The 58,138-nt window shown below is 32.3% G+C and overlaps 1 protein-coding gene and 1 long non-coding RNA gene across 3 annotated transcripts; both read right to left on the reverse strand.

The window, feature by feature from the left end:
* Positions 1-1,943: 1,943 nt before the first annotated feature.
* LOC134239322 (protocadherin-15-like) lies at positions 1,944-13,636 on the reverse strand. Its single transcript, XM_062721490.1, has 12 exons — positions 13,594-13,636; positions 12,632-12,679; positions 8,759-8,961; positions 8,615-8,648; positions 7,114-7,130; positions 4,716-4,796; positions 4,085-4,189; positions 3,619-3,750; positions 3,299-3,436; positions 3,086-3,170; positions 2,669-2,766; positions 1,944-2,459 (listed from the first exon to the last, which is right to left on the reverse strand). Exons 1-12 carry the CDS (start codon positions 13,634-13,636, stop codon positions 2,025-2,027), a joined length of 1,419 nt encoding a protein of 472 aa, XP_062577474.1. The 3' UTR covers positions 1,944-2,024.
* An 11,517-nt stretch (positions 13,637-25,153) lies between these two features.
* LOC134239321 (uncharacterized) lies at positions 25,154-27,725 on the reverse strand. Of its 2 annotated transcripts, XR_009986206.1 has the most exons (4): positions 27,634-27,725; positions 27,100-27,232; positions 26,491-26,557; positions 25,154-25,464 (listed from the first exon to the last, which is right to left on the reverse strand). It is a non-coding gene; the product is annotated as an uncharacterized LOC134239321 (long non-coding RNA). The 2 variants fall into 2 exon arrangements; XR_009986207.1 differs by lacking the exon at positions 26,491-26,557.
* Between the last annotated feature and the right edge of the window lie 30,413 nt (positions 27,726-58,138).

The raw sequence follows: 58,138 nt of genomic DNA on the forward strand, positions 1-58,138 counted from the left end.
AACAAACGCTGCTTCATTTCAAAAAAATGCAGGCCCCGGGATCATGAAGCATCTTAAGCTTAAGTCAAAAAATGCCTTAGATGCTGAATTTTTTTAGAGGTCAAGCAACCCAAAATGAAAATGCCTTCCGATTTTGTATCATCAATCTGCTTTTGTATGCAAATTATGAGTTTCCTTTAACAATTTTTTAAGATTTTTGAAATTTTGACTTACGCAGCACAGTTAAGGTGCGCAATGGAAATATCGACTGAATTTTGTATTTAAAATGTATTTGTAATCGGAATGGCGATTATTTTTAGTACATTATTTATATCAGATAATTGTAATTATGATTAATAACTACATATCGAGGACGAATATATTTTATATTAAGACTAGTCACGTGATGCTGCAGTCAGGCGATTTTATTACATTGACTTGCATTATTGATGTTACATATAAATATCACTAGTGCAAGGGCATAACCAAGTTAAATTTCCAAGTTTATTATATAATTATTTTCAACACACATTGTAGTTTCTAAAAAGTGCTGTGATCCTGTCTAATTTCTGCAATTTCATTGTTACAATTATATTTGTATGACCGAATGCTATATTTTTTGATGGTCAGCGGCATGAAATATTGATATAATTAAATTGTTTTTAAGATTTCATCAGGATCGCAGCACTTTTCAGATACCTTAAAAGTTCTAGAGTTGAAATGTAAAAGCTTATTATGATCCATAGAGAGTATGCCCTTGCACTAGATCGATTTATTAAGACCCTCACATTACCCTCCGGTGTACTTGCATACAAATATACGGCAGTGTCTATTAAATACGTAATGTACAGGAAATATATTAATAAAATAGTTAAAACGACATTAAATTCAAGTTATTGCTCATAGAATATCTGTAAATAATATTTTATTTAATTAGAGAATAAATATTTTGTAGAGAAAATATAACTTGATCTGCCTCTCACTGCATACTAACTACGTCACGTTGTAAGAAATGACGTCATTTTGACAACTGTATTGCGATCAGTGACATGTATATAACTTGTTGTGTGGGATTTAACTAAAGTCAAAACAACACGTTGTAGTAAGTTTTAATGTAGTTGGATCATTTCTTACTGGTTAAATTAGCAAATCAACTCATTTTGTGGTATTTTAAAGAAATGCTGTATGACGTATATTGTGTATGATGTCATAGTCAAGTTTTCCCGTACAAATTAGGCTCCGCCTCCTTTTTGTAACCTTAACTGTGCTGCGTAAGTCTAAGTCTGTTTCATGATCCCGGGGCCAAATCTGCTAATAACTGGGCGCAATCGGTACCCATGGACATTCCAAAGATTATCAGAATGCTTGCTCATAACAAAACCACATAGATAGTGTCAATCAGAATATCGAGCATCTATTTCAGACTTGTGTTAACGATCAACTAATGTTTAACAAAGTAATTAAACAAATGACCAATGACAAGATAAGTGTATTTACAAGTTTCATTTTTATTGAAAAAGCAGCCGTCAGTGATATCAAAAACAACCCTGGACTTTAATTTATCATGGGGAAAAGTGTATAAGGTTAAAAAAGCTTCAGTTTTTATAATGTTTATTTTTGTAAAATTTCAAGATTTCAATGTCCCGAACATTCCTCGGATTCTTTTCGTATCTATATTTGATAGAAACCACTTCTGAAGTGTATTATTGAACAGTACACATGACGTTTCTCTTCAATAACATTTATTTCCTGGAACCTGCAATAATTCATCTTTAACGAAATTTATGAAGTTTCGGAATCCAAGATAGATACAAGTACTGTTGTTGAAAGTCATTTGGTTGATTGAAATACCAAAAATATTCAAAACAGGCATATTATTTTGAAGGATTACCTCTTTAGGAAAGGAACTATGAGTATAGGTATGATAAATTAGTATTAAAATCAAAGATCAAGTGCAGGTATATTTTTGTCGCTTGCTTAGAGTTCTAAAGTTTGATGTTAGTATTTATATATGGTAGATAAATTCCTCTCTTCCTCAGTGTCTGTTATATTTCTGTACTGGCCGGAGGAAGCTGATTACTCATTGCATCAGAAGATGTAGTTAACATTCCGTATGATTGCATCGTTTCTTGTTTTTGACCGCTTCCTTCCTCGGTTGTATCTACCGAGCCGAAAGGAGAGAAGCCTGCCTTTGCGTGTATAACCGCTCTCATCTTCTTTCCCTTGCAATACACAATGGATCCTGAAAGCAAAGCGAGGGTGACAAGGAGAGAGTAGATGGCAACCACAATAAGTATTATCAATATATGATTATCTTCTTCCTTTTCTACTGATTTGCTGACAGTGGGTGTTACTGTTACTATATTTTCTTCTGATTTATCAATTCCTGTTGGTTCTACCTGTATCATTGGCCCTTTATCTGCTATTTTAACAAGAACAGTCGTAATCGCTGACCTTTGTAAAGCAGAATTCTCTGTTACCTACAATGTTGAAAATTTGTTAAGTTTACCTTCGATGAAAAGTATTCCCTATACTTAAATTCCATCTTGTATTCTTTTCTAAATTAATTCTAAGTAATGTTCTATTTATTTCTTTTGGGGATTAAAAGTTATTTTCGTATAAAATTGACTAAATATTTAAGAACAGAGATATTTTTTCTGTCATTTTAGAGATTAAATAAAAATATTACCGTGATCAGTAAAACGGACGTTTGTCGAAGAGCAGAGATTGCAGTCAAAACACCAGTATTAGCATTTATTTCAAAACTTGCATGGTATCCTTCTGAGTCTGAAAAAGGAAGAAAAGCTCTTCAAAAAATAAGATAAACTACTTCCTTTGAAAATTAATATTTTATCATTAGAAATATCTACTTTAAAAACCGACGAGTAATAAGTGATAAACCCAGTTCTCACTTTTTTTCTTCTCATAGTTAAATACTTTGTACATAATTTTGAAACGTTTCTTTATAAATTGATTGAGATGCTACGTACGTTACAAAGTACGTTTTCATTTATTGAAATCTTATCAAGTATTAAGGGACAAACAGAAGAACATTATTGATCGTAAAAGGTCGGGATCTAATACGGAAAGAGGTATAAAACATTACCTTGAATTATACTATATCTCATTGTGTGCTGCTGGTCCAGGTCAACAGCGCTGATAGCTGCCGGCGTAAAATTGGTCAGGGGTCCCTAAGATAGAAACACTGTCAGTTCATATTGTCTATGTTCAACTTGAAACTAGGTAATGTTTCAAACAGTGTAGCGTTTTTAGTAAACTTAAAGACAACATAGCTTTTAACTTGTGAAGCGTAACTCACTCTATGTCCTAAGGGGACACTCGTTGTATAGCACGTTGTACAGTCGATGCCACATTTCGGTATGAATGTTGGAGGCTGGTCATCTTCATTAATAATTGTAAAGTTAAACAAAGCTTTGTCCGTCTTTCCACCCATGTCCTTGAATAAATTTTAAGTATTAAAAACGACATAGAATATTTTTACATCCTCTCTTGGAATATTTTAAAATGCATATGTTTTGTGTGTGTGTGTGTGTGTGTGTGTGTGTGTTTTAAGAAATCTAGAAATTAAATACATGTATGTACTAACACATATTTTTAAATTATCTATTACAGAATTACCGCAACATTCACGTTGATCAGGAAGGTAGGTACCTTGCCGGCATCAACTATTGCATCATAGTCTATAACACGTCGCAGGACAATTATTGGACTACTGATACTTTCCATTTCAAAATATGGCGTTCCGTCAAACTTAAATTACAGACATAAAAGAAAAATAGATCAAATAATGATTAATTGAAGACAGAAGCTATTAAGCATCTTTGACTCAAAGTTGATAATGAAGCAATTAAAAAAAAGAAAGAACCGCCCTAATTATTTTTATTGGTTGCAGTTTGGGACGTTCCAAATTTTCTTTTCGTTCAAACATTGTGCAAATATGCCAACATACCAAACCAAAGTATGTGGTTCTCTAAAGGTAATTAAGGAAAAAGTCCCGTAATATCCAACCCAATACACAATGTTTGTAGGGGCTCTGTGATAGCGAAGTAAAATATATCTCTTCAGTGGCACATACGCAACATACCTCTTCAAGAGCTCTGGAAACGGTATACGTTCGATCTGATGGTCCATCTACATCCCTATCAATGACGTCATTAATAGTATACACCGTCCGTCCTACTGAGGTACTCTAGATTTTAAAATAGAATGAAAGAAAGAAGTTCTGCAGAAATTGTTTTGAAACGATGAAAATGGTAATCATTCCATCCAATTTTTCTTTCGTTACAAATACTTTTACTTTTTGCAAACTACTTAATATACTTAGTTTATTTCATAAGTTTAATAGTTTAAAGGGTTTTGCCACAGAAAATACATATGAGAAGTATGAAAGTCAGAGCAATCTTTTAACCGTTTAAAAGTTATGATCAAAGTAAAAGTGTAGTTTTTTCGTTAAAGTAGGTCAATTTCGAAGGTCAAAAGGTTAAACTTGGTTGTAAAAAAAGAAAGGTCTTGTCACAAGAAATACACTTGTGAAATATCAAAGCCAAAGCCCCACCGACTCTCAAGTTATGAATAAAGTTAATGTTTTTGCAGACGCATGGACAGATGCTCAAGGAAACAACTATATACCCCCGAGACGTCGTTTACGGGGGCATAAAATCAGTTCTATTTTGCTGACAAATGTATTAATTAGCAAGGCTATTATGATGGCTCACCTCTGAAACATTGACATAATAAGTCTCAGCTCGAAACTCCGGTGGAAATTCATTCACAGCCGCCACAACAACTGTCATATCCTTCAAGAACATATACCAATTATTTTAAATTGTCAAATAAAATAATTTAATTCTTAATATTTACATTTGCAAATGTTTTCCTTTATATAACACTACTGAAAGGAATGCGTATCTATAACTGTATAAATACAGGTATGGGGTCAAGAGGTCATAGATGTGCGTATGGATAATCGTTTGACGTAATTTCTTAGTAACGTCATAAAGGGTCGACGCGCGTTCAGTGAATTACATACATGCCGTTGGGTTTGAAAAATAATGCATTTCACACGTTAAAAGTCACAATTAGGCAAATATAAAGTATGAATTAGTCACAAATGTAAATATAAGTAATAAGGTATCATTTTTAAACATCTATCGGGCTATAAATACGGGTCGGTACGAGATTAAATTCATCATAAAGCCCTTCGGGCTTTATGGAATTTAATCTAGTGACCGACCCGTATTTATATCCCGATAGATGTTTAAAAATGATACCTTATTTCTTAAATAATCCCTGAAAATATTTTAAACTGAAAACTAGATTAAGGCACTTTTATTTCCTTTTTGTCAAACAGTTGATAAAATGGAAAAAAAAGTACTGCAGCTGGAGAGCGGTTAAAGGATATTAGTTATAACAGTAAACTGTGTGAAAAATTTTTAAGCAGACATGAAAAATTTTTTTTTTACCCCAGAAGTCTATCTCGAGACTGAAGTTCGACTGGTTTGTACTTATAACAAAGGATTGCTTAATTGTATGTTGTGTACGTCCCTCTCGAGAATTCATTCACCGGTGAAGGGCTTCAAATTTTGACCTTTACTAAGTACTCAAGGCCATTGAGCAGTGCGGAATCATTTTGAAAGTATTTCACAGAAATATCTATTTTTAGTAACTACGTTAATCGAAACCTACTTTTGAGAACGTCAAGTCCAGTGGATAATATTTCAAATGGGACTCAGTATATCTTTAATATTGTATATGTATATGTTGTATTTGGTAGGGGAGTATTACGTTTATTATACAATATCTCTTCTAGTTAAGTTTACCTAAATAAATGATTGCGTAATATAATTTATTTTATTGTATTTTAGCCAGAGCATATGCTACACGCATACTACAAATTTCGGCCATCAATTGGGAAAACCACTTCAACCAGTACATCTTTACATGTACATGTACTATCAAAGATTCCAATTCGTCCAAAAGTAAGAGAAATAAATGGAATTAGGACCGAGGGGGAAGAAATGTACCACAATGACAAAGAGGTGAAAATAGTGAACATAAGGATGGGACTTATACAAACTTTTTTTTATTTTTTGTATAACAATGACAATGGTGGTACTAGGTCATAATATACAAAATTATTAATTTCCTGTATTTTTTCATGCATTATACTGTCTTGTATAAGTCTTCTACTAGTCAAGTCATGTCTGAGCTCATAATACAACATGATATTATTGTTTTATATGCTTGCAATGAAAGTCCAGGTAATATTGTTTCATAAAATTTGTACAATATTCATATTTATACATATTGTATAATCTGGAAATGTTATTGGAATAATTTTATCGTTAAACTTGAAAATTTGACAGAGAAAAGATGTACATTGGCAATTCGGGCAGAATATTTTCAAAATGGCTCACCTCTTTTTTTCTAAAACTTTGACACATTGATTGATGGATTGTTTTCATATTTCGTGTAAAACCTATGAATTTTTTTCTTCCATTACTCTGCATGTAGTAACATATGTGAAAGGATTCATTTTTCTCATATCTTATTGTTATTCAATGGACTATATAGGTGGCATTGTTTGGACGTACATTGTGAAACATTAACTTTAGTTCTTTTTTTTTTTAGAAATGAAAGTTGTTCAAGTATATATAGATCATAAAAATTGTGTCATGTTAATTTATTTAGATTGTTTTATTGAAATGTAAATGACGATAATTTTATAGAAGTTTTAAAAATGAAAATTTTGCAGAAAAGCTGATCAGAGGAAATTCGGACTAAATATTTTCAAAATGGCTCCACTCTTTTTTTTCTGAAACTTGGACACAATAATTGATTGTTGTTATAGTTCATGTAAAACCTATGCATTTTCCTTATTTGCATTACTATGCATATTGTAAAATATGTGAAAACAATTCTTATATTTCTCATATTTCATTGTTTCGAATTATTGGAAAGTATAGATGGCTATGGAGGACATTTAATGAAACATTAACTTTTTTAATTTTACAAATGAATACTGTTTATCGATGACGTTAATGTTGAAATGTTAATTTTTATTAAATATCTGTTCTAAAATTCAAAACAACATTTTTTTAACAAATTCTAAACTGTGCTTGTGGCGCCACCTATATGATGTTTAATTTTTCTACACTAAGTTGTGGATCTTAATCAAATTTAAAAAAAAAATAGACAGAGTAATGGAATCTGAAAAAAAACAATTTATTTTCATAAACTATTACAACAATCAATCAATTTGTCCAAATTTCAGAAAAAAGAGTGGAGCCATTTTGAAAATATTTAACCCGAATTTCCTCAGATCAGCTTTTCTAGTCAAAATTCTCATGTTTACGACTGCTCTAAATTTGTCTTCATTTATAATTCAATTAAAAAAAACTTAAATTCAAAATGAACTAAGTGCAATATTCTATAAACAATATAATACCTAATTCATCGTTCACCAATTTTTAAGTTGGTGTACGGACTTTATTTTTAAGGAAAATATTACACACAGTTACCTTCCTTACTAGAGGGCAAACGGTTACACTCTTTTTATTTATATTATAATCATGCATTGTTAATGCATATGTATATCCATTGATACCAAAATCATTTGTTGTCCATTACTTTGATTTCACACTCATACTACCTAAATGTCCTATCAGACGGACATAAAATTTAAAATAATTATGTAAACTGTAAAAAATAAGCATTGATGCATGTATTTCTCATTAAAATTTATCCATTGTTTCTAAATTTTGTTGAAAAAAAATCAGTTTCTTGTGAATATTTCAAAAATGTTTTTCCATTACCATTTGTTAAAAGTTCATACATTATTTTCATATTACAAAATAGTCTACTCCAAAATGGTGAACATTCCCAAAGAATATGATTTATAGTTGTATATATGCATGGACACAGATTTGAAGTTGATATTTTCTGTATAATATTACCAGTTATTTATTTTTTATAGCATTTCAAACCCAAAATATATTGAAAATCTTATTTCATCTAATTTAAGTTATTTAATCTTCAAATTTTTAGACAGGTGTGATTGACACATGCTTGCACTTTCACAAATTTAAATTATTCTCAGTTCTTATAAAAAGTGGCAATCTTGTTGTGTATTAGTGAAAAATATTAAAACTTTAATCCAGAAAAATATTTATATTCGGAGTAGAAATGTTCGAAAGCAAAACATACACACAGTATTTGTCAGTCCGTGCAGTTGTGGTGATCCGACTTTAACAATTGAACGCACCAGGTGAATCGCAAACAGAGCTCGTGCCCTTTTAACAAAAACTGTGTACATTTTACGGATGTGATTAATTTGCTTAACTCTGTTCACAACACTTTGCGTGGAATGACAATACTTGTGAAGGGGTTTTGCTTTCAAACATTTCTACTCTACATATAATTATTTTTTTATAACTGAAGTTTTAATATTTTTCATAAATGATTTTCTTCTAGAATACAAGTCTTCATACTGCATATTAAAAACACAATTATAAGCAGGATAAGTAGATTTTGCTTTTATAATTTATCAAATTACCATACATGAATGGAAATAATATATAAGCATAACTTCAACATACTATTAAAGATGTGTCGCATGTTACTCGTATTTTGATAAAACTGACAATCAGCTGAAAGAGAGAAAAAATAGGAATCAAACTTTCTATCTTCATATATATATATATATATGTATATACATGTATATCAAAAATTATCATTTTGTTCACTTTCTAACACTTACCCCAATTACTAGATTAAGAGATTCCTTGTCAATTGCCTTTACAACGTTGATCCATACTGAAGCATTATTCCTGCCCGAAGAAAAGTATTCTTTAATCTTTTGCTGGTTTTCAAAGCTGAGACTACCTATTGGATGGCCTGATACTTCAATTATGGACCAAGAAAACACAACATCGGTAGTGATAGAATTATTGAGTATATTGCCTATAGAAGAAAGGAAGATATATGGAATAGAGAAATGAAGTTGCAAAACTGTAGCTCTCTGCTTGAAAAACAAGAGGCCCACGGGCCTTATAGGTCACCAGAGTATCCAGTAACAACTTTCAAACAATTGAATTCGATTCGTGTTTTTAACCAGAGGCCATGAAATTCACAATTTTGAAAGAGGCTCATCATAATTATAAACTTAGCATGGTTACTTTGGTTACTTAATACCCAAAGGTTGATCAGAGTAACAAATAGAAAATGCATTTCCACTTCTAACCAGTTGTGCACCCCATCTCACAGAAACCACCTACCCTATTTCAAAATTTTGGACATTTTTTCATGAATTTTATTTCATCATTGTTGATTGATACCAAAGTAAATACTTTAAAACATTTATTTATTTAATGACTATGTACCTTCTCCCTCCCTCCAAATACCTCTTACCCAGGGGCCCGGAAATTAACCATTTTGGAAGAGGCAGCTTTCTTCATCATAAATATGTACTTTGATCATTGGCAGAATACCCAGGAGCAAAGAAAGAGATTTTTTAAAAATTCATGCATTTTCATTATATATACATAAGAGCCCTGCCCTATCACAAGAAGCCCTGATCCAGGGACCCTGAACTTTACAAATCTCAAACAGGCATCCTTCCTCCACATAACTTTGTACATAGTTCATTGGTTTAATACCCTGGCGCAGAAAAGATTTTAAAAGAAATAAGTTATTTTCACTAACATACGTGGTTAGGTTATAAAATGCCTATTAAGGATACACCAAAGGCTTTTTCCATTTTTTTTTGTAAATTTTGAGATTTTTGGCTAAGAAAACAATGCAAAGTTTTACTGCTTTATAATGCATGAAAAATTCTTGCTGATTATTGAAGGTTTTTCTCAATATTTAACAATAATCAAACATAAACACCAACACATGTGAATGTGTCGTTATTGAAGCTTCTGTAAATCACTGTGACCACTGGGGGGAATTCTTCATTAGCCACACAGAGGCTATCAGTAATTAAACTACAGGGACTCTAGGTTTTGGGAAAGAGATTTAACAGGTCACTTATGACCATGAAATAGGAGGTGGAGCTTAGCTCTTGCCATGTTGCCGGGAAATCTTTCTGATTCAGAATTGAATCTTTTTTACGTCATTAAAAGCACCTAAATAAAGAATAGAACCTCCCATTCTTGCGAATATGCATAGGAAATAAGTGACAGGTATCCAAAGCTGAATCTCCATGGTGTCATATATTTCTAGCTTTGGCAGACTCTGTTGTGTAATGGGTTTCTTGCCCTCTACTGTAAATTAAGATCAGACGGTTGGTGGTATTATTTCAAAGGATTCAGCTTCCTTATTTATTGACAAATTTCTCTGAAAACTGGCCAGAATGCGTCTCAAATGTGTGTTCACAAAACCGTATTTCAGATTTTTGATATATTGCTCAGTTCTCGAATTATTGGGGAAATGAAGAATTGGGCTAATAATTTGGCAACATTGAAAGACAAATGGATGTATCTTTTAAATAAGAAGATTTATCAAAAATCTAAGATACGGTTTTAAAGTTCAATCTTTAATCTACATGAGGTAAAATTTTTACTTAATTTAAGAGGTGGAATACAAAAAAGTTGATTTATAAAATATAAATGCTCTAATATTTACATTAGAATATTAATAACTTTTGAATATACATGTAATAGAAATGAAAATTAAAACTAAAATCATTAAATAGTAAATTTAACAAGCTTTAAATTGATATATATTTTTAATTTGTTTTCTTTGTTAATGAAAGAATTACAAAATTAAATTCTACCCTTTGGAAACCTTTGGTGTATCCTTAACAGCGAAGAAGAATTTCATATATAGAATTTATGCAATTATAAGACACCTGAGTAAACTCAGTTGACGTATTTCTATCTCTTTTCTTCCGTCGCGTACGTCGCCCGTCGTGCGTCGGTCGTAAGCTTTTGAACATTTTTAGCTTCTTCTCTGAAACCCCTCAACTAATTTCAACCAAATTTTGTATACAGCATCTATGGGTGAAGGGAAACTGGAACCCCTGATCATGGGGCCATGGATTTCACAATATTGGTAGAAGAATTAATGTTGACTACAATCATATCAACAGTTTGACTGCTTAATGTCCAGGAGTAAAGAAGATCTTTCAAGCCGCTTGGTCCGATTCTAATCGCATAAAAAATATATTCGTTTTTCTTCTTGAAAAATAATTGTCCATAAATTGTTTCAACTTTTGTCAAATTATATCCCCAAAATCTTTTTCTTTTAAAAGATATCAAAATTCAGAAGTTCAAAAAAAATTTTTATTAGGTCACACAAAAATTAATCTTATGTTGATATCGCGTGAAGAAATAACATTCGAAAAATTAAATTTATCGCTTATATTTTATGAAGAACAAGCCCGAGCATTTTTTTTACAACAATGTACTTAAACCTGAACACGGACAATATTTTAGCCTTCGTTACTAATCTTCCTTTAATAAAAAACTTTAAAAATATCTTATTTTCATTTAAATATGCATATGATATAAAGATTACTATGGATACAAATGTATATTCATTTTCTTAATTTTCAAAAAATATATGACTAAGGCTCTACTAATGGAAAAAAATACTCGGGTTTGGATTATCTTCATAAAAAGATATAGCCGATAAATTTATTTTTTTTCAAAGGTGACTTCAAAACAGATCATAACTTCCCGTCAGGAATTTCTGTTTGTCAATAAAGTTTTTGATCTATGTTTTCCTTGTGAGGATTGTTGTAATAAACTATAAAATCAATCTTAGGGATAATTTATTTTTATATGTTATCTATGTAATGACGTACTTTTATTGTGCAAGATAAAATGTGCTTGTTTCGGATTAAGCGGCTTTAAAGATTGCAGTGGTTCTGCCGCCACCCCTTCCCCAGGCGGGCAAGGCCCATGAAATTCACACCTTTTGTTCCCCTTCATCCATATATGTTTTATGCCAAAACTGGTTGAAATTGGTTGAATGGTTTCAGAGAAGAAGATGAAAATGGTAAAATGGTAACGCATGACAAACGACGACGGACAAAAACGGATAGCAAGAGGTCATCTGAGTTTTCAGATGACCTAAAACATCGGACAGAAAAAGAAGAGCTACAGATTCAAACGCTCTAATAACCTTCAATCTAATGCTACCATATCTTTGTCCTTGCTTCAGGTAGCGTTGTATTATACGCCCCCCCCCCCCCCCCTCTATGCTTTTAGAATTGTATCCGAGAATTTACCATATATTTTACTCCTGTTTCTGATATTTTTTACCCTTCAACAATCATAAATAGCCCTTTATGGTTATTCCCATTCTAATGTCTATATTGGACAACGCGCGAAAAAACCTTTCAGAGAAAAAATCAGAATTGAAAACTCGGTTAGTAGAGAGAAGTAAAATATTTGATAAATTATCGGCGGGGATACTTTAATTAAAGCGGAAAAGCATACAATAGAATAAATTACTTTGTTTACCTTAAGCAAGCGACAAAAGAGAGGGTGGCGTAGATCAAAATATTTAACAGCGCTTGAATCTGAACCTCTCTTTTTCTGTCCAAATAATCTCAAGCAGATAGCTTCAGTTATGCAGCTAAATGTTAGGTAAAGAGGTAACACCACCAAAAAAAATTACATACCTGTAGCATCTTCCTTTATCTCAATAAAATTTGGAACATCACAACCCCCTGAAATAAAAATTAAACAAAACATGTGTTGTATGTTGTTATTCTTTATAAATGAATTTTGTTCTTGTTTAACAACCCTTTCGAGAGCAGTTTTCACTCATAAAGAGATACTGACACTTGCTGGTGGAAGTCTGCTGCAAATTTTGTTTTATATGCGGCACTCAAGTCATTCAGCGGTGAGAATCTAAAGGCCAGTGTACACGATGTAATTTGTAGTATAATGCAAGTATTATAATACTTTCCAGTACTCACGCTAATACATTTCTTGTAAGATTGTAAATAAATTACGTATTCCAACGTGTTTTCCCCGCCATATTTTTCTTTCTGTCGAAGTAATAAAAATGGAGGATGAGGCTCTGATAGCAGTGTCAATCATCGTACTATGCACAGCTTGATTTATTTAAGTCCTTTTCCCCTTCCCATTAAGCCAAGAGTTTCTCGATTTCTTTACTTGTAAAGTCGACCAATATTATTTACCATGGCCTTTTTTTAGTAAGGATAAAAATAGGATGATCCCTAGTGTCATTACGTTTCATTGGTTGAAAGTGATAGGTAAGTTAAGACTTGTATTAGGAAACAGAGCATTGCTCAATTTCTTAATACAGTTTTACAAGATTCGAAAAATCTAATGATACACTGTATTAAGAGTGTATACACGTTAAGATTTTGAAGTATAATACAAATCTTATAATAGAAATCTTACCATGTATACCGGCCTTTACTCGTGACAGCATTTAATGCTCGGTTTAAGGCCGGTTTACACGGTAAGATTTGTATTATAAGATTTGTACTATAAAACAAAATCTTACTGTGTATACACTCTTAATACAGTGTATCATACGATTTTTCGAATCTTGTAAAACTGAATCAAGAATAGGGCAATGCTCTATTCCTTAATACAAGTCTTAACTTACCTTTCATTTTCAACCAATGAAATGTACTCCCATTGGGGGTCATCCTATTTATATCTTAACTAAAAGAAACACATGGTAAATAATAATGGCCGACTTTACAAGTAAAGGCATCGAAAAACTCGTAATTTTAAGGGAAGGGGAGTTGTGGGCTATATCAAGCAGTGCATAGTGTGATGATAGACACTGAACCTCATCTTCCATTTTTATTATTTTGACAGAGAAATAATATATGGCGGGGAAAACAAGTTGGAATACGTAGTTTATTTACAATCTTAATGTATTAGCGTAAGTACAAGAGAGTATTATAATACAAAATTATCATAATACTTGCATTATACTACAAATCTCATCGTGTATACCGGCCTTTATATACGTTCTGATACGGCGGACGGGTTTTCACTTCACATAGGGGCTTTAGGGGGAAATAATTATGTAAAGTAAAGAATTTTGTATCTTAAAATTATGGATATCTTCAATATGGTAAACATCGGTAATTTAACGGTTAAACGATTTTCATACCATAACCGGAAGTCAAGTTTGAGTCTGCTTTACGAAAATAAAAAATTGCATATTTAACAAAACATTTGGCAATATTATCGAGTTTAAAGGGTTTTTACTGTTCATCACAAGTAATACAGCAATATTTCAAAAAATAAACTCTCCTTTCGTTTCCCGTAAGGATGCAAAGGCTTCTTGAAAATGGCTTAAGTATGCATTTTCATCGCTCTAGCTGGAAAATTTCAATGTAAAGGTGATGGAGAGTTGCTGATGCAAAAATTTACTACATTTCGCCTCAGCAGGGTCTTACGTATCATATGCATTAAGGACAGTACTTGTACTGGAAGTCCAAAGGTGGCTACACTGTTCTAAGATAGAGAAAATTCGACCTAATCATCTGAAAATCGGGCATTTAAAAATGGCTAAGAATAATTCCTTCGCTCACATCTCGATATTGATGAACCTATTGTATCGTAGAAATTAAGCTTCAATTGTTGTTTAGGGCAGTCTTGCACGTTTTACTTGAATGGCTGGGAGGGGGTGTTTTAACAGTCATAATTGTTTCTTAGTAAAGTAAAAAGATAATCATTTAACATTTTTATCAAATCTCTGATGTTCTGAAAAGTGAGTTTAGCCTTACTGTATTCATTTTTGAAAATAATTAGATTTAAAAAATCAAACATTTGTATATTACTGCTTGTTGTGTTTCTTTTGCGTTTCAGTATATATTGTTCTGTTGGGTATGAATTTAATTTAACAACAGTTTTTGCAAAAACCTATGACATCACAGGAGAGTGGATTTCCTTAAAAACAACATTTAAAGTATATGTGATATTTTTAAACATTGTTTCAATCTCTTTAAATAAAGAAGGAATGTTAACGTTATCGTCCGCGGCGTAGTAATACACAGTGTAAGACAGAAAAATCTCACACTGCTTCTCACACCGAACAAGTAAAACTAAGACTGGTAATTATGCAAAAAGGAATATCTAAATTTAAGATATTCTCAGTTTACAATGCATAGCAACTCTCAAATACACAATTTATTATAAATAATAAGTTTACCTGCACAATTCTTCCCTTTAAAACCTTCGTTACCTTTGCATTTATAACCTCGCGATCGTGTAGACCTGGCTTGTAGAATTGCCACATACACGGCCCAAAAAAAACCAAGAAGTGTCTAAAAATTAAAAGTAAGAACAACATTCTAATAGAAAAAATCAACAGCTTGGGTTTAATAATTGGAAGAACATTGTTTCATTTCTAGCACATCACCAAGCTCAATTCATATTGTATGCCTTCCTTGTTGGAACAACAAACACAGATTTGTCTATTTTACGAAAAATCACAATCCATCATCATTAAACTGCCTTTAAGTCCTTAAAGGTTTCTTTACATACCTTTCTTTGAGGACAGTCATGATCTGCTTTGAATAATTACATACTTCGTCTAGAAAAAAATGTATATACAGGCTTTGAATATATCATTTTCAATGAATGGACAAGATGTATAAAAAAACATCAATATTTTAACAATTATGTTAAATGTCGTTGTGTTTTATTTAATATAAAATGGTTTTAGATAAGGTTTTAAGAATGTCTTATTCCTAAGAGCAATTACATGTAGCTTTAATTATAGTATAAGAATTTTTAAAGGAATTAATTTAAAATTTTAACGTTGAACATTCCCATTCATTAAATATTTAAACTAAGCATGTCTACTTTTTATGAAACAATAAAATATTTTTTTTTTATTGAATTGACTAAAACCATGTCTAGTCCTTGGACACTAATAAATAGTTTCAATTAATTTAAATAATTACATGTATGTGAAATATCTTAGCTTTATCACTTACCTTTCCTGTTTCCATTATAGGCGTTGTTTAAGAACAGGCTGTGAAGGTAGGTATCAAGTCTCTATTTAAAAACAATTGAATTGCGTTAAGATATTGGAAATTATTATAATAGGCTATTTTTGTTATTTCATTCTAAGACGTCCGTATGCTAACGTGATTCATTCACTGATTTAAGATGTTTTACTATTTTTTATTAATCAATGTAATGTTTTACAGAACATTTACGATGTAAAGTTTATTTAAGCTGATCTAATTCTATGCAAATTAAAATGAATAATAACTAATGATAATTATCTATCAAAGAAAAGTTTTGCAGAAATAAGGTAACTATCACTGATAGTTTGAAAATAATATACCCCTCTCCCCCCCCCCCTTTTTTTTTTTTTAAAAAGTAACCTCAGTGTGTAGCACCATTATATCGACATTGTGTGGACTTTGTATCGACCAAAGAGTAAAATGTTTAAAACCAGAATCCAAAGTTCTGTTTTCTTCAACAGTTGCATTATGGTGTCAAGAGTATAAACCAATTAATTAGGTATACTTTTGTTAAACAAAGTTTAAAACATAAATATTAAATTAAAAAAATAAATTAAATAAAGCCAACCTCCTTTATACATGTATTAAAAAATAACAATCGGAAGTATAAAGCTTTTGTAAGTTTCCATTCTAATTGTTAGCCCATTATTTACACCATAATTATCTACGGATATTTAAATTTAACCGATTTTAACAACGAGCACACTGCGAATGTGACCAATCTACAATGGATGTCTATTTCTCCATGGTACCTGATCTAACCTCTGATGTTGTAGAAGGTCCTTTATTACGCTGCTTCCGATTTATATTGTTTAGATGGACTTTAAACTTGATATATCTTCGTAATTCCCATATCTCGGTTAACAAGATATATTCTATGTCTAAAGGGCAGGAGGGATGTGACGGGCAATGGTAACCCTGTGTAGGAGGGATGTAAACTCAAGATCACCAACACAGTTGTAGGACAAGCTGGTTAAACACACCATAGTGATTTTTGCTGAGTGCTGCTTACCATGTATCTTTATCTCTCTATTGAACAAAACTTTTCTAACAGCAATTATCAATATAAAAAAGATATGGCTTACTTCAGATTTCTAAGGGATTTAAGGTACAATTTCTGTGGTTATTACAACTACGCTCGGTTACTTGGCCAGCACTGTAATTTTGTGTAAAATTAAGATTTCAAGGTTAAATTAAGTTTTCAAGGTAAATTTAATTCAAGATTTAAGGTAAAAATCTTAAATATCAAAATTTTAAAACCTGTTGGGAAATCTGAAATTTGTCAACTAATATATTAAATTTCAATATACCAAATCAGTATGAGTTCTTGAAATTTAGATATTTTAAAAAATATATTAACATATTGAAACTCAAAATCATTTTAGAAAATTGAATTCTTAAGTGTTACACGGACCAAAATCCATTATTGGTGTCAGGCGTCCGATCTAAGCTGGATGATTAATGTAAGATTAGGTGAAAGGGAAAAAAGATAAAAAGAATTACTCTGACATAGAGGGTTAAAACTACATCAAGCATAACTATTTAAAAAAAAAATAATGAAGTACATTTCTTTTAAAATGAACTTGTCTCAAAGATTACATATGGGAAGTATGAAAGCGCTGGCCCTCACCGTTAAAAAGTTATGATCAAGGTTAAAGTTTGTAAAAAGGTCAAACTCCAAGGTCAAAGGTTCTTGATATCCAATGAAAGGTCTTGTCACATGGATTACACATTTGAAATATGAAAGCCCTAGCCATTGCCGTTCAAAAGTTATGACCAAGGTTAAAGTTTTTTCATAAGTACAAAAATCTCCAAGGTCAAGGTTAAAAGGTCAAAATTGATGGTTTCAAATGAAACGTCTTGCAAATAAGAATTGATATTTTAAATATGGAATTCTTAGTATCTACAGTTTAAAAATTAGGGTCAAAGAAAAAGATTGGAATTCTTGTGTAAAAGTCAGTCAAAGGTCAAGGTCAAAGGGTCAACGTTCTTGGTATAAAATGAAAGGTCTTGTCACAAGAAATACATATGTGAAGTATAAAAGCCCTAGTCCTAACCCTTCCAAAATTATGGTCAAGGTTGTATTTTTAAAGTAGGTAAACCTCCAAGGTCAAGGTCAAAGGGTCAAGTTTCTTGGTATCCTATGAAGCGTCTTTTCACAAGAAATAAATACGTGAAGTATGTAAGCCCTAGCATTTCTGTTCAAAAGTTATAGCCAAAGTTAAAGATTTTTCATAAGTACAAAAATCTCCAAGGTCAAGGTCAAAAGGTCAAGGTTGTTGATATCAAATGAAAGGTCTTTCCACAAACAATACACATGTCAAGTATTAATGTCTTAGTATATACTTTCAAAAGATATAAAAGCAAAAATTCAAAATTTTTGTGTAAAAGTGGGTTAAACTCCAAGGTAAAGGTCAAAAGGTCAAATATGGTGGTACCCCAAAAAAGGTCTTGTCACAAAAAATACATATGTGAAGTATGAAGTCCCTAGTCTTTACCCTTCAAAAATTATGGTCAAGGTTGTATTTTTAAAGTAGGTCAAATTCTAAGGTCAAGGTCAAAGGGTCAAGGTTCTTGGTATCCTATGAAGTTTCTTTTCACAAAGTTTACATACAGGACGTATTTAAGCCCTAGCACTTTCTGTTCAAAAGTTATAGCCAAGGTTAAAGTTTTTTCATAAGTATAAAAAACTCCAAGGTCAAGGTCAAAAGGTCAAAAGGTCAAGAGTGTTGATATCAAATGAAAGGTCTTTCCACAAACAATACATATGTCAAGTATTTATGTCTTGGTATATACTGTTCAAAAGATGTGGCCAAAGTAAAAGTTCAAAATTTTTGTGTAAAAGTGGGTCAAACTCCAAAGTCAAGGTCAAAAGGTCAAATTTGGTTCCCCGAAAAAGGTCTTGTCACAAGAAATACACATATGAAATATGAGGGTCATAGCTCCACTAAATCAAAAGTTATGGGCAAGGTTAAAGTTTTTGCGGACAAACAGGCAAACAGAGAGACAGAAAGACAGACAGAGAGACAGAAAGACAGACAGACAGACGGACACGACAAAAACAATGTACCCCCGAAACTTCGTTTACAGGGGCATAAAAATACTTTCAAACTGATACTCTCATTATAAATTTTTCTCAATCTTGTATATAATTTATGAAATATGCGTAAGTTTATTTCAACCACGTTCATATATGAAATATTTCTGATCTTGAGAGGAAATTTGCTACATGTATTAATCGATACACACAAACATTACCGCTGTAATTCATTTTAATCATTGGTTTTGGATTGGTAGTGTCAGTGATAAATTTATTTTTTAATACAAGTTTTATATTTAATTTTGTAAGATAAAGTTTATTTTGAACATCATCTCCTCAAGACAGAAAATGTATAATTTTCGGTCACCTCAAGTCTGTAACATATGTAGAGAAGCAGTGTTTTTAATAAATAGATATTTTACAGATTAAACTGTTTTAAAATTTAAATTTGTAAGACAAAAACATTTTTTCGACGAGTGTTCTTGTTTATATAAAATGTAAAATGTGACTATTCTCGAGTTTCTAAAAGTAACAAACAATTAAATCTGGAATGATTTTTTTTTAATATTAAAATATACTTATATTGCTGAAAAAACCATTCTTGTGGTCTGAGACCAAAAAATTTTTATTGTAAAGAGAGAGGATAAAAAGACTAGTTACAGTGAATCAATGCTGATGGTTGCTTTTTTTTTTTTTTTTTTTTTTTTTTTTTTTTGCATTCACGGTATGAAGTACTTTTAAAAACTCACCAATTAGATGCTATAAAATCCAGTAATTAACAGAACCTTAGCTGGACAAACAGATCTCACGGTTATATCTCGACCTTGTGTGAGAACCAAAAGTTAAATATACACTAAATATACTGAAGGCGGAGAAAAAATAAGATAAAAAGAAATAAATATTTCATAACATTTTGTCCTTAGCAACAGGTGTCTCCAAGGTTTTGGATTTTATCAAATCACTTTTAGTTTTGTAAATACTCATTGAAGACTGTCATTTTACCAGGAAGTCAGATAAACTGCTGCTTGGATAGAAAATCCAGGTTTGTGAAGGAGATAATGCTAAAGAAATAATTTAAAAATCTATGTAAAAGTACAAAAATCAATTTCCCATTAAAAGATTTTCTTATAATGATAACAAGTACATAACGCTAATAACATGGGCCTTATACATAGTAAGTCAACTGGGCATCATGTAACAATTTTCAACATTGAATTTTATTCGTACTTTAAAGCAGAGGCTATGACATTCACATTTTATTAAAAAAAAGCATTTTAAGAAAAACCGCTCACCATTTCTTTATACTTAGCATGCTATTTTTTTTTTATTTAATACCCATAGGCAAAGTTGATGAACAAAAATAAAAACAAGAAATCTGTGAGCCAATGCTCATTAGTAATAGTCCCGCTCTGATCTGAATATACAATATATGTTAAGAAACATTACAGTTGTATGCACGGATAAATAAGAATTCGACACCAGATTCATATAAAAATTAATCCCATCATACAGGATGCCTCAACAAAGTATGTACTAAAATTTCAAGAATCTGTTATGAGTAGTTGCTGAGAAAACCGCAACGAAAATTTGTTATTTTATGAAATGGACAGATGCAATGACAAACAGGAAGTTGACATCAGATTTGAACAAAACCATTTAGCATGCCTCACGAAAGAGTGTGCTAGAATGTAAAGCATCTACGATGGGTAGCTGCTGAGAAGACTGTGACAAAAATTTAATGTGTATGAAACATGTATGAAATAGACAGACGCACAGACAAACAGGAAGTTAACATCGGATTTGAACAAGAATAAATCCAACCATTTGACATGCCACAGAGAAGATTTTGTTAAAATTCAGGCATATGCAATGAGGATTTGCTTAGAAAGCTGTAATGAAAATTTGGTATGTGTGAAACAAATATGAAACGGACAGACACACTGGCAGACAAGAAGTTAACCTTAGATTTAAACAAAAATGAATTCCACCATATGGCATGCCTCAGAGAAGACTCAAAATTTCAAGCATCTGCGATGAGTAGTTGCCGAGAAATCTGTGACGAAAACTTGTTATGTGTAAAACGGAGAGACGCATGGATAAACAGGAATTTTGCATCAGGTTTGAATAAAAATTTATCCGAACATGTGGCGTGCCTCAGAGAAGATTATGTTAAAATTTCAAGCATCTGCGATGAGTAGTTGCTGAGAATACTACGACGAAAATTTGTTACGGACGGAAAGACGGACAGACAGACAACAATAAAACAGTATACCCCTCTCCTTTGGGGTGGTGGTATAATCAATGCATTTTAGCAATTATAATAAGGAGTACCCCCACCCACCCCACAAGAACCCCTGACTCTGGTGAATACATTTTAGAGTTTTGGAAAAGTCCCAATTTTAATAATTATTTTCAAGGAATAGATTTCAAGGCATTACAATGAAATTCATTTTAGTAAATACTTATTAAGACAGATCTGAAGATAATATTAGAAGAAAATGAATATAGATGGTTTCATAATTTTCAATGCGAAGAACACCTAACCTTTAATTATCTAAATATATTGAAGTGCAGTCATATCCAGATAATATTAAGGTGTGTTTTTTTCTGCATGGTTAAGGTTGACTTTGGCAACAGTTATCCATCGCTAAGCGGTTCTCTAAATATTTTTTTTTATATAGTTTCTCAATATAAAATTTTACATATGATGGATCTTTAAACAGTGTAGTATTTTTTTTTTTACAAATAAGGTTTAACGCTGCATTCAGGAAACCACCTCTAGAGTAGGGGAATACAATGTATGCCTATCAAATGTGCTATGGATCTTTGATATCATTGCATGCCATCTTAATTTCCAGTTTTACACAAATTCTATTACAGACAAAAGAAATGTATTGTAATTCAATCCTTTATTAATTTCCAAATGATAAAGACCTTTTTTCTCAAGTTTATTTAACTATTTACGAAAAATAAAAAAGATAACTAAGATTGCCTACCAATCTTTAATTAAAACAAGTTATAAATCTTCGGGCCAGAATACATTGGTGATAACATTCAATAAATATTCACAGAAGATGCAAAATGTGTAAAAAAAAAAATAATAATAATAATAAACTGTGTCAAACTTTCTATTTTCAAATTATATTAAAACAACTCCTTTCGTATGTTATCTACTGTTAAACATAGGTTATTCTTTTCTTATCAAAGTTGCTTCAAAAATGAAATCAGGGTCTTGTAACTGTCTCATAAAACTTCCTCCTTTCTTTGTTAGTAATACTGTTTATTCATTTTAAATCGTCGGGGTCAATTTTTCTAATATTGCACGGACGTAATTTAGTTTGAAACTCAAATATACATGTATACAGAAGATTAAATGAATAAAATTAAAAGAGAAATTGTCCGTGGGGATGTTAATTCGTGGATCATGATGATATTTCTAATCATTTTTAGACATACTGAAAGGAATAATGTTATAAATTGGCAATAAATATATCATTACAAATCTTTACAAGGTATACATCAATCTCAAAATGTAATTTCTCATGATTAGATGTCCTTTACTTAAAATTATTTTAGAGAAAGAAACGTACGATTTCTTACGTACAGACGACTAAGAGTTTGTCTATTGGCTTTTTTAATTCACCTGAATACTATACCTGTCGACAGCATGTGCCCGACCTTAGTAATGTTACCTTAAAAAACTTCTATGACGTCACCCATTGTTATAAGTCTACGTATTTTTTACCGATTCAACCAGCAGTAGTTGGATATTTAAAGATCCAACTGGCCATCAGTTGGATATTTCAAATATCCAACTGCCTATCGGTTGGATATTTCAAATATCCAACCGAAGTGCATAAAACAATAAAGAATGAACAAAAGAGATAAAACAGTTTTTAAATGTATTTCCAATGCACACGAAAAATAGTAATTACTCAAATTTAAATCCACACTATTACAATTAATTTCCAGTGCACATGGAATTACCGCAATTACATTTATCACATTTATCGTGTTTCAAATGCACTTCCAATGCTCACAGAAATAAGAATTCCTCTGAATTTTGCACACATTTAAAAATGCTTTCAGTCTTTTTGACACATTTTGGACATGTTTTGACACAAATTTATTTTCACCTTGAATCTTAAAGAAGATCACTTCTTATTGCTGTATATTATTTTACGGTCCTTTATCAGTAAATCCCTTCAGGTTATCCGAGATTCATCTCTGTTTCATACTTTTGCGGCGTACTTCCCAAAGCAGCTTAACTGACAGCCCATCCATTTTTCGACACCGTTATTATTGCAGATCTTGATATGGAATCTTTTTAAAGCAGGTTCCGCATAACACCGCCAATCCTTGTATCTGTTTAAGCACTACTACAAGTATTGTCCGAATGGAACTCCATAAGAACCGAACACTTTCCTCAGCAAACCATCATCTTATAATATGTAATGACAAATTCCCAGCCTTTTATCAAAATTCTGTAGTTTTCTTCAGCTTTCAGGTCACAAGTATTCAAAACACTATCTGAACCTCTCTAATTTACTTTGAATTTAAAAATACAATGTACTCTTCGTCTGATTTCATGACTGTTCAGTACAATGGAAAGGGATGAAATGACATCTGCACCGTTTAGTTTCATGCTCACAAGTCCATGAATAAAAGGGGTGTTCGATTGGGCTATTGTTTTGTGTCACAGTTGGATATTTAAATGGGCTAAATCCTATTGTATTACAGCAAAGTTGGATATTTGAATGAGTAAATGTTTCTTTGGGGCCCAAAGTAGGGAATTTTTTTAAGTAAGATACATAACTCGATAGTGTTGAATAGTTTAGAGAAAACATGTTTTCTCTAAACTATTCAACACCATCTCGTTATTTATCCCTTACTTATCTAACTGCATTGAAGACATAAGGGTAGGTTAGTAAGAAGAACTTTTTATGGAATATATGTGTGTTATCCTATGTTACAGTATACAGTTAAAGTATATCATTGAGGGAGTTAGCTAGATTCCATTTCCCCAAGTCCAGGACAATTTCCCGAGGCGCAGCCGAGGGAAATAGTCCTGGTCGAGGGGAACTGGAATCTTGCTAACTCCCTCAATGATATACTTTTTAACTGTTTTATTATACCGATACAAATAGAGGATTACCAATGGCGAGGAATAAGCTTAATGACTAACGCACGGGGAATTAGTCCATTAACATATTAGACTGATACAAAAGTAAAAACTAGAGGATTACAAATAACCGGGGAATTACCTTCCGAAGCAGGGATTAACTTATTTAAATAATGCACGGGGAATTAGTCCATTCACTCAGATTTTTAGGGAATTAATAAAATTTTACTGCCTTACTTTTATATAGGAAAAAATCAATAGAGGTATAATGATTTAGAATACACAGGCAACTTAGCCACATATGATTCTCATATGAGTATCATATGATTCTCATATGATTGGTTTCATATGAGAATCATAGAAAAAGGGCATCATATGTGAATCATATGAAGCAAATCATATGATTTACATATGATCCACATATGTGAATCATATGAAAATAACTACATATGATTTGCATATGAATGATTTAAGTGTATTTCAAGTCATTTACATATGAGAATCATATGAAAAGGACATCATATGTAAATCATATGAAACACTTAAGTGTGTTTCAAGCCATTTACATATGAGAATCATATGAAAGGGGCATCATATGTAAATCATATGAAACAGTTATCTGTGTTCTCTTTCAATATTTTTCACATTCTTGTACACATTTAAAAATCAGATATTTCTGCTTTAGATGAAAATTCATTACATTACAATGATCTATCTTCATTGGTTAAATATTTTAAAATATCTTATAATGCTTATACAACTTTTTTGATAAAATTATTTTCATCAAGAGAAATAACTTATTTTTCACAGTGTACTTTCTAAACAAGAAAATATACAAACAAGTCAGTAGCATTTGTCGATACATGTTTTTAACATATTCTAAAAGGAGTACAAATTATAAGATTTCCTTAAAATGATTAAGTAGTTAAACATGTATACATGTACAAATGAATAAAATAATTAGGTCATGTACTTGTTTAAAAATACCATATGACATGAAAGTGTCCACAGCAAAATTGAAATATCAGCAATAACATTTGTCATGTATTCTTGATTGTAAATTTATGAAAAATCAAGTTATTTGATATTCTATCATACAAATAAGAATGGGAAATCTTTACAGGTCAAATTCTGACAAGATTGTGTACATCCTCCACATTTCATAATTACTCCATATATTTCCAGGTTCTTTTTCCTTCTGTATCTTTTCAATATTTTCAGTTGTCCTCCCGCTGATCTGACCATTTTGAAAAGTACCAAAAATGCAAATCCACCAGTTCTCCCCTTCCTGAACAATTTCTTTGTGGCACAGAATGGTCTCTACAAAAATTTCAAAAATAAAAATAAAATAATTCTTAAATTACAAAATCAATTCTACAAGTTATATTAAAGTAACTTATCATCAGCAAACAAATGTATTCCCAATTCATCGACACAGATATATTACGAGATAAAACTAATGTTATATATGTTACAGCGTTTTTTTTTTCCTTATATAACTGGTACCGATAAACGACACCGTTCCCAATGCCAAAAAACGTTAATTTTTCCCAAATCTGTGACTAAAAATTCCAATTCAACTGTAAATCAAAAGATTACGACAACATCGTATTTCTTGTTAAATGAAACATTGTACAAGTTGACTAATTGTTTCACTTCCATTTAAATCGAAAGTCGAGAAAGTCGTAATTTGGTGGGAACAGTGGTTTAGACAGCGTAGTGTCATACATTTTGACAAAGTGAAAGCATGACAATGTAAAAACAAGGGACATTGATATAAAAAACAATAGGTACTTGTTTATTCTTTGAAACAAGCAGTAATAGGTAATTAAGTTGGAACAAACGCAAAATACGTTGCATGTGGCATTATGCATAAATAAGAGAAAATTCTCATTTGTTTTTCTTCGATTTTATTTTTCCCAATTGAACCGGTACTGGACCCTTTCCCAATGGGTGGAAAATATCGCTGTGTTATACTATGTGTTCTGCTAAATCTTTTGATGTAATTTGCAAGACACTGTTGGAAGATATGCTTCATAATAAAATTATAAAAAGCATTTTTTTTTATTTTGACAATTGAATTGAATTTTGCAAGACATTTACACTATTAGAAGATATGCTTCATATTAAAATCATAATTTTCTTTTTTATTTTTGTCAATTGAATTTGGAATGTTCAAATAGTATCATTGCCAAAAATTAAGAAGATTCTGACACAAATATATTACTTTTGGACAAAAAAATTACAGACAAGTAGATAGGCAGAAAAACAGACTTTGTGATTCCAGGATATCCCAAACTTTGTTGGGAAGAATATAACAAAGTCTGTTAAACAGTGTGTAGTTACCTTAACTTTGAAACAAGCCTAGGATCTTTGGATTTTTTTCTTATGAGAGGCTGCCTGTATATTGAACCTGTAAAACCAATATTAACACAGTAGATATTTTCTAAGCATAACTAAAACTTAAACTACAAAAAAGAGAGAGTATACAAGTTTGTAGGTTCTCAATAGTCTTAAATATCTTACATTTTACCTGAAACTAGGTTCTCTATTAGTATTGGAAATTTTTTTTTATAAATGTCAGTCAATGAATACATAGATGTAAATATCTAATGGATTAGCTATCTGATGTACTTTCTACAAATACACATGCATAATTGTACCTTGAAAGTTGCCACTGTTATTATTAATTTTTTGCTGAAATTCAAAAATTCAATTTACCCCCTGAAGTTACTGTATAGTTTCAAAGCTTTTAAAGCCAACATATTCTATTCATACTTACCATATTTTAAAAGTGCATTGGATTAAAATTGTTTCAGAATGTAGAATACAACTTCAATATTATTGAGTTTATTTTTGAAGAAGCCATGCAAACAATGTAGAATTATAAAGGAACAAAAAGAAATTATCAAGAAATATTTTGTCATAAAGGAGTCCACTTTGATTTTTTTTTACCTTTAATATTGTGATGATGCAATCGTCTGTCACAATCAGCTTTTGGATCAATCGCCAGTCTTATCAGCTTTGGCCTTCTTGGACTTAATAAAAAAGCAGCACGGTGACACTGAACTCAAGTTGTTGAATGCATCTAAGGCCATAAAAACAAACATTTGTCATTAAGTTGATGTCAGAAAGAATCGACTTGATAACGATCTCAACATACAAAAACGTCAAACTGCTATACAGGGTTTCTACTTTCACTTTCAAATCAGTATGTAACAAAAGGCAAAACAAAAAGAAAACAAAGTAATGCCTTTACATGTAAATTGTAATGTTTACATCCATTCAGAAACAAATTTATCCAAAATTACTTACAGATCACTAGGCCTAACGTTATGTAGGTTTACGAAATGCATTAATTTAAACAATTACAAGTGTTGAGAGTATTACAGAGATGAATTCATACGAACCTGTAACCGTAATGAAACGATATTTAAACAATATGAATTTAAGTTCTTTAAAAAATTGTAAGGAGATTAGGCTACTTACTTTTTCCAACACCCAGCACTTCTGCTGCAGCAGTGACGTCAAACATGACGTACAGTTTCATCAGATAGAAGTCAAAACCGGTCCGGGAAAAATACGGATTTTTTTTTATTTTACTCAAGTAATAAACCCAAACTCAAAAGATTTGAAATAAAAAGCAAATTGATTTATTATTTAATCAATTTTGTCAAGGATATGCATTATTACAGAAAGAGAAAATTGTGAAAGGTTTTTTTTTTATAAGGGAAAGGGGGGGGGGTTAAACAGAGTAGAACTTAACATAAGTTATTGCTAACAAATTCTTTTGAAATTGATGTACATTTAAATTACTATTGAGATATATTTTTGAAATTGCAATTTTACTCGAGTATACCACGGGCAAATTAGTGAATACTGTTTCATATGATTCTCATATGATCACTGTGTCATATGATTCTCATATGATCACTGTCAAAATATTCATATGATTTTTACCTGAGTATAACAAGGGCAAATTAGTGAATATGGTTTCATATGATTCTCATATGATCAGTTTCATATGATTCTCATATGACCACTGCCAAAATATACATATGATTCTCATATGTAGGATCTTTCATATGATAATCATATGTATATTACTTCATATGATTAACATATGTATGATCATATGATTCTCATATGATTGGCCACATATGATTCTCATATGATTGTATATACATATGATTCTCATATGATCCTCATATGATCTTCATATGAAAGGCAATGCATATGTGGATCATATGTGGCTAAATTGCCTATGTAACTTGTACTGTAAATCACAGTTATAGCGAAAACCCTTTTAATCAATTGACGAAGCGATTTTCTTCTCTGTTACTCTATTATATATTGTTACCTGAACGGGTATGAAGTATTATTCCTTTAAAAAAATCAATCTCGGCACATCGTTTTAAGCTTGTTTGACTGATCTGTCATTGCATGAAAGTTAAAACTGAAAAAATTCAATGCTTAAGTCTGTTTTCAGCTGACAGGCGATGATAACCTAACACAGGTTCAAGTCGAAGCAGCCCTACAGCAATGCCCCACATTTGTCCTTTTTAAAAATGCCACATTGCAGGAGTCAGAAGCAGAAGTGACGTATACAATAAAAAAAACTCTGTCCAAGCAACTGTACCGGACATGGCACTTGTTTTTCAGAGATGACAGATAGATGTTAGATACATAGAGAGAGAAAGAGAGAGAGCAGCACGCACCTTTAAAGTGAAATACACAATTTCCGATTCGTTGTGTTACTCTTGGCAGTGAGATTGGTATATTATAACATTATATGTGTCTGTATAACATACTCCATAAAAAAAGAAAAAAATTAATGAACTTAAACAATCGTCACTCTTTTTTTCCAGACACTTTAATTTTCCCTTTTTATTTTATCAAAATCTTAAATATTTAAAACGTCAATATCTCAGGTCCTACAGTGACTTTATCATAAAAGTTTCAATAATAAACCAATTTCTACTTTTTCCTAGCAACATTGCTCAGGTGAGCGATGTGGACCATATGCATGGGCCTCTTGTTTTCTTTTAATTTAAAATAAAAACCTAAAATAAGCAAACAAAATGAGAAGCAAAAAAATTAAATAACTTTTATGCATTTCTTAAAATTTTAAATATAAATTATTGGAATTTTAAAAAAATTATTGGAATTTTTCAGTCTTTTGTATATATTATCATGATTCCATAGATATCGTGTTACATGTTGACAACATGTTAACTCTTTCGTCATCTTTATTTTAAGGTACTGCATCTGTGCCACAGGATTTGGGGGGAGCGACTGTTCCTTTGATTTACTCGCACATTGTTACAACGCACTTTGAAAATTACGCACTTTGAAAAATTTTTCAAAGTGCGTTAAAATTTGGGACCAATCTAACGCACTTTGAAAAAAATAATTTTTTTTCAAAGTGCGTTAATATCGACCATATTAACGCACTTTGAAAAAAATGTAGAGATTGATCAATATTCCTTCAAATAATCGGTATGATAAATAACAGATCCTGGTTTGATATTTTTTTTATGATAAAGTCACTGTAGGACCTGAGATATTGACGTTTTAAATATTTAAGATTTTGATAAAATAAAAGGGAAAATTAAAGGGTCTTGAAAAAAAGAGTGACGATTGTTTAAGTTCATTAATTCTTTTCTTTTTTTATGGAGTATGTTATACAGACACATATAATGTTATAATATACCAATCTCACTGCCAGGAGACCACAACGAATCGGAAATTGTGTATTTCACTTTAAAGGTACGTGCTGCTCTCTCTCTCTCTTTCTCTCTCTTTCTCTCTCTATGTATCTAACATCTATCTGTCATCTCTGAAAAACCATTAATATTAATTTTTCTAGCTGTTTGAAAAGTTTTGTTGACCTTTCATACTGGATTCTTTAAACGGGATGAATCTCGTTTTTATATTATTTGCAGGACGATTTCTGTTACATCGACAGCACATGCATTAGCCCCATGCAGAATAGTTCAACCAACGAGTGTCCTTACTGCAATGCGACAAATGATAAATTCAACTGAGCAGAAAATGAATGCAAGTGTCTTATAGGTATCTTATTTTATATTTTCCGTTTGCATTGCATAGGGAGAAATGTGATTTGAGCACCAGTTAAAATTTTTTAACAGCACATGTAGTAAAGTTAAGTATAATTAATTGTATTTTTTTATCTATGTAGCATGTGGACAAACAACAACAGAGAGTACGACAACAACAATGATTGTCACTGACACAGAATCCTAGATGAGCAGCTTAACAGAACAAATTGAAGAGACTACAAGTTCTATAACGACTGTTGAAGAAGATAAAACTACATATACAATAACAACTTCTCCAGGTAAAAGTGCTGAGAACGAATACACATCTTTGAATTCTTCTTCTTTTGATTCAACAACAGTAGTTTCGACAATAGCAACATCAACTGAGTCCGCAGATATGACGGAATATGTTACAATCTCAACTGCAGATACAACTAAAGTCATATCAATAACTTAATCAACATCCAATCCAACAACAAGGGCATCAACGACACTGGAAACACCACATGCATTTACTACGAACCTGCCAACGACAACAAACAATGAAAAAACAACTGAAAGCTTAACAACAACTTAACCAATAACATCGCCATCAACTTTGGAAACAGCAACTACAGTGAAAATGACAGCTACAAGTAACACAGATATATCGGCTTCGACTCTGTCATCAACTTCCGAATCAACAACAACACCGATAAAAAGTACCGACAGCAAAACAACTGTGAAAGAAGATTCCTCTCCAACTACAACAATCAGTGAACTTAAATCAAGCCTCATTACTTTAACTTTGCAATCAACAGAAACCACCAATGAACTTATGGACACTTCTATATCATCTAACAAAAGATTCAGAAAAATCGAATCCCTCAAAACATAAAAACACCCATTTGATCATTGGAGCCTCGACTTCCATTTTTGGAATAGTATTATTAATGATCATCATAGGAGTGGTAGCCAGAAAATGTAGTAAATCGTAAGTATTCATTTCTTTTGATTTTAAGGGGGCCGGTTGAAATTTTCATTATGCATTGTAATTGAATGATAAGAAAAGCAGTTGTCATTTAAAATGCATTTTATAAAAGTCTGCCGTATATGCTTGCCTCAGATAAAGGTTAACTTCACCATTCTTTAATAAAAATCAAATAAAACCTCTTTCAATTACTATTATTTTTTTTTAAATTGTAAAGACTGTTTTGACACTGGTATAAATATTCAGTCATAAATTTGTTTGTTTAATTCTTACATAGAAATAAACATCGCGAGAAACAACAGGAAGACGATGGACCAATCAGAGACTGGAGAGACCTTGCATTGGCGGGAAAACAAAACACAGATTCCCAGTACAATGTCAATTTGTCCTTATCCTATAACAGAAATTACTACGTTGCGCACGCACCTCTGCATCACTTCAAATCTAGTGGAGGATCTCGTCATGTGGACGCCAATAAATATCAAAGATATTGACAACTTTTAACTTCATCCTCTCTTGCACATAGATATTAATTAACCTCTTCATATAGTTTACTTATTTTTATAGTTTATACTTACTTAATTCATATATATTATATATATTTTACTTTGTAGCTACCTTAAGAGGCAAACATATAAACTGTTTATTGATGACCTACAAATGTGATATATTTTGTATTATTTGATAATTGTTATGTGCAAAGATTATGTGCATAGGGATATCGTCATAGAGCTCTTTAAATCCAAAGGCATGCCATGTGGAATTCCAATTGATAAAAAAGGAGAAATTCGAACCCACGATGTATAAGGATAAGTAACTTACTCCGCAGTTCTAGAGCATGGAACCGCTCGAGCGACTCAAATATTTTCAGATAAAGTAAAGGTAGAGCAATAAACACTATAGGATCAAGTGCCTTAAAGATTATATGAGACAATATAATAAAGTAGCAGAATTCCTATCTTCCTCCAAGTAAAGTTGATCATAATTAAGTCACAAATTTTAAAATCAACGCGGGACATAAAGCCATGTGTCAAAGTACATGTCTGATATAAAAATGAAGATCCCGCACTACACAATCATGTGGTAAAGCGTTCCAGGTAAGGTCTGAGCTGATGATGTACCAACATAATGAAAAAATTCATAGAAAGACATGCATTGGACAAACTAATTCGGTAAAAATAGTACTAAATATCCAAGGGATATTAGATACGCATGTATTTGAAAGTTTTCTAAAATTAAAAATTAATATGCAATATTAAGTGCCCGTGATATGCCTCTAAAAAACAATTGTTAATTATGCATATCACAGGGACTCAATGTTACATATTTCTCTTGATAAAATATTGTAACCAGTACCTAATAATTCACAAGGAACAAATCTCTACCATCTTGATTTTTTTTAGGTCAGTCAATGCACTTGTGTTTTCATCCGAAACTCCGTGATTTTCATTCCTAGCAACCGTTTTCATTCTGCGTTCAGTCTTTTGCGGTCTCAACTTACGGACAATGCAATGCAGAGACTTGGTCTAAGTAAAGAGAGATAATCTGCGCGAAATGAAGTTCATTTTTACAGTCAAGTAATATTTGAGATCGACTCCGATGTCTTGCATTAAAATTAAATTTTAATTTAAAGCTTGTTAAAGTTTCTCAGATGAACTTATTTTCGAATACAAACTATAGTGCATTGGACATTTAATCACATATGGGAGAGGATTATCTAAGTTTTTGGAACTTGTGTCCAATCCCTTTGACATATTGTCAATAAAATATGTTCAAAAACAAAAAATCACATATGAATTGCAGAATTTAGTCTTACTGCAGTTTAAGACTTTAAATTAAACCTACTGTAATTGATATTTATTTAAACTGCTGTGTGACTTTCCTTTATGTCAAATTTCCTAATACATGTAGTCATACGATAATGTCCTTCTCTATTAAAATAATATGTTGATTTTTCACTATTTTGGCGTTTTCATTCTTCCATCAAGGTTGCTTTATATTAAACAAATGCAGTGTATATATACATGGATATGGTTATGCTGAACAAATTATAGTATGGAATTTTTCATACATGCATATTTTAAAGATATATTGAATTTTTAATAATTTCCAAACTGACTTTTACAACTCTGTCATAAATTATTTAAATAAGAAACCGATACTTTCTCAGATACAACTGATATTAATTCTATATACATGAACCTTTTGCTTTGAAAAATCTAATTAAGAAATAAGATTGATTGATTGTATACTGTTTAACGTCCCTCTCCAGAATATTTTACTGATATGGAGACGACACCATTGCCGGTGAAGGGCTGCAAATTTAGGCCTATGCTCGGCACTTTAACTTACGGCCTTTGAGCAGGGAGGGATCTTTATCGTGCCACACCTGCTGTGACACGGGGCCTCGGTTTATACGGTCTCATCCGAAGGACCGTCCCATTTAGTCGCCTTTTACATCAAGCAAGGGGGTACTGAGAACCTATTCTAACCCGGATCCCCACGGGCTAAGAAATAAGATCTTTAAAATGAAAATTTCTGAAATTTGCTATATTTATACTAAAGTAATTTTGTGCAGTTAGTTTTTATTTCTTTTTCTTTTTTTGCAGTTAAAATGCTTATTCTGGTACTAAATCATAATTTAAACTGTTATGAATTATACGAGGGGTTATCAAACAGTTCGTGGACTGAGGCTATAAAATTAGTAATATGCGGTCTGTGCTCTCAGAATTTATATGGAACATAAAACAACAAAAAATAAAGAAATGTTGAAAATCTTAGATTGATACGTTAATGATTTGCCAAATTATTATAAAATTAAAACGACATATGATCACCTGGCTTAGTTTCATGACATACGACAACGTCAATGTTTTTCAATGTCGGATTCTTCTACGTCATATACTTACTTTGATAGATTCCCTAGAGCTGAGTAAGGACTTAAACACGTCTTGTTTATATGACTTTACAATGTCATGAACAGTAGCTTCCAATGCATATAATATTGCAAATGTATTTATACATTGGGAGAGATCCTCTCTTGATTGTGGAAGCTTATTTTGCTTTTTGGAGTTCAATAGCTACAATATATGATCAACGTCATTTTTGACGTGATTGATTTTTCAAATCTTGACGACTAACGTACAAATCTACATTAACTGTGCATTCTTTTCCTCTCTGAATTTATATTTGCCTCCGCCCTTTCATACCACAATAAAACATCGCAAAAACGAATGTTATTTAAGCTGTTTGCGTCTCCCGTGTTTTCTCGACATATGACAGCGTTATGTAGGTCAAAAATGTAATAATATTCCTTCATCTTATTTTGTAAATATGTTTCTATACTTCGACACACATTACAGCTGGTCGAGTTTTACATGGTTAATTAAATCTGATATAGGGTTACCCGGAAGAGGAATTCTATACACAACACTGTTTTAGGTGAAACTTTAGAGTCAAGTCTAAATCGGACACTTTTATTGCTCTAAACCCAATATACATGTAAGCACATCTTTAAATTCATGAAAAATAATTTTTTCAAGCCTCTGTCATGTTGCATTTTCCATCATTTGTAGCATTTAACATCTGATAAGAACATGCCGATATGCAAGATTTCTCAACTAAATAAATCACTTTACTTTCACTGTTTATTCAATTTCGTTTGAAAATTTGATTCCTTTATATTAGCGATTACGACTTTTTTTTACCGAAGACAACTGGTCTTGTCCTTAAGAGCTGCTCCAATTACCTGCTTTACTCATTAGAATTATATGAACATTACTGCGTTTTCTATTATTTTGTTAAGCGCATTGAAATTCGTCCCATGGTGATAATGCATATCTAAATATAATAAACTATAAATCAAATATTTTCCATCATTTTTATTTAAAATTTACCTTAGTAATTAATACCTTTAAACAAGATATGTTTTTGAAACGCTATGCTCCCGATGGTAACACAATTAAAGCTCAAAGGTCAGAGTTGAGGTTTTCTGTACCAATGGAAAGGTCTTCTAATAATGAACACTCCATGTCAAATATTAAAGCCTTACTTTTGACGGACAAACAGAGAGACTAGATAAAAACAATATACCCCTCGGATCTTTCGATCCTGGGGCATAATAAAAGATAATTTTCTTAATTATATATACACATGTAGCAAGAAAGAAATTTTCTCCAAAAATTAGATATCATTGCTTAAATATCGTGGCCTCTCTGAAATATCTGTTTAGTTGAACAACTTCATATTTGCTTCATAAACTGGTGATTTAAGATAAATAGAAAAATAAGCAATGGGATTCTGCTGATTGGGAGATAAGAAAAGTTGTTTGTGGTACATAGTTCGTATATATAAAAAAATGATAGATGGTGGATATGCATGTACATGTAAATATACGGCATTTGTTGATACCTGACATATTTAACACAGAGATCCTTAAAAAGTACACATTTCTGAAGACGCTCTTGTTTTTCATTCATTCATGAAATTGCTGCATGTTTTTAACATATTTGTTTATGCATACAATATTTATAAAAACACAAATACTTTGTTGGAGTCAACAATTTTAATACTTTTGTTGGACATATGATGTACATCTTCTTGATAGCTATCTATTAAAACTGTAACGCCCTTTCTTTTTTATCATATCCTTCTCTGTGATCTATTTAAACACTAGTACTTCTAGAATGAGAAGTTTTGTGCTTTGTTTCTACCTGATCAGTTTTTCTTGTTTTATATTTGAAATAGCGGCTTTTTGTTAGTAATAATTAATTCAATTTTTTTTCCAATCCAGTCAACATCTTTAAAACTGAATCTTTAAACTACGATTTTGTTTTACATTTGTTGTTACTTTGACATTTAGAGGTCACTTCTGCAATTTTTAGGTCACCTGAGTAAACTCAGGTGACCTATTGCTGTCTGTTTGCGTCCGTCGTCGTCCGTCGTCTGTCGTGCGTTAACATTTGAACATTTTCAGCTTCTTCTCTGCAACCACTGAACCAATTTCAACCAAATTTAGCACAAAGCATTTATGGGTGAAGGGGAACAAAAATTGTGAATTTCATAATCCCTGCCCCCCTGGGGCCTGAGGGGTGGGGCCAAAACCACTAAGATTAATGCAGTCTTTAAAAATCTTCTTCTTTACTCCTGGACATCAAGCAGTCAAACTGTTTGCATGATTGTAATCAGCAATGAGTCCTCTACCAAAATTGTGAAATTCATGGCCCTGGGGTCAGGGATTCTAGTGCTAGGGTGGGGCTAAATAAGTAGGTAGTGAAAATGCATTATTTCTTTGAAAATCTTCTTCTCTGCTCCTGGGTATTAAATAAACCAACTAAGTACATAGTTATAATGAGCAAGAGTGCCTCTACCAAAATTGTGAATTTTATGTCCCCAGGGTCAGGGGTTCTGGTGTTAGGGCGGGGCACCATTGATTATATAGTGAAAATACATGAATTCTTTGAAAATCTTCTTCTCTGCTCCTGGGTATTAAATAAACTAACTAAGTACATAGTTATGATGAGCAAGAGTGCCTTTACCAAAATTGTGAATTTTATGGCCCCAGGGTCAGGGGTTTTTGTTTTAGGGTGGGGATCTAATGATTATATAGTGAAATGCATGAATTCTTTGAACATCTTATCCTTTCCTCCTGGTTAATACACTAATGACCTAATTACATATTTAAGGCCAGGATTTATTTTATTTTTAGTTTTACAAACCCTCCGCTCAAGGTTTTGAATTTTCAGAAGAAAAAAAAAATTCTTTCCGATGTCAAATTTGAGTCGGGATCGAGATTTCAAATTTACGAACTCGCAATTCCGGTTTTAAGATGAAACGGCGAGTAAATAAAGCTAGATCTGAGAAGAAAGCTTGGTTTAGTGTAAAATTCATCGATACGATTGCCATTCAAAAGGTTTCACCCGTTCAAAGGACAAATAAAATACTGACGACTTTGTTGCACAATGACATGCTGGTGAGATAATTTTGTTTTCGTTTCAAAAGTATCTGTCTGTAAATTATTTTCCTCCCCCAGGTTTTAAGCTGCCCGTGATAGCTATTGCATATTGCCAGCGATATTGTTTAGGTCTCTGTTATAGCTTACAGATTAAGCATCATTCTTCAGAAAAGGGTTGCTTATGCATCAGATGTAATGAATAAAACTATGGGAGAAGTTAAGTCCATTTGAGGAAGAAATAAACAATAACCCGAAGAAATAAAAAAATCAACTATTAAAAGGCAAGAATATACAAATATATACAGGCATGTAGTATCATTTGTATCAGCCAGAAAAATTATTTTACACTTAGTTGAAAAAATGTTCACCCTACTCCCCAATACTCCCTGTCTGTTTTATGATAGGAATTTTAATTTTAGGCGTCAAGTAAATTTTAGAACAATGTCTAAACATTCACCTAACACATATTAAAAAAATGAAGATATATTGAAAGACTTTTAAAGAATTGATTTTTTAAAATATATTTTGACCAACATCACAAAATTTATATAACTGGCCCAAACTGGCAGATGATGAAATAAGCAATTAAATGTTCTACTTTCCTATTTGTTTTAAAGCATTATGTGTCCAGTGGTAAGGAGCCTATTTGAATAGCATAAAAAAAGAATGTACAAATGTTAATAATTGATTTATCAAATTTTTTTTATTTCCTTCTCCTTCGGGACTTTTTTATGCTCAAGTTCTAAACTAAACCTAAACATAAAAAAAAATGCTGGCCTTATAATGAAGAAAGAGTCCTCTTTCAAAATAGATAATTTCAGGGCCACTGGGTCAGGGATACCAGGGGGTACTTTGACTAGAAATAAATTAATGCTTTGAAATCTGCCCTTTGATAAGCAGTGGTGCCTCCTTCAAATTTGTGAATTTCATGGCTTTTGGATAAAAACACGAACCAAATACAATCGCTGGAAAGTTGTTACATGATACTCAGGTGACCTATAAGGCCCGTGGGCCTCTTGTTCTGCGTAAAACGTCTCATTCAAATTATTTCTTTTCCCCTAGATGCACTACTATAGCATTTCCCAACATTTTGTAATCCATTATTTTAACATTGAAATCATGATATCTAAAATGATTAATTTATATAACATGTAAAATATACAGTTATCTAATACGTTTATCCTACAGGTACACATTTTTAAAATATATATATATAAACTGGTATTCTGATAGGACCCAGGCCTTTCGAGATTGATATAATTAAGCAAGTCATTATTTAAGCCCTAGACATTTGGTAAATCAAAGGGAAGTGAAGGAATAAATTTTTTTAGACGTTGAAGACATTTGTCAGAAAATAGTCATATATTAGATAATAATGAATTTTTTCCACGAAATATGAAGATCTACCTAAAGTCAACATATTTAAATAACATTTTACCATGCAGAAATAAACCAGAACAATCCATGTAATTCAGAATTAATGTGCTAAATTGTATATAAAAATACAGAGAAAACGATAAAAAGTCGTCTATTCAAGAACCAAAGGAAAAGCATGATTTATAGTTGTACACTTGTGATGAGGAAAGAAAAATACGGTCTTTTAAACCAAAAGACCTAAATATATAAAGCATATAAGCAAATATACTTTTAATGTTTCATCTAGTCAGAAACCAGAGAAGAATCCTGCCTTAATTTAATTAAAATTTGGTCTTGTTTTGTCTTCCAGTAGTCAAGATTTCTTTTTTTCTTAATGAGAGCTTTGTTATTATTAAGTATTTTTTTAATTAATTAATCTATTTTTTCAAACTGTAACATATCAATTTACAGTTCACGTTGTATGTACACAAAAAATATTATTATATACAAGTTATCCCATGTCCTTTAATGTTACTCAGTACATCAAATCGTAGTTACATAATGACCAGAATAAACTAAGGTATATTTTTTATGTTTTCATGTTCTCCTTTAAGGAATTTATCACAATTAGTTCAGATAAAAACCAATCACTTGGAATTTTAAGAATTATTTAAATTTCTCGAATGATTTATAGATAACTACACTGTAACCATGTATGATATCCAATCTCCTTACAAGAAATTTTTGAAAAATCATTTTGAATATATACATCTTATTTTGATTGAGGATCATTCTGTAATATCAGGAATTCAAAAGTTAAGTACAAATTTCGGCACATTAAAACTATCAGTCAGTTGAAAAATATATTTATAAAAATACTTAAATAACTCTGAACATCTTTTTTCACTTATTTCGATTAAATAATGTATCATACTAGCTTTCACTTGCTTAGTTTAAACTATTCTAATTCTAAAGTTATTTGGATATTCGTATAATCTTTATTTTTTAAAGAAATTATGTATAGCCAAACTTTATTCATTTCGGAATGACGAAAAATTCTAAAAGGAGGTAATTTATTTACAAACACCTTCCTGAAGCAAGAATATCAGCATTTTGTAATAAAATGACATTGTCAGCAAATAAAATATATCAAATATTCATTTTTGGTTTTTTTTTCAGACGGATTGTGAGGCAATTATTTACACACGCGTATTTTTCAGTTTTTTCCCGAATATGACAAAAAGCACATGATGGTGTGACCGATTGCTAGGGGATGTTCACTTCTCCATGACACATGATCCCACCTCTGATATGGACTCTGTACGATCAACACATACTCGCTTTTTAAGAGAAGCGTGTCATTTACGAGAAAATAAAATAAATTTATTGTGATAATAAGTATAATATTGATTTAATTTTATGATACATGTAACACAATAATATGTATGTATATATAGGTACATTTATCAATGCTAGTGTTAATACATTGTGATATATGTTTACATGGCAATAACGTATATTGTTTGTAATTAATATGTTAATCTGATTTATATGTTGATACAAGAAATAAAAGAATTGAATTAAATTGAATTGTACTTAAGTATAAAGCAGACTTAGAAAATTATAGATGTTTTCTATACATAGTCGGATTTTTTGTCAAAACTGTAAAAAGAAGAAACATAAATACTGATATGAGTGCAATAAATGCAGTTTGCTCCTTAGTTGATATCTATTGTAATCAATCTAAAAATAATTTTTGTTAATCAATATTGAACATGAAAATCCACATCTGCTGCTTTTATTATACCCTCGCTTGAAAAGCGGGACGGTATATAGTAATCGATTTGTCCGTCTGTACGTCCGTTTGTCTGTTACGCTTTGGGGTACCCATCTCTTATTCGCAACTCCCCTTATACCATTGAGTGAAATTTAATGAAACTTTCACAGATTCTTTATTACAGATTATCATTGTGCACCTCCTATTTTACATGTATACTTTTTGATCTGACACATATTATGTGATTTGCACTGCAAAACATGGAAACTGTTATTATATTTATTTTGGAGGCAGTGGGTATCAAATAGTGAACTCATTGCTCTAAAAACCTCTAGTTTGCATTTGAAAAATTGATAATATTCCATATATAAATAATTTTACTGATTTTCTTTGAAGATTAATACACATTACCCTGTGAAATATATGAGACACTTTTGTGAGCACTTTCAATTATTAAAAAGCTGATTTACAAAATTTGGCGATCGGACTATTTTTTAAAAAGACGTTATTTTGAAGTTCTGATAATGTATGTAGATGAATTCAAATCCGTTCTATAATTAGAGATTGATGGATAGGAATATAATGCCACCTGCCAACATACCTTCCTGGTTGAGATTGGTTATTTGGAAATCCATCGTAATGAAGACCTTCATTGCAATAAACTGCAAATCATACACCAAAAGTACAATGTAAAAAAAATCAAAATTACGATTGTCACAGTACTTCTCAATGTTATTTTTTTTTACCTGTCAAAGATGAGGGATCTTATATACACATGTAAATAGAATACGTACTTCCACATATTTATACATATGAACGATGACAGTTTGTGTTCTACACAATAAAGTTAAATAAACAGATTCATATTTGATCGGAAATCCACTTGCCATGTATCCTTTTTTTTACCAAACATCATCAAAAAGAGTTGTGGTTAAAACAATGTTTATCTGCAATGAGTGATTTTTTTTAATTAACGTTTTTTTTTTCTTTCTATTAGCTAGGACTGAGGGGATAAAAAATATTTGAAAATATTATTACAGCTCCGCCTCCTTTTAAAGGTAATATTGTTTTTCGCAAGGAAGCTTTTGAATGTCACTTTACAACTTCATGTTTATGATTTTACATGTATAAATGTATGATTTGTCCCAGACTGCCCGCTTACAACGAGTACGTATCTAGTGAAAAAGAACATGCATGAAACTCATTTGAATAAATTAATGATTTTCTAAGTACTAGTATTTTTTTTCAATATTGTTACTTCTCATACACCAATTCATAAATACCATCTACATTAATTTTATAAAGAAAATGGCCTATAATCGTGTTTTATACACCGTCCGATTTATTAAGTTTGTAAGGATGAAGCTAAAATCTTATATTTATTTTTGAGGTCTCAATTTTAAGCTTGAAATTGATATATTTCCTTGCAACAGTTTTAATTTTATGTATTAAGATATGATTGAAGGTTCATTGACGCCTCGGTTTTGATATTGCAAAAGGTTGATATTTATATCCACAAAAGTACAAAAATAAGTTCATTTCTACAGAAAACATATTTCCTTATATCTAGCTTTATTAAGATACCAATGCTTATCAACGAGATTTGCAATTATAAGTGATTTGCAATGCCTTGCGATGAGAGCACAGCATTTTTGAAATATGTTTTAAACAACAATTGAAGTAAGCAGAAAAACTTCAATAAATTTGAGAATTGATAAATTTCCCTATCAATATGATGATTTTTACTCATTAATTTTGGAGATATACCATGGATAAATACATATTACTCTGTGAAAATTGACTTTTTGTGACCATTAACAGTAGTTAAAAGCTGCTTTTCAGAACTTGTGGATCATACTACCTTAAACAGACGTGTTATATTGCAGTTGGGGTTATATATGTGAGATTCCAAAGTCCGATGGTGACACCAAAGTCCGACGGTAACGCCAAAGTCCGATGGCTCGTTTCCTATGAGACACATTGCAATAAAGTGCAATGGTCTGATACGTCAAAGTCCGATGGTGCGAAGGAATAACCAACGTTTATGACGACACAATAGTCCTACGTCATGACGTTGTCCTGCATTCAAAATCCATTGACTTAGTTTTTGTGTCGCTTACTATTTTACTGATTTTGCTTATTGCTTTCGTTCACCAGAGCTATTAGGGTTAGTCCTTGTACACCATTCGACTGATAAGGGTTATTTCTTGAACACCAGTGAGTTTCTTTGAACCTACCCGAGAGATTCTAAGGTTAGTACTCGCACACTATTGGACTGATTTGGGTTAGTGCTGCACCTATCCAAGATATCAAGCTTATAGTTTTTACACATTTTTCGACTGATAAGTGTTAGACGATCTCGCACCTATATCCAAAAGATTTAAAAGGGTTAGTCTTTGCATTTAATATTTATTTGTATTTATTTTAAACGATCGGGCCTTGGCATGGCACGGCATCGCATTTTTGCGCAGTAGTACGTCATAAACATTAATTGTTTTCAGGCCATCGGATTTTGGCGTGACCATCGCACTTTGGAGTCCCATCGCACTTTGGAGTCCTATATATATGCAAAAGAATTTTGCTGGAAATTAAAATACTAAGTATTTAAGAATATATGACAAATTTTTTTCAAGATTTTTTTTTAAATCACTTTAAATTTGGACATTGATGGATATAGAAATAAAGTGAACTGCCTTCGAAATTTCAGATTGATTACTAGGAAATTCAACGTGATTAAGATTTTCTCTGCAATGAAACCCTTCATCGTAGCTCAGTCGGTAGAGAGCTCGCTCCGTGATCGGGAGGTCGTGAGTTCGCATCTCGGCCACGACTGACCTAAGTCGATAAAAAATGGGTAGATCTTGTTCCTTCGCCATGCGCTCGGCACTTTGAAGTGAAAGTTGCGGGTCCTTTAAAAACCGAGGCCACTTGTCAGACAAAATTTGAAGCCCTTCACCGGCATACGGTGACGTCTCCATATGAGTGAAAAATTCTCGAGAGGGACGTTAAACAATATACAATCAATCACTGCGATGAAATATAAATCATACACCGAAAGTATAATTTGGAAATAGCCAGGGAATCTAAATTTCCATTTTTGTCAAAAATAAAGGATCTAAAATGTGAAATTGAATTTAACTCATACCCGATTTTATAATGATGACGATTCCTTTAGTCATGAAATTGAAAACGAAATTCAAGCACATTCAATTTTAGGTCTACTTTCTACGAGTTCCATTCTTTTTCGATTTACGGATAAAAAAGAAGAGAAGACATTCTTCTACGATTTATCTTCCATGATTTTTAAATAGTGTTCTAAAAAATGACAAATGAAAACAGTGACTTGTTCATGTATTTGCAAACAGGTCTGACTCATCAAATCAATGAATAAATGAAAACCATAAAATAATGTAAAATGTTATAAAGTAGGATACTTGAAAACTTTGTTGTAAAATTATTTATATTGTCAGTAGATTGTCGTGATTTAAAATCACACTCAAGTTTTTATTTATATATAATTTAAATATAAACTCTTGAGTATTGAAATAAATGAAGGCAATATGAAGGCCATTTCTGATGAAAAATGCATGCCAAATGCCGGTGATAAAATGTACACTCATATATGGCACCTGATCCCACCTCTGATGTTCGTGTTTGATCAGCCCCTTCGTATTTTGTGTTGTTTTGTGGACTAATGAGTTCGAATCATCCATTGAAGCCTGTCAATTTAAAAAAAATAGAATAAAGTACAGGAAAGTCGTTTTTTAATGATACTTTCAAAAACCTAATACAATATACCCCTTCACCTACGGAAAGATTCGTGGACTAGTACCATAAAATGAAAACCGAAACGTAACACATAATTATACGTCCAACTATGTTCTGCTCCTTATTTGTATTGTTTAATGGATTTTAATGGATTTTTAAGTCTGAATACTATTCGTTATCTCCATATATTTCAGAATACAAACAATAAAATGGATGCCTGGATTCATAAATGTATATTTCGGTTGTATTATCAAATTATTATTATTAATAAAGAAACATTGTAAACTTTGTAGAATTGTCTTTTTTACATTTTTAATCTGAAGTTGAAAAATGACTAAATAAATAAAAAGACATGATGCTCAAATTTACATCTTTCGACTTACTAATCTCTACAAAAATGTGTAACTTCAATGAATATTTATTATATAGAAGAAATGTTTGATAAAGTCACTTTTTGGTCTAAAATAGGACCTGATACGTCCTATTCCAGTCATTTTCGCCCAGTGCAAAGTGCAGTCGATGAAAAAAGGATTTGACTTAGAAACCGAAACGGAATCAATACTAACAAAGAATTGATAATTTATCAAAGTTAAAATAATGCATATTTTGCATACCTTGTTTTTTGAATTATTGATCGTATTCCAGTTTATTCTAAAGGAAATGTTGCGTTTTAATATATTGACTAAAAATTTATAAACTTAAGGATATTTTAATAACGCGAACCACATTGATTTGATTTTTCCACCATAATTTAAGGTGCTAAAAATTACACTCAAAGTGTATTTTTGTACATTCTTGGCCTATTATTGCTGTGTGATTCAACAATATTTTATACTTTATGAGTAACAGTACACTCAACATACCAAAGAGGGTTTTCAAAATGAATGTACTGATTGTTTTTTATTTCTATGTATATTTTATTCAAATATAAAATATGAGAAAGTATTAAAACAAAAAGTATTTTGACTAAAAACAATAACGGTCTTCTTCAAGCTAAGGGGATTGCTTATTACCAAAACTTAAAGGCAAAAAACGAGTGTGTTACATTCATAAGCTAACCGAAAACACGGAAAGACCGAAATTACATGTAATATCCGCAAATTTCAGTAAAAGCGGAGGAAGAAATACTCAATGACACAGATATAATTATTATACTAAAACGCCCTGACTTTAAATATGTAAGGAATTTTATTGTAATTCAGAAGACTGTGTATTCATCACTAAACGTTAAATCGTGAACGCCATTTTCACTTCCTGGTCTGCATTTCAAGGTTCTTTTCATGTTCCTCTTTAGAAGAAATGAGAGCACATTGTTGTTTTGCTGTCTGAGGGTCGGCCTGTCAGTCCATTATCAGTTTCCGTTCATTTTCTTGGCAGAGGTTGCACATATTTAAATAAAATTTGATGTACAGATTTATCATATAAATATCGCTAGGTAAGTATATGTATGCTTTTCATTTAGAAAAACAAGAGGCCCACGGGCGTTATAGGTCACTTGAGTATAATGTAACAACTTTCAAACTATTGAATTGGTTCATGTTTTCAACCAATTAAGGCATTAAAATTCACAATTTTGACAATTCACCATTGCTTATCACAACTATATTCTTCGCTTGCTTACTTTGTTACTTACTTGAGTAATTCCCAGAGGTAGATCAGAGTGACTAAGAGAAAATGCAATCCTACTTTACAACCAGTTGTGCATTCCATCCCACAGGAAACACAGACCCTCGGGGCATATACTTCAAAATTCAGGAAATTTTATCATCAATTTTATTTGATCATAAATGTTTAATTAATACCAAAGAGTAGATTTCAAAGCATTAATTTATTTTCAGACTATGACCCCCCCCCCCCCCCATGTACCCCTGACCCAGGGGCCATGAAATTAACCATTTTGGAAGAGGCACCATGCATCATCACTAACACGTACTAAGATCATTTGCATAATATCCAGGAGCAAAGGAAAAGATTACCAAAGAATAAAAGCATTTTCACCATGTAATCATTACAGCCCCGTCCTAACACCAAAACCCTTAACCCAACGGTCCTGAAATTCAAAAATCTGGAGGAGGCATCTTTCCTCATTATAACTTTGTACATAGTTCACTGATTCTACACCCAATATTTTTAAAGAATAAATACATTTTCACTAAATAATAAATAGAACCCCATCCTAACACTAGAACCCCTTACCCTGGGCCATGAAATTCACAATTTTGGAAGATGCAGCCTCATCAACATAACAATATACTTGGTTATTTTATTGAATACACAGGAGCAATGCAGGGGACATTAAAGAATTACTGTATTTCACTATATAATCAATGAAGCCCAACCGTAACCCCAGAACCCCCGACCCAGGGGCCATGAAATGCACAATTTTGGAAGAGATATTCTTGTTCATCATAACACGAACTTGGTTAGTTTTTTTCATACCTACACTATAGCAACAGAGTGGAAGATTTTAAATGATATTATGCATTTTCACTATATAATTAATAGAGCCCCGACCTAACACCAGAACCCCTGACACCGGGGCCATGGATTAGGGTAAGTTTACTAAAATAAGAAAATAAAACGATATACCATCTTGCGACCCTGCACAAGAATAATTAAATTAAAGTATTTTTTACAAAATACACACTATCACAATATTGATAATACATGTATATTTATAAGTTAAACAAAACATTCTCTACCAATTGAAGCTTTTAATTGTTTCTTAAACAATACTTTTTGAGTTGAAACCTACCCTTCACCAAATCTCAGGTTTCATTTTTTAGCATCCTAGAGTTTTATTTCGTGCCCTACAATAAATCAAATTACTTGATTTCCATAATATACGCCAAAGTTTACATATACATTTGATGACAGGATAATAAAATTCTAAAACAGAACCAACATTCTGATAACTATTTTTCACTTCGTGTTATAAAAAAAAATATCATTTAAATCTTCCTGGTTCGTACCTTTTTTAAAGTAAAAACCCTTTATTTCTTCAATTCTACCATAACCATCCTTCCTCATAATAACTTTGTACATAGTTCACTGATTTTACACCCAAGATTTTTATAGAATAAATATATTTTACCTAAATAATAAAGAGAACCCCACCATAACACCAGAACCCCTTGCCCTGGGCCATGAAATTCACATTTTTGGAAGATGCAGCCTCATTAACATAATCATGTACTTGGTTAGTTTATTGAATACACAGGAACAATGCAGGGGATATTAAAGAATTACTGTATTTTACTATATAATCAATAGAGCCCAACCGTAACCCCAGAAGCCCCGACTCAGAGGCCATGAAATGCACAATTTTGGAAGAGATATTCTTGCTCATCATGACACGAACTTGGTTAGCTTATTTAATACCTACAATAGGAACAGAGTGGAAGTTTTTAAATGAAATTATACACTTTCACTATATAATTAATAGAGCCCCGCCCTAACACCAGAACCCCTGACTCCGGGGCAATGAATTTCACAACTTTGGAAGAGGTAGCTTTATTCAACGTAACCATTTACATGTATAAATTGGTTTCTTTACTGAAATTCTCAGGAGCATAGAAGAAGTTTTTCGTAGAAAAGATGCATTTTTACTATATTTTACTATATAATCTATATACACTATAGCCCCACCCTAGCACTTAAGAACCCCTTACTCTGGGGCCATGAATTATTAATTTTGTAAGAGACAGCCTAATTTAATATAACTATGTACTTGGTTAGTGTTGTGAGATGTGTATTGTTTTATTATGTATATAATTAGTAACATTAAGTTTCCTGAACATTCCAGAGTGGTCAACATGTTCGGTCATTTTATCTAGAACATTCATAAATTTTGTGTATGTCCAGATTGTTCCAATAATATCATGTTTTAACAATTTCTAGAATATTCTAGATTTATGATACTGTATAAATACCCTGTCAATTCGATGCATAGATACTTTGTCGTATAAGCACTATTGAGATATAACTGGGATATATTTTCACTGGGACATTGTGTGCAGCAACGGACACTCTGATGTATGTATTTTTAGATTCTTGCTAAGTTTTTACTTTATGTTTCATATACTTATTATATATTACTGTAAATAAATTATTGTTAAGTTTAAATTGTGTTATTGATCTTTGCTGGCATTTCGGGTAATTCTGACCCATAACAGAATTGGGGGCTCGTCCGGGATAAAGAATTATTTGCACTTTTGCAGTTTATTATCAGAATTTTTATAATTGAACCTTTAAATTTGATTATAAGCCAGCAGAAATCAACATGGTGTTTTCGGTCACAGACTTTCTTAATTCACCAAGTGTTCAGGTTTTTGATACGTTAAAAAAGGATGACTTGATCGCATTAGGTTTGCATTTTGGTTAGATGTCAAATCCTCTCAGAGAAAGCAAGACATTAGAATTAAGGTTGCAAACAAACTAGTAGAAGAAAACATCTTTGAAAAATACGATCTTCCAGAATATACAGTTAAATCAGAGTTAGGCTCTTACAAAATGGCAGAATATCAGTTTCAATTAGAGTTAGAGAAAATGCGATTAGAAAGAGAAAAATTAGAAAGAGAAGATCGAGAAAAAGAAAGAGAAGAACGAGAGCGTGAACAAAAATTTGAATTAGACAAATTAGAAAGAGAAGAACGAGAGCGTGAACGAAAATTTGAATTAGACAAATTAGAAAGACAAGAGCACTTTGAGTTAGAGAAATTAAAATTACAAAACCAACCAGAACCTTCAACAGTTGTCAAAACTGAATTTGACGCAGCAAAAAATATCAGATTAGTTCCAAAATTTCAAGAAAAATCTGTAGACAAATATTTTCCCCAATTCGAAAAAGTCGCAGAGAATCTTAAATGGCCACAAAATGTTTGGTCAACGATGTTACAAAGTGTACTGGTTGGAAAAGCAGCTGAGGTGTACTCTGCACTAGGGGTAGCTGAGAGTTCAGACTATGAGAAGGTCAAAGCAGCAATATTAAAAGCATATGAATTAGTACCTGAAGCGTATAGACAAAAGTTCAGAAAGTATAGAAAGTTTGATAATCAAACATTTGTTGAATTTTCACGGGAGAAAGAAGATTTATTCGATCACTGGTTTAGATCTAAAAAACTTGATAAAACTTTTGCTAATTTGCGCCAAGTCATCCTAGTAGAAGAATTTAAGGAATGTGTTCCTCAAGATTTGAAAACACATTTAGAAGATAAGAATGTGAAAACTCTTGAAGAGGCAGCAGTCTGATACTTATGCTCTGTCTCATAAAAAGAATTTTGTTTCAAGATCTCAGACTAGCAGTAATTCTACCAATTCAGACACATATAAAAAGAGTGGTTCAGGGTCTCAGTCTTTCACAAGTTCCCAGTCTCCATCCCAAGGTGGTTTTAAGTCCGGTCCAGGACGTGTTGAAGGATCGTCTGGAATAGGGTCGCTTCCTACTTGTAGTTATTGTAAGAAAAAGGGTCATCTGATCAGTGAATGCTTTAAACTTAAGAGAAAAAATGATTTTGATAAAACTCAACCACATGCTTGTGCGGCAGTTAGAGGTGATAGAGAAGCCTTAGTTTCGATTTGTTCTGACACTCCTGATGTCCAGGGTTCACAGTCCAGTTCTATTGATTCTATGGAGGATTATAAGCCCTTTATGTCTCAGGGATTTGTTTCACTCGGTGACTCTAGCGAAATAAAACCTGTCCAGATTTTGAGAGATACTGGTGCTGCACAGACGTTATTGTTAGAGGGCGTGCTTCCTTTGTCTGAGCAGACTTCTACTGGTGGGTCAGTTTTATTACAGGGTGTGGAGCTAGGCGTCATTGATGTTCCCCTGCATAGAATTATTTTGAAGTCAGATTTAGTTACTGGACCTGTTATCGTAGGTGTTCGACCTACTCTTCCCGTTCCAGGCATTTCTTTGTTGTTAGGCAACGATTTAGCTGGTGGGAAGGTTGTACCTGATCCTATAGTTTGTGAGAAAATCACTTCCAATGTCATGTGCGATGATGAAGATGATGACATTTATCCAGCCTGTGCTGTTACTAGAGCGATGGCCAGAAGACGAGAAATGGAGGCAGACCATACTCAAGCCTTTGACGAGACGAATTCCTCTGTTGATATTGATTTGAATGACACTTTCTTATCTGATCTTGATGGCACTCAAACCAGCATGGAACCACACAATATCAAGAAGCAAGATAAGAAAGAACTTTTACCAAAATTTGGTGGTGAGGATGATGAGTTGCATCCACTAGTTAACCAAGGCAAGGACATCCTCAGCCGAGAACGTTTACTCTCTGAACAACATAAAGACCCAGATATCACTCAACTTAGTAAGAGGGCACTTCCATCAGAAGAGGCTACTAAAGTTGGAGAATGCTTCTATATGAAAGATGGCATCCTTATGTGAAAATGGCGACCACCTGACGCTTCTCCAGATGAAGTGTGGCGTGTTGTTCACCAGATAGTGGTCCCAGCTGCCTATCGTCGAGATGTCATGAGTTTAGCTCACGATACACCTATGGCTGGTCATTTAGGTATCAATAAGACTTATAATAGGATTTTGAGTCATTTTTATTGGCCTAAGCTAAGAAAGGATGTTTCGAAGTTTTGCAAGTCATGTCATGTTTGTCAGATGGTAGGTAAACCGAATCAGAAGATACCATCCGCCCCTCTCCAACCAATTCCAGCTTTTGAAGAACCGTTTAGTCGAGTGTTGGTGGATTGTGTAGGACCTTTGCCTAGGACCAGATCTGGGAACCAGTATTTACTTACCATTATGTGTACATCTACTCGATTTCCTGAAGCCATACCTCTTAGGAATATAAAGGCAAAGAGCATAGTTAAGGCCCTAACCAAGTTTTTCAGTTTTGTAGGAGCACCCAAGGCAATTCAGTCGGATCAAGGCTCAAATTTTATGTCGGGGTTGTTCCAGCAAGTCATGCATGAGTTGGGTATAAGGCAATATAGATCAACTGCTTATCATCCTGAGTCCCAGGGGGCGCTAGAACGTTTTCATCAAACCCTAAAAACAATGCTGAAGACCTATTGTTACCAATATGAAAAAGACTGGGACGAAGGGGTTCATCTTGTGCTATTTGCTGCACGAGAAGCAGTCCAGGAGTCTCTTGGGTTCAGTCCTTTTGAATTGGTGTTCGGACATACAGTTAGAGGTCCTTTGAAATTGTTGAAGGAAAAGTGGCTGACTGAGACTAATGATCTTAATCTTTTAGATTATGTGTCTGATTTCAAAGAAAAACTTTACAATGCTTGTAAATTAGCACAAGAAAATTTGAAGAGTTCTCAGTTGAAAATGAAAATGTGGTATGACAAAGATGCCAGAAATAGGGTGTTTAAGCCAGGTGATAAGGTTCTTGTATTTTTACCTATTCCTGGTCATCCTTTAAAGGCCAGATTTTATGGCCCTTATGAAATTGAAAGCAAGATCAGTGATGTAAACTATGTAGTTAAGACACCAGGTTGACGTAAAGAGAAACGGGTTTGTCACATTAACATGTTAAAAGAGTATTTTGAAAGGTGTGACCGAAATTCTGTAAAACCAGTTTCCACTTTAGCCAATGCTAAGACTGTTCAAAATTGTATTGAAAGTGATACGAATGTAGAAATGAATGAGAAAGATTGTAATCAGAGTGTCCGCTTGAAAAATTCAGAAATTTTGGCTGATTTTGATGCCAAACTTGGACATTTGAACATTCACCAAAAAGAACAAGTTAAAAACTTGATGAATGAGTATCATCAAATCTTTTCGGATGTTCCAAAGAAAACTAATGCAGCTTGTCATGATGTCATAGTGAGTGACGTCCTGCCTATCAAACAACATCCGTACCGTCTGAATCCAATAAAATTGCAGTACCTAAGAAGGGAAGTGCAGTACATGTTGGACAATGACATTGTTTAACCTAGTAAAAGTGATTGGAGCTCACCGTGTATTCTTGTACCAAAACAGGACGGTTCGTACCGATTATGTACAGACTTTAGAAAGGTGAATTCTGTTACCAAAACTGATTCATATCCAATACCTAGAATCGATGACTGAATTGACAACATTGGAAACGCGAAATTTGTCAGTAAATTTGACCTGTTGAAAGGCTACTGGCAAGTACCGTTAACAGAAAGAGCAAAAGAAATATCTGCTTTTGCTACACCAGATGGACTTTACCAGTATAAAGTAATGCCTTTTGGCATGAAAAACGCACCGGCTACATTCCAAAGAATGATTCACTCCCTTCTTCAAGACCTTGAGGGATGCGAGGCCTACATTGATGATGTCGTCATATACAGCAACACATGGGACGAACATTTTAGCTAAAGCAAATTTAACTGTGAACCTTGAAAAAAGTGAATTTTGTCATGCCTATGTAGAGTATTTAGGTCATAAAGTAGGTCAAGGTTATGTTACACCCATAATGGCTAAAGTGGAAGCTATTGCAAAGTTCCCGATTCCTACAAACAAGAAAGAATTAATGAGGTTTTTGGGCATGGCTGGGTTTTACAGAAAATTTTGTCCAAATTTTTCCTCAGTTGTTAGTCCACTTACAAATCTTTTACAAAAGAGGGTTAACTTTGAATGGACAAAGGACTGTGAAAAATCCTTTCATAAAATCAAATCTGTCCTGATGAGCAACCCAGTTCTGTCAACTCCAGATTTTTCTAAGCAATTTAAGCTTACTGTTGACGCTAGTGATGTTGGAATCGGGGCAGCTTTGTTTCAAGAACATAGTGATAATGTAGATAGAGTTGTTTCTTATTTTTCAAAGAAACTTACAAAATGTCAGCGAAATTATTCTACTATTGAAAAAGAATGCCTTGCTTTGTTGTTAGCTTTACAGCATTTTGATGTTTATTTGAATGTTACTTTGCATCCAATTCTTGTGTATACTGATCACAACCCCCTGACATTTTTGCATAAATTGTCAAACAAGAATCAAAGACTGACTAGATGGAGTTTGTTGTTACAAGAATACAACATAACAATTAAGCATATCAAAGGCAAAGACAATTTTATTGCAGACGCCTTGTCAAGAGTATCGTAAACATACTAGATTTTGTATTGATGTACATGTTTTACAATTTAAGTTTTTCATTGACATTCAAACTTTTTAAGGGGGGAGGTGTTGTGAGATGTGTATTGTTTTATTATGTATATAATTAGTAACATTAAGTTTCTTGAACATTCCAGAGTGGTCAACATGTTCGGTCATTTTATCTAGAACATTCATAAATTTTGTGTATGTCCAGATTGTTCCAGTAATATCATGTTTTAACAATTTCTAGAATATTCTAGATTTATGATACTGTATAAATACCCTGTCAATTCGATGCATAGATACTTTGTCGTATAAGCACTATTGAGATATAACTGGGATATATTTTCACTGGGACATTGTGTGCAGCAACGGACACTCTGATGTATGTATTTTTAGATTCTTGCTAAGTTTGTACTTTATGTTTCATATACTTATTATATATTACTGTAAATAAATTATTGTTAAGTTTAAATTGTGTTATTGATCTTTGCTGGCATTTCGGGTAATTCTGACCCATAACAGTTAGTTTAATTAATGCCCAATAGCAGAAAAGAAGATTTTCAAAGAATTAATGCATTTTCACCATATAATCTACATATCCCCACCCTAGCACCAGAACCCTTGACCCCAGGGCCACTAATTTTACAATAATGGTAGAGGACTCAATGCTGATTACAATTATGCAAACAGTTTGACTGCTTGGTGCCCAGGAGTAAAGAAGAAGATCTTTAAAGATTGCATTAAATTTAGTAGTTTTGGCCCCACTCCTCAGGCCCCAGGGGGGCAGGGACCATAAAATTCACAATTTTTGTTCCCCTTCACGCACATATGCATTATGCCTCACTTGGTTGAAATCGGTGGGGTAGTTGTAGAGAAGAAGCTGTAAATTTTCAAATGTTAACGCACAACGAACCACGCACACCGCACGACGACGGACGAAAATGGATAGCAATAGGTCACGTGAGTTTAACTCAGGTGACCTAAAGAACAATTTCATGATACTGTATTGAGGGGCTGGAATAATTGCGATGATCATGCAATTATTTTCATACGTTAACATCTCTAATTTTGGCGGAGGAAAGGGCAGTATTCATTCATGAATTTATATACATGTATGCACCTCCATCAGTTACAATTTGACCAAATTTAATGGTGACGTTAAATGGAATGATAAACTTGAATAATAAAACATGTTATATAATGTTCATGGCGTCGGTAGTCTAGTGGTTAAGATGCCGGACTCCAAACCGAAAGCTTGTGAGTCCGAATCGATCCTGGCCATGGTAAGTCGACGTTGTGTCCTTGGGAAAGGCACAATACACGAATTTCCTCACTACACCCAAATGTAAAAGAGAACTTGGCTATAGACAGTGAAAGATATCGTCAGAATGATAGTGTTCTAGCACCTTAACAGTAGCTTTTACTGAGAAAGATTCTTGATTGTTATGGTCAATAAGGTATTGTAAAGCGCTATGAGTAGAAAAGCTCTATACAAAAACAATTATTATATCTATTATTATTATTAATATTAAATAATCCTTTTAAAAATAGTACATTTTTTAATGATAGCACGTATAAAGAACTAAAAAGTCATTTAAAATGTAAACAAAACTGTATCAAATTACAAAAAACAAAAATGAATGCTTTAAAAAGAGGTTACATGTAACTGATATTGGCATATATCGGGACCCAAATATTTGCTAAGGGTAAGTTTAATAAAATAAAAAAATAAAACGATATACCATCTTGCGACCCTGCACAAGAAAAGTTAAATTTAAGTATTTCTTAAAAAATACACACTATCATAATCTTAATATATTTATAAGTTATGCAAAATTTTCTCTTCCAATTGAAACGTTTAATTGTTTCTTAAACAATACTTTTTGTGTTGAAACCTACCCATCAACAAATCTCAGGTTTCATTTTTTAGCATCTTAGAGTTTAATTTCGTGCCCTACAATAAATCAGATTACTTGATTTCCATAATATACGCCACGGTATACATATACATCTGATGACAGAATGATAAAATTTCTCAAACAGAACCAACATTCTGATAACTTTTTTGACTTCGTGTAAGAAATAAAATCATTTAAATCTTCCTGGTTCGTACCTTTTTAAAGTAAAGATCCCTTATTTCTCTCAATTCTACCTTAGAGATCGATCGGGTAAAGCGAGCAAGATGAAGAGTTCCTTAATATCTTTATGTCTTCTTTCTTCTTATGTGTGTGGAATAACGGCATTTTGTAAGGTTTTATATATTTTTTTCGAAATAATTTATGACTTGTAAAATTTTTTTTTATATGTTAAGAATACAGATAAGACTTTTTTTCTCCAAAATTAAACAGATCAAAAATTACAATCATAGTACATGTAATATGGATATATATGTAGGATCTCACGTGATTTTAGTTTGATGTAATATTTATCCAACGAGTAGTGTGTTTTATATTCCCGAGCCTAAGCGATTCTTTTTATCCCATGTTTTATACAAAACAATCAATGTTTATGAATACTGTTTTCATGTAGGACTCCACTTCATTTTATTTCATCGCTCTAACGCAAAACCCATTGTTTCGTCATAACTGTGTGATATGAAAACGATATCACATGAGCTATATCAACGGAATAAAGGGTTAAACATGTGATAAAATGATATTATAAACATTTCTTTCTGAAAAAGAAAGAAAACCTAAAGCAATTCGCTTAATTGAAAACAAAATTGCAATTATTTATTTTTGATTTTATTCTGCCTGTGCTGAATTTTCTGTCGTTACGATTATTTTGGTTCATCGGTTTCTGTTAATTTTCACCGCATTTTTAATTCAATTTGTATGATAAATGAAATCAAGAAAAAAGTTCCAACAAGCGGCATGTTCTCATAAAAAAAGCAAATAATAAGTCTGCTTTTTTCAAGATGTAGCAGACATAAGTAAAGGGTATTTTTGCAAAGTACGTCAAGGGACGGTAATGATGGTGTTTTTCATAATATTTGTAACAGGGCCAACATTTCGATTGCTCTTTTGACTTGGTGTAAGAAAATGGGTTACTTAAATCTTCCTGATTGGTTCCTTTTAAAATAGCAACCTCTTTATTTGCTCAATTCAATGCTTCTGATGTTTTTCATACTAATTGTTAGTCCGTTATTTATACACTGAATTGACGACGGATTTTTCAGTTATTTCTCGATCATTACAAGGAGCACTGTTACAATGTACAATGCACTTTGAAAAAATTATGCACTTAGATTCTTTTTTTTCAATCTTGTGAAAACGAAAGTGTAATAGATAAACAGACACAGGGACCAGAATTACTGTAATTATCCCCGACTTTCAGTGATAATAGTGAAAAAATATTCTCATAACAAATTTGGTATAAAATTATATAAAATCTGTTTCCTAAAAAGAATACGATTCCAATTGGCGCCAAAAAGAAAATTAAAGGAATAATTAAACTGATATTTCAATGTGCCTTTAATGCAATTTGAAGCATTCATGCATCTCAAAACAGTACACTGTGATCAAAATTAAATATTAACATTTTATGTCATTGAAAAAACTACAAAAAGTAAAAAAAAAAACTTCTTTCCTATATAAATCTACTGTTTCATGGAAAAGCGTCGTTAAAAAAAATCACGTGCGGGAAGGGACAAATAGAAACAGGAGCGGGCCTTGCGGAATAAAGGACATGTGAAAATAAGGGAAAACTCTCAGATTTTTTCGATTCATGACGATCATTAATTGCCTTCAGCATTTATGCAAATTATCACGTATAAGCCAATCGATTTTTTTCACATCATGAAACTAAGAAACTAAACAGTTATTCCTCATTTTATTAAATCATAACACAGCTTCCCAAAATTTCATAGACAAAATTTTGAAGTTTTACTGCAAATCAAAGTAGGCCGAGGTACTGTAATGTTGGTGTATTTTACGTTTTATAACAGGAATTACAGTCACATTTTAAATAGCAATTGCTGTATATCGACACTATAAATATTTGAGAAGGTCAATTGTTGACTGCAGGGGTAACAAGGTCAGTAAGCATATCTTAAAAAACTTAAATGCTTCGAAATATATGTGCAAAATGTGAAACCAATACCCCTTACAGTTCTCAAGGTATAAGGCGTGGCAGACAGGTACCGGGTAACGTGATACCACTGTTTCGCTCTGATGAAGAGCATTACCCGAGAATGCGTTTTTGTGTTCTTTAGCTTATGAGCAATATCACAATGGTTTAAAGTAGTGAGTTATCGTTCCTAACATAGCGGCGCTACATGTCCCGGTCCTTGTGATACTTCCGCTTCGTAGTAAACACACGTGAAACAATAACGATAAGAGTACATTAGTAAGTAATAAGTTGAATTAGAACACACAACAATGCCCAGTAGTTGCTGCTGTGTACCTGGATGTCATGAAAGAGGCGGGCATCAGTTCCCGACCGAAAAATCAAGGAGAGACAAGTGGATTATAGCAATTAAACGCTTGGACGAACATACGAGAAAGTTATGGGAGCCTTCCAAGTCTGTCGTTGTATGCAAACGACATTTTAAACCTGACGATTACGTGACAGAAACAATACAAGGTATTGTGATTCAACATTGTTTTGATCACTATCGAATGTTGTAGTAAATGAAAAGATAACATTTCTTGCAAACTGTATCAGCTGTGTGTATAGCCGATTTGTATTTTTATACAACCCACTTTTTTTTTTTATTTTCATGTTCTTTAAATTGCATTAAAAATTTTCATTGAAACACACATATGTGAAAACGAATAAAAATAGCGTTTTCAGTATGAATAGATATACACTACATTGTTTATCAACAGGACAGAAACCATTACATGGAAGACTAAAGAGCTCTTCAGTCTCTAGTATTTTCTGCTGGACAAAGTCATCGGCAGCATCAACTTCAAGATCTTCTCGAGTAGAAGGCCGGGTGCAGAAAAAGAGAAAATTTGAGGAAGCTTGCCATGATGACCTTGAGGACAGCATTAATGAATCAAATGTAGACTTTGTTGAAGAGATTGTGTCAGCTGATGAGTCCACAAGCAATGTTAC

This window comes from Saccostrea cucullata, unplaced genomic scaffold (assembly GCF_032062105.1).
Source record: "Saccostrea cucullata isolate Sc308-1 unplaced genomic scaffold, CSIRO_AGI_Scuc_v1 ctg9045, whole genome shotgun sequence".
Taxonomy (NCBI): domain Eukaryota; kingdom Metazoa; phylum Mollusca; class Bivalvia; order Ostreida; family Ostreidae; genus Saccostrea; species Saccostrea cuccullata.

Bases quoted from the DNA above. Each gene is read 5' to 3' on its own strand.
- LOC134239322 (XM_062721490.1), bottom strand. From the start codon at position 13,636: ATGACCCCCAATGGGAGTACATTTCATTGGTTGAAAATGAAAG. The intron at 4,190-4,715 runs GTGAGCCATCAT...TTTAAAATCTAG, and splicing joins ATTATGTCAATGTTTCAGAG to AGTACCTCAGTAGGACGGAC. The intron at 3,751-4,084 runs GTATGTTGCGTA...CTGTAATTTAAG, and splicing joins TTTCCAGAGCTCTTGAAGAG to TTTGACGGAACGCCATATTT.